At 42.1% G+C, this 72089-nt stretch overlaps 3 protein-coding genes across 4 annotated transcripts in view; 2 read left to right on the plus strand and 1 right to left on the minus strand.

The window, feature by feature from the left end:
• Nucleotides 1-400: 400 nt before the first annotated feature.
• On the plus strand, nt 401-38268 carry slc41a1 (solute carrier family 41 member 1). Its single transcript, XM_028575848.1, has 11 exons — nt 401-732; nt 2957-4111; nt 12602-12709; nt 19604-19675; nt 24033-24177; nt 26025-26171; nt 27884-28031; nt 29209-29288; nt 29654-29788; nt 29945-30093; nt 33174-38268. The coding sequence occupies exons 2-11, from the start codon at nt 3626-3628 to the stop codon at nt 33357-33359; spliced, it is 1656 nt and encodes a 551-aa protein (XP_028431649.1). The 5' UTR covers nt 401-732; nt 2957-3625; the 3' UTR covers nt 33360-38268.
• A 1907-nt stretch (nt 38269-40175) lies between these two features.
• Nucleotides 40176-46275, minus strand: si:ch211-112f3.4 (EF-hand and coiled-coil domain-containing protein 1). 2 transcript variants are annotated; one of them, XM_028576819.1, is made up of 9 exons: nt 45497-46275; nt 43777-44191; nt 43547-43681; nt 43207-43286; nt 42597-42732; nt 42352-42505; nt 40737-40853; nt 40558-40627; nt 40176-40458 (listed from the first exon to the last, which is right to left on the minus strand). In XM_028576819.1, the coding sequence occupies exons 1-9, from the start codon at nt 46098-46100 to the stop codon at nt 40289-40291; spliced, it is 1881 nt and encodes a 626-aa protein (XP_028432620.1). In that variant the 5' UTR covers nt 46101-46275; the 3' UTR covers nt 40176-40288. The 2 variants fall into 2 exon arrangements, with proteins under 2 accessions (XP_028432620.1, XP_028432621.1); XM_028576820.1 differs by having other exon boundaries at nt 40359-40458; nt 40554-40627.
• Nucleotides 46276-66298: 20023 nt separating this feature from the next.
• etnk2 (ethanolamine kinase 2) overlaps nt 66299-72089 on the plus strand; it is a 21645-nt gene continuing 15854 nt past the window's right edge. The window contains exon 1 of the mRNA XM_028575927.1: nt 66299-66742. Coding sequence (XP_028431728.1) covers nt 66596-66742 — 147 coding nt within the window. The 5' untranslated portion in view covers nt 66299-66595. The remainder of the gene's footprint in view (nt 66743-72089) is intronic.

Genomic DNA, 72089 nt, shown 5'->3' on the forward strand with positions numbered 1-72089 from the left:
AACCCTCTTTCTACCGTGTGGTTTCGGGTAACTTTAGTGTAAACTTGTACTTATGTAAGGCTGCTTCATGTATTCTCTGTTGATCATTGACTCAAGTCCACCCCAGCTCAGTTTAGACTGTACTCATTTGCGTGTGCGCCCATTCATTCAGGAATCCAGGCCCATTGTTAAATTTAAACTTCTATCTCAGCCCCCTGGTAGTAAATTAGTAGGCTTGTGGAGGAGACGGGCAACGCACAGGCACACATTTCCACACACATGGGGGTAGAGGGAGGGGATAGGGGGACGGCTGGGACGCAATGGAAACGAGGGGTGGTTATGGAGGGGAGGGGAGGTCTATATCGTCAGCTCAGAGTGTGGAGGGAGGGCCCGCCTTGTGGCTTCCTGGCCCCCTGCACCGGACGGGTGTATTATAGATGCTCATCCAAGCAGCCGGGCGGCGGGGGCCACTGGACGGGTGCAATGTGACGGGGGTCGGGAGAGACTGGGACACACAGCCTTAACCGCGCAGGAGGGAGGGTTTAACCATTAACCACCATTAACCATTAAGGCAGCTGTGCAAAGCAGAGCCGGTACTGTAGGCTACATAAGGCTTGCGCACCGGCGCCCACGCCTCAGCCTGAGCGCGTTACCAAGAGGCGGAGGATCCATCCAGCCAGCCAGCCAGCCACGCGAAGGAGTGCTCGTGCTGTTACTGCTCGTCACTACTCTCCGGACCGCTGACACCAGAAGGTAACCACCGCCGAGGACCTGTGTATGACCTGCTGGACTTCTGAGCTGCAATTTCATAGAACAGAATGAGCGACGTAATGGTTTTTGTTTTTAATCTAACGGAATGTGTCACTTAGCGACTCAAACTGAAAAACAAACTCCAGCTTGTAACCTGTAACCTAAGTGTAGGCTAGTCTATCGTGATGATAAAGAATGGGAAAGGATGGTGTGTTTGCATTCATTTTCTCAAGTCCTATACTCGTGGTGATAGTGGCAGTGACATAAGGTCCAGCCCGGTGCTGGAACAGAAAGCCCTGTGCCCTTGGAGAATAGAATAGGAGGGCTCGTCTATTCAGCCCTGACCAGGGGAGCACTAATTTACGCCTTTGCCATGTTGGGTTCGGGTGGTGTTGGTCCTGACTACTAAACAGAGGATTGTTTCAGCGGGGAAAAGCCAAACTCTCTGTGCGGATGTCGCAACATGCAGGCGGATGAGAGCCGCGCCAAGTCCGCAGCAGTAAGACTGGAAGCAAGTAGATTGGCCTTCAAAATAAAAGGCTGTATTTATTTAGTAGTAGCCTAGGCCTACTACTTTCTAGTAGTTATTTGTATTCAGTCAGTCATACACATGACTGAAAAGACTGAAGACACACAGGCTGAAGCATCATTCTGATATGCCTACTTCAATTTGAGCTAGCCTCCAGAAACAAAAAAATAATATATATAGTTCTGTATATTTTCTAGGTAGCCTTCAACTTTCTATGTCATCTGTGTCCATTGTGCATTATCAGGTGAGGTGAAACTTAGGCTGCCATCCACAGCACATTGATCCCAATAGAGATCTGACAGCATCCTGTCTTAATATCATCTCTACAGTAACTAGGCCTGACATGTTTTCAGTCACTGCTGATTTAAGATTCAGGAGTTTTTGTGATGAGTTACTGAGGTCCATCTGTAGCTTAGAGAGAGAGAGAGAGAGAGAGAGAGAGAGAGAGAGAACAGTAAAATACATGTGCTAGATCATGGGTGTCAAACTCATTTCGGTTCATGGACCACATCCCCCTTATTTGATCTCAAGTGGGCCAGACCAGTAAACCACTCCAGAAACTTGATCTGCCACAGAGTTTCTTGTCAGCTGGATGTTGGCAAATGCAAGTTGCTTCTGTTACGACAGCGTTGTCAGGCCATTGTAGGAAAAATAATAATGTTACAGACCCAGGAGAGAGGGGTAATATTCAGAGAAAAAACTCTTGGAAAGAACTTGGATATTCTCGGAGATTAAAGTGGTAAATTTGTAATAGGAATGAATTACTTCTCTGCAATTTTCACACTTTGCAAAGTTATCCAGTGGGCCTGATTGGACCCTTTTGCGGGCCCTTTCTGGCCCACGGGCCATATGTTTGACACCCCTGTGCTAGACCTACCATCACTCCGTAGGACTATTAGCCTGACATGTAGCCTATATCTTCACACATCTGTTTCCATGATGACTCAAACATTCAACATTTCTGCTGCTTCATTCCACATGGAGTTGAAAATGGGAAATGTAACGAGGTTTAAAATGAGGCTTTTTTACTTCTATAAATTGGGTAAAATAAATCCTTTTTTGGTTTCCTTGACTGAACCTTTTATGTTTGCTGCTGTTGCTTTGAGTTTGCCTGAAGACATGTTAACGAGGCCGGGGGCCCGGGGGGGCCGGGGGTTGAGATGAGAGTTGTGTGACTCCGTTGCAGAGGATGTGCCCAGTAGCTCTGTTAATGGTAGAATATTTGTAGTTTGGCGCTGGATGTAAACTCACTGTTAGCATAGATCTAGGACTGTTAGTCTCCCCCCCACTGCTGCCATGATGTCAGGGGGGTTGATTTAGGTTGGCTTAAATACTTTTATAGTCTATTACAAGGCCTTATAGAGTATTTGTAGTAATCAAAGTGAACTTATGGTGCTTAAGGAGTTTTTATCATCCACAGTAATCGTGATGACGATGATGATGATGATGATGATGATGATGAAAATGGCTCATATTTAGTCTATATTACAGAGAAAAAAGTATTCTTTCAAAGATGGAAACTTAAAAACCACCATAGTTTTTTTTAGCTCTTACATGTTGCAGTCAGAGCTGAACTTAAAGGCCACCTCCAGCCACAGTTTCTTCCGGTTTAACGGTTAACGTTCTTTTTCAAAACAAACCTGGAACGGTCTTAAAGTGTTTACATTTGAATAATCCATGAATTTGTTCTTTTTCCAGGTGACTCTTGGCTCCGGTTCGAGAGGTGGGCTATTTTTTCTGCCGGCAGTAATTCAATCTTCATGCTGCAGACCTTTAAATATCTCCCTTGAAAAGCTCCCAGCAGCCACGTGGTGTAAGGTGAGACGTTGCCAGCCCGGTCCACTCACCAGTCTGACATGATCAGTGAACTGAGAGCATTACTAGTCTGCGCTGCAATCAGGCCACTTCAGACCTCCGATACGATTTTTTCTTTAGTTTACACTGAACTTTAAAGGACTGTTTCCAAGCGACTGGAGGGGATTTCTGTTGTGAGTCCCCACGCCTATTGTTTTCTCTTCTCTTCTGTTTTGAACCAGTATGCTCTCTTCTTTTTTTTGCCGGTCTACCCTGAGCACCTTGCAGTGAATGGAGAACATACTGGTTCTGCTCCCTAAGCACCGACAGGAACACGGGCTGTGCAGACGCCCGGCTGCATGTGCCTTGCTGCAGGTTTTTTCCTACAGAGCCGTTTTCTCCAGGTCTTTATTAGCGACCCCCACTCCCTGTCAGCCTCTTTAATGGGATAAATCAATTGGACTGATCAGGTTCAAAACCAGATCAGGTGGCCAATTCCATTCTGACTTCCCCAAAACTGTTAGGCAACCTGACCTTTTCTTGTCAAGTCCACTGTCTTCCAAAGGCTTCCGCATGGTACTTTGGTCGAAAGAACTAGACAAACTCCCTGACATCAGCATGTCCTCCGGGGCCATCGAGGCGAAGAAGGAGGGCGGCCCCCCGAGCCCGGCTCTACTCAACTCCAACTGCTCCGTCCCCCCGGTAATCCTCACCAAGGGCCCTGAGGAGGTGAGCCCAGGGACCGGGGCCGAGTTTGAGCTCACAGAGGTCCCGTCTCTCACAGAGAGGGCCGGCGAGGCCGGAGAGGATGAGGAGAGGACGGAAATTGTGGTGGCGATGGACTGCCGGGCCAATGCCAAAGGCCAGCGAGAGGAGGATGCTCTCCTGGAGAACGCAAGCCAGAGCAACGAGAGCGATGACACCAGCACCAATCAGAGCCCAGAACCACCGGCACCCCTCAAGGAGACCTCCTTCTCCATCGGCCTGCAGGTGGTCTTCCCCTTCCTGCTGGCTGGGTTCGGGACAGTGGCAGCTGGAATGGTGCTGGACCAGGTCCAGGTGAGTGATCCCAACATATTATATACTGTACATAGTAGGTTTGGGGAAAAAATGGATTCTCGTAGGTCTCGTGATTATTATTTTTTTTGCGAGGATATTTTAAAATATTTTCCCCAAAATTGATATTTTCTATTTTTTTTACCAATGATTCACCTAAATATGTCCTGTTTATCAGGTACCGCGACTGCACCATAACCGTTCCTAGCAAAACAGAGCGTAACCAAAAAGCATATCGTCCCAGCCCTAGTACAGCATAGAGCATACATCTATGAAAGATATGCTTGGTTCTGATTGGAATTAGAAACTGGTCAATCTAAATAAAGGATTCCGTGTGGTTAGTTATCTTTTAAGCCCAGTTCAGACCACAGATTCACGACCAGACGAGTTGAAACTTGCAAATACTTGCAAATACTTGCAACGCGTCGGTCTGCAGCGTTCTGAAACCTTCCAGTTCCCACCAATGAGAAGAGATGAGACGGTGTATCATCTCCATAGCAACGACTCTTTGTACTTCTGTTCTTACTTCCGACTTCCAGGCTTTTTGTAGCTGAATAGATCATTTGTTGCATCTAAATATAAATATAAATGTTTCTCTGATTCACGGCTTTGTCCTAGGCGCTCCCTCTCTTCAGTCATGAAGGACAGGTGGGAATGCAACCAGGACACATTGAGATCTGATCACTCAGACCACATTCGGAGGTGGTTTAGGCCGCATGTGGCCAAATTCTTATTACAGTGTTTACGCGTATGTGTCCTGGGCCGCGTTGAGGACTGTCTACTCAACTGTGAGCAGAACTACGTACTCATTCAAAGTATTTTTTAATGTCACAGAAATCACTGAGAGTCAATCGTATGTTTTGGATGTTATTAGCTAAAAGTGACGTGTCGCTGCATTTGTTCCGGTGCTGCCTGCTCTTTCCCCGGCCTGGAAAAGGCAGCCGTCGGTATACAATAACCTTATTTTTAGTTTCATAAAATGTCCCCCAATTCACCAATGTCTCCTTTTGTTATTTATTAGTCTGGCATGGCCAGACTTATCTCCACAGCAGTGTCTTATTCCAGCAGGCCTGAGTGGTCAAAGCAGCAGCTGTAAAATGGTTTCATTTCCTACAAACTCTTCCCAATAAAATTCTACCATTATTTTGTTATTTAAAAGCGTTTCACAAGTGGTCACTCAAGACACATTTGGAGACTGTCATTGTGCTGCTGATTCTGATGCTGTGCGTTTGGGGGTGGGTGGGGCAGTCGTCAGACACCATGGGGGTCTTTACCAAACCTTTCTCACCTCGAGCCTGCCTGCCTGTCCTCAGGGCTGGCACATAGTATTACACACTTGTCTTCTAATATACTGTCACATACCCTTCTATTTTAAATCTGACTTTTATAGAATAGAAACAGGAATAGAATGTGCTAATTGTAGTGCAGTGTGTAGCCAGAGAGCTGCTGGATCAACTCTGCCTCCAAAAAAAGATATGACTGAATTTATAATTACACTCTGAGTACATCTAAGAGTTCACGTGCAGTGTAGAAATGCAGGCCAAAGTCATGCTGACAGGTCCTATGTATTTTTTAAAGTCAGCTTGTGATGCAAATAAAGCTGGAGGTGTCAGGCTGCCAGGAGACCAATCTGGGCACATTGTGTACACGCACACTGATGCCAACATGGCGGACCCCAGGAACTCGGCACAGGGAGGAAGGGAAGAGGCAGGGGAATGAGTGTACTTTCTTTGAACACCTGAAATGGCAGCACACTTCAGTCGAGCGAGAGTCTGAGTGAAAACAAAAATACAATGCGGTGTCTAAGCCTCCATTACCATGCGGTTAGGTATCCTCACTAAACCAGGAATGCAGAGGTTTGAGGTCAAAAAAGTTTTCATGCTGCCTCAACTTAGGCACCATGCTGCTGCAGTCGCTCCAGTTTCCAAAACACTCAGTGCACCATTCCTTTAGAGGTGAGGCTGGGAAAGAGGAGGCATAGTGAAGGTACATGTACAGGGCCTCATCTCTCACTTCTTGTCAGCCATGCTTGTGCCTGTGGGCAAACCTTAAAGAAATGCTTTGGTGTGAGATGCAAGATGAGCCTTGACGGTCAGCCTAAAAAATGACTGTTCCAGTGAGTTTGGCTAAGCAGCTAGCAGGTTGTCTCACTGTCTAATTTGCCCTCCATGACACCGTGAAACACCAACTCAGCTAATCCGCCCCTGTCCTTGCAGGAAGGGAATTGTCTAACTCTCTCTCTCTCTCTCCGTCTGTCTCTGGTTCAGTCAGACTGTACCAGTTCTCTGCTAAAAGTGAGCTTGAAAACTGTAACATCTTAGAGCCTTTATTTGTTGTGTCTGCCTGGCCTGAGTTGGGGCTGTGTGATTAAATCAAATTTTAATCGTGATTTTGATTGTGGCTCCTAACGATCTGGAAAACAGAAGAAAAATGATTATTTTGCACATTTCGTCAAGTTCTTTGTCTAGTGTTCTGACTGAAAAAAAAAGTGTTAAGGGAAATTTCACAGCTCAAGGTGTTTTCACTGTTGATTTGTTTCACTGTTTTTTAACTGTAATAATTGCAACATCTTCAATGAGTAATCATGTTAAATACTTGTGATTTTAATATTGACCAAAATAATCGTGATAATCGAACAGGCCTTGCCTAAGTTTAGAAGTTGCGGCTTTTCACTTTCTGTAAGGCTTCTTTGAAATGTGACCTCTTTAACGTTGGTCACTTGACTTTACACACACGCACACACACACACACACACACACACACACACACAGCTGGCCTCATTCCCACATAGAAAGGGCTGTCCTGGCTGGTATAGAGGAGTGAGACGTCTGCATACTTGTGCTTAGTGATTTGGCAGCAGAATGACCTAAAACCATCAGTCTCTTCCAGCCAGGACTAGAAACCAGCTCACTTGGGTTACTCTCTAAAGGTTGCGTGTGGTTTGTAAAGGTCATGTAGTGCTAGTTTTCCTGGAAATGCCGGGGTCAAAGGCCAAATGGGTGACTTGCTATCAGTCACAGGACACGGTTTCAGATTCTAAAACATACGGTTTCTTCCTCTGTGCAAACAACAAATCAATGATGCAACAATAAAAACTTGTTAGTGCAGTAAGTGTTCATTATCATCTGTGTCTAGCAGCCTGTCCTGCACGTCAGTAGACTTAAACACAAAAATAAAGCGGTGGGACACAGCTTCAGCCTAAAAATACAGGCCCCAGAAAACAGGAAATCATAGTTGAAACAAGGGTTTAACACCAGCCAAACCCCCACTGCCCATCAGACACCATTTTGGTCCAACAGCATCCACTTACCTGGTTTTCACACAGGAGCCACCGCTAAACCAGGCCTGGGCTTATTCCCTCAAACTGAGGCTACATTTACACCGCTATGTTTTGGTTTAAAAACTAATATCTTTTGCTACGTCATTCCCCCTGCTCTGGTGTTTCCCCCTCTCATTCCCCCTGCTCTGGTGTTTCCTCCTCTCATTCCCCCTGCTCTGGTGTTTCCCCCTCTCATTCCCCCTGCTCTGGTGTTTCCTCCTCTCATTCCCCCTGCTCTGGTGTTTCCCCTCTCATTCCCCCTGCTCTGGTGTTTCCCCGTCTCATTCCCCCTGCTCTGGTGTTTCCTCCTCTCATTCCCCCTGCTCTGGTGTTTCCTCCTCTCATTCCCCCTGCTCTGGTCTTTCCCCCTCTCATTCCACCTTCTCTGGTGTTTTCCCCTCTCATTCCCCCCTGCTCTGGTGTTTCCTCCTCTCATTCCCCCTGCTCTGGTGTTTTCCCCTCTCATCACGGGGGGAATATACATGCTGCCTCCTGTTTATGCCCAGTATACGAGAATGTTGATGAGATGTGTCATGTTAGTTTAAACGGAGATTAGTTCTTCTACTGGCGCTAAAAACACTTGTGTGCACAGAGATAATTTTTGGCTCAAAACTCAAAGCTTAAAAACTAAAATGTTGCAATGTAAATGTAGGCTGAATCATCATTCGGTCTTCCAACCATGGCTCTATTCACTGGATAAAGTTGATGCTCAAATGAATGCATCATTAGTATTCCATTCAGTCCAGGATTTTCCTAAACAATGTCACCAAAATATAAAATATAGGACCTAGTGCATTTTTTCTAAACGTTCAATAGTGTCCATTTGCACTATTCTATTGCTTGATTTAGACCTTCTATTGATATTGGTCAGTCTTTTCTGTCAGGCAAAGATGTTATGTCCTGACAATCATTGACAAGATATCAGCTCACAGCTATTAACACCTGTCAGTATCCCAGACAGGTACTTGGTTAGGATGTGAGTGATGCAAATTGCAAGGATTAGTAGGTTAAAATGCTTTTTTGTTGCCCATAACCCTGGCTAATTTTTCACTCTGTCCAGGATCTTCAGGAGTCATTGGATTGGTTGCTTATTTGTACTTGCCCTAGTCAGATAGTTCAGGTTTTACCCTGCATCTACTTTCATCTGGTCCTTAGATGCAAACAGTCCACATCTCTGGCTTCTTTAGGACTTAGCTTAAAGCTCGATCATGCTTTTTCTGTACATGTGTGGGAACGTTAGTGCCAAATTTGTACCTGAAAACTCATCCATTTAATGCCAATGAGGTCTTGTTGCATAACATATTTGAGGATCAACTCCACTACGCCCAATGCCTTTGGCCACAGCTATGTTAATTCTACCCTCCATGGCATGTGTTGGCACACAAAGCTGGACCCAACCTGTATCATGCATGGAAACAAACACCACCTGATGCAGTTTCTGTGACGCTGCCGGAGGTCATCTTAAAGTTTTATTTGGGGGGCATTTTTAGGCCTTTATTTTCACAGGACAGATGAAGACATGACAGGGGAGAGATAGGGGGAATGACATGCAGCAAATGTCAGAGTCGAACCCGCGTTGAGAAGCAAACCTGTATATATGTGCGCCAGCTCTACCAACTGAGCTAACCCAGCCACAGACATTACGTGCCATCTTGTCTTGCATTGCCTGACCTATATCCACAGCGTTGTGACAGCGCTGAAGTAAGGTGTGCCTACACCACACATACATTCTGGGATAGGAGAAAAAAAACTGCTCTGTTTTTCTTGCATTACTTTAAATCAGTCACAATCGTCTTATGCTAAGCTCCAGATGCAAAATAGTCTCAGGAAGGAACTTGTTTTGGTGGAACATTTGCATATAGGGAGCCTCTGGAATGGCTAATTCTAATTAAAACGCATACAATATTAAATTAACTGTTCACACAATACAGTAACGTGAGCTATTTAAATGATCTGGATACATGGTTAAATGTAATTTGCTCCTACCAGTGTATCACCGTATGTACTTGTATCTGTCCCGAAACATTGGCATTGGCATGATGGCTCTCCATCTATCGTTGCCAACAAGTATTTCTGGTTTTACGTATATGATGCAAGCAGCATTTTTTTGTCCATGTCGTTATCTTACCCGGCGTAATAAGCTGCAGCCACCCTCCTAATTCGCTAATTCAGTGCAGGCGATAGGCCATCTTTGGAAAATAAAACTTTTACCATAACCGGTAGACAAACATGCGATCACGTCCCTTTAAGATAGTAAATGCCCTAAACATATATTTGTAAATCTTTACAATCATTCCCTAAAAGAACCAAGCAGGCCTGCCTTATTGCACAATCCAAATTTTCTTCAAAACTTGAAATTTTCACGATGTAGCTTGCTTGCTCGAAGGTTGTTGTGTTGTTTCCTCATAGCAAAGGGATTTTGAGAACGCTAATACACAGATAGCAGAATCGGACAGGCAAATCCTGACATGTCAGCCTTTATCCTGGAAATGTACTTCCGTTGCCCCAGACTACGTTCCATCAGGTTCAGCTTCCCACTCAGTACAGAAAGTACAGTGATCATAAATGAAATTGGGCCATGTTGCTCAACTGGGCAACCCAACCCCTGTGGGGCTTGCATTCCAAAGCTCCTATAGGTCTGTACACAGAGGTACTGGGGTTGTCCAGTAGAGTTCCTAGAACCGAGGAGGTGGCCATGAGGAGGGAGGGCTTGCTTGGCTCAGAGCCAGTGTTCCAAGGAGACAACAACATATATCACCACAGGGGAGGCAAAGAGGGAGATAGGGGAGTAAAACAGACGTAGAGAGAGAGGGGGAGAAAGCTTGAAAACAAGCGGCTGTGAAATAAGAGAGGAGTGCTCACAGAGGTGCTCACAAGGCTGCTGGGTTGGCAGAAGGCGGTGGGCCAAGCTGAGGGACTGGCTGTTGGAAAGGAGCTCTGCTTGGCCTGATGACAACAAGGGGATTTTAACCCACACTGGAGTTTCGGTGCCACACCTACTGATACAACACAAACTAAGCTGTAGACGGGACAGATAATGGGTGCCCTTATCTGTCCTGTATAGTACAACATAGTGACATATACAGTGGGAGCAACATATCGAAACAGAAATCCAAGCTTGCTAGTGAGAAATGCAGGACAACAGTGTTTGTATGTAGCTTCAACGTCTGCTACTCCTCGTCTATTTTCTCCTCTTTTCTTTTCTGTGTCAGCTGCAGTGAATATTGATTCAGCTCTGGGCAGACTGGACTGTAAGTGCTGGGGGCCTGTGGGACCGGCCCCAAAGATAAGCACTTTTACTAGGGATAGATCAATGGCCTCAGCCTTAGCAACAGCTTTGTGTTTGGCCAGACCAGACCCCAAACCTGCTATCACTGCATGAACTTTAATGGAGGCACTGCAGTGGGAGGCACTTCACTACAGTGACAAGCCTGAGACTCACAGGGAACCCAACTCTCAAGAGCTGGCCAGCAGCCATGGAGGAGGTTATCTAGTGGCAGGTCTTATAACACCAACTTTAAATTTCACGAAAGGCTATCTACTAGGATCAGGATGTGTAGCTGAGCAGACACGTTATCTTGCCAGTGCTAAACATGATTTGTGATTCTCTCAAGCAAGCCCACCATCTGCCTAAATTGTCCTTTAGATGAAGTTGGCCTAGCTCCTGGCTGGCTAGCTCCTTAGGAAAATGATGTTCCCATTCCTAAAGCTACGTTTGGTTGACTCGGATTGGTTGAGGAAACAGCCATCAGTGGCTATAACACCAGACCTTTGAATTGCTAAACAAATCAAATGTGTGCAATACAGAGGTCTGGAACCAAGCTCCACACAACCCTAAAACAACACATGAAATTAACTTTATACTTCATGTTAGGAGGGTTACTTTTAAAATCCACTACAGATTACTGAATACATGTCCTAAAATTTAATTTCTAACGTTTTCCATTAGATGACTCAAATTAAGTAACATATTCTAAATACTTTGGATTACTTTTAGAACACTTCAAAATGTCTTGCTGAGCTTATTTGACTAGGTCTTCTATTTCCATGCCAAAAACACATTCCTGACCATGTCCTAGCTGTGCGTCTCCTCTGCCATTGTGATGTGACAGGTGCACATCACTTTAAAAAAAGAAATCTGTTTAGATAATGCTTGCCTTATATGCATTTTAGAGCAAATAAATCAAAAACAAACTAGAAGGGCACTTGGAGAGCGCAAACCTTCGCCAAGGCCATGCCCCATCTCGCAAAGTTAAGGCAAACATAGTTTGAGTATCAGCCCAGTGATTCGAATTTGCTCCCAAATGTAATGGGTTCTTCCTTGGCCCATGCTACATCCTTCCACCAAGTTTCGTGAAAATCGGACCAGTTGTTTTTTTGTAATCCTGCTGACAGACCAACAAACTAACAAACCAACCGAAATGAAAACATAACCTCCGTGACGGAGCTAATAAAGTAAATATATTTTTAGTACTGACTTTTTTCAGAAAACCAACAATTTAAACCGTAACGGATTACAGTTACTCATGCTTTGTATTTTGAATACGTTATCCCGTTACTCCCCAACTCTGTTTATACTTACAGTACATGAAAGGTTCCTCCTACAGAGAAAAATGAAATGTATATAAAAATGCTGTATACATTGCCGAAGTAATTATGAAGGTACAGAGTTTTGCATTAGTGTGAACCGCCCATGTGTATTAACAGGAATATTAATATTTGTTCAAAGTAATAACATTGTTATCGTAACTCATTTGTAATAAACCATTTTAGTGATAGAGAGATATGAGGCAGGCCAGTGTCCTTGTGTTAAAGCTGCAGTAGATAAGGATTGGTGGGTAAAGGTGAAAGAGGGGAATCACAAGGGAAAAGAAAAGGGGAGAATGGAAGCCAGAAGAGGAGGATGATAAATCATTTCTACACAAAGTCCCAGTGACCCTGATCTTGTTAGAGGAGAGAGCTGAAATGATACATAGTGTAAAAGGTCTGTAGAGACACACTATCTGGTCCATCACACAGGTCTGGTTTCACCGCTGAATCAATCAATATTAAAGAACAAGGTCACAGGACCCACTCTCTACATTTACTGTAGGTGACAGTGTCCCGTGTCTCTGTGAGCAGTGTGTTCATTATGTCGCTGTTGTGTTACTGATATTACATGGTGGTCGTTGCAGCACTGGACGGTGTTTACGGAGGTGTCGGAGGTGTTCATCCTGGTTCCAGCACTGCTGGGGCTCAAAGGCAACCTGGAGATGACGCTGGCCTCCAGACTTTCAACAGCGGTAAGAAATGTGTGTGTTTGTGTGAGAGTGTGAATCTGTGTGTTGGTGAGGTCTTATCTTTAAGACAGAGATTTAATAGTTATCCCAAAGTACCAAATTTACAGTATGTCCTACCCAAAGTGCCATTGCCTGTTTTCTATTGCATTATTCAAACTGAAAAAAACTAATCTTATCTCTAAAGTAGCCATGTGTAGAATTGTTTTGTATATCACTGCAGATTTGACTAATTTTATTGTGGTTGTGTTTAGTGTAAAGTTATCTATTTCTCTTTGCGTGGCAACCCCCATCAGACCCATTAAAGCTGAGTGTTCTTGGGGTCAGAGGTTATATTGCCAAATGTGACCTGGGTTTCAGATAAACTGATAGCAACATTCCTGTCCCGTTCACTTGAGCACAAAGGTTGGTTTTGTCTTAATATCTTGTTCATCTCAAACAGTAGAGAGAAATAATTTGGACCAGTATATATTTTTGCGTATATTAATTTGAACTAGTAATTACAATAGCTTGTTAGGTACTATGCTGGTTTAGTCAAACCAAAGGCCATGCTGTTGTAGCTGACAGACCAGACTGTCCACACCCAGAAAACGACCGCATAGATCGATTGAACAACCCATATTTACATTTCTTGTTAGGGTGCGACCTCTGCTGGCTGTAGTAATTATCGCGAGAGCAAACGAGGAAGTGAGGTGACAAAGTATAAGGGCGGCAAATTACGTGTAAGGATGGATGGGTCAAACAAACACAGGACTTTTGACTCATGAGACCGTGTTTTGTGTCCCGTGTGAAACCATAAGCCAACTGTCACTTTCTGAAATCAAGTTTCCCAGTCACACAGAGTTGTACGGACCTTAGTCCGTGACGCAATGACATCTGTGACGTCACGTTACGTCCTCATTTTAGTAGTTACTGTATCAGGGTTTCTGCGGGGTCTTAAAAAGTCTAAAAATGTCTACAATTGTAGGCCTTAAAAAGTCTTAAATTTACTGAAGTATTGTGTTCTAGGTCTTAAATCATTTTAAACAGGTCTTAATTGTCCTAGGCCCATGTAACGCTACATCTAATGATCATTGAAATGTTTTTTACTTACTTCTGTAGTTCTTTCTTTCGATAGTCCAAATATAATCTGCTGTATAGGTACAGATTATTATTACTCTGTCGCTTTTATTCAATTTGAATACATTTATGTACTTTGCAAGTATTTTTGTGACTTTGCAATTCGTTGTACTACTACAAATAAATACTTTTATTTTGTGATATAGGTCTTAAATTTCATTCATAAAGGTCCTAAAAAGTTCTTAAAGTCTTAAATTTGACTTGGTAAAACCTGCAGAACCCCTGTGTATACAGCCAGTCTCTGACTTATTTTTACTAACCCTTGCTAAGTATTTTTGTTGCCTAAACTTAACTTATCTAGTTCTGTTTCACGTTAACTAGGTGTTTAAAACTGCACCCGTTACATTAAATGGATCAGTCACATGATTAAAATATCCACTGCAGTCACTTGATTAACATAGTCATACATGTTGTTTTCAACCTACCCACATTAATGTTAAGGTATCTGTTTTGTGATAAGCTTACTGTGTTTGATTTAACCAGATATTGAAGGTCTTAGTAGGGTTAGCAGCTTCCGTTAGCCAGAAGAGCAGGCTTCAGCTCTTTAATTAACTTTAAAAAAAATACATTAATTCAATTTCTTGAGTCTGTATTATGGTGTTGTTCTTGTATAATTATAGCTAGCTTATGCCTGCTAGCTAACCATATTCACATTTTAGACAGTTACATGTCATTTTGGTCAAGCTGCAGGGTTTCCACAAGTAGATTGTGATGCTATTGGTACATCTATTGTCTGTGGTTCATGCCAATAATGACGCTCTCTGAGCTAAAATGGTCCATTGTATAGTCTGAGTGTTCAATGACCTAGCAGCGTTGGTGACCAAAGGTTAGCAGCACACCCTATGGTTATGAAGACATAAGAAAATGAGTCCAGTATCGCTCTTAAGCGCACCAATCCTCACATTCTTTCCACTGGCCTGTAGAAAACAGGTGACGAAGCTGATTGTCTTTGCTAACAGCGGCCCACCCAGCATGAAGAGCTCACCGCAGTCACAAAAATAATCTATTCTAACAAGACATTTAGAATTAGTCTGACAGTTTTCATGCCCTGTAACAAGGGAATATCACATACTCAGTGGTAGAAATATTCAGATGTTTTGTAGAAATACTCTTACAAGTAAAAGTCCTGCATTCAAAACTTTACTTAAGTAAAATTAAAAAAAAGTATCGGCACCACAAGAAAGTACCCAAAGTAAAAGCACTAATTATGCAGAAAGACCCATTTCAGTATTAATATAATCACTTTAATATTGCAGCTGGTAAATGTGGGGCTAAGTCTTATCTATTTATAGGCCTACACGTTATATATTAGGCAGCTTGTGAATTTATTACTGGGGATAAAGTCTAATTGTCTAAAATTTGAATGAGACACAACGGTTGCTTTTTTTTGGTTTCAAATGTTTTTAGTTAGTGTTATGCCTAACTTCCCCTGATGTTTCCATATTATTTCAGAGTGCAGATATGACGGTGAATCAATGACAGATTGGGAGACGTTGTCACCAATGTTTCAACACTGATTTAACAAATTGTCAATGGTTGTTGGAATCTGGCTACGATATTAAATCTGGAGCTTGTGTGGCTCTTTTCAAAGTAAGGACAATGTCTTGAAAGGACTTACTGTAGCAGACAACATATACATTATGATATAAGTATCGTCATTTTACATGGAACCAGGGACATGAAGAGGATGTTAGAGGGGCAGGGGCCCAAATTTTGCAAATAACTAAATAAATATATCCCTGGAATGACAACTTTTGCAACACTATTAAAGGGATATTAAAATGTATGTGTTTAAAACAAACCCATGACTAAGGACGTAGGTTTCATGTCATTGTATTGCTTTCAAATATTTTTGTTAACCCTGCTGATTCAACAACACACATGTAGGCATCATTTAGATATTTAAAGTCTTGTTTTAAGATTTCAACAGAATTAGCAGATATAATGACTTTATTTGTATTAACTTCTTTCTTTGTTTGCACCGGTCCCATTTGTCAAGCTGCATAGTTTAGAGTTCAGCATAAAAGGATTCTCACATCCATCATCACAAAGTAGGCCAGAGTGTGGTGCTTGTCCTGAGACATTACTGTTAGCTCTCTGCTGGCTGGCCCCAGCAGGACCACGTTTCTTTCCATGCCGCCGCTAATTATGTGCAGATTAAGACCACTGTAAATTTCCTAATGTGCTTATTAGTGATAAAAAAATAATGTAATCCCTAGGACTGGCTGGCTGTAGGAGTCTTCAATTCACATGACCGTGTTTCCTTTGATATTTCTTTTTTTTAATATTTCACTCAAACGAGTCTTGTCTTTCTACTTTTTATCAACACGCAGTTGTTTTCTCACTTCTGTCTTATCCCCTCTCATGTTACTGATTGTACGTATTTGGATAATGATATTTTGTGGATTACAAGAATTTGGCAGCACCTGCACCGCATCCGAGTTGCAAAAACAATACAACATTGACCACACTATAATCTGCGATTACAACCAATACAAAAGCCTACTTTATCCTCATCCTATGTGTATTAGATGTTTCAACATACACTGCATTCACATATGTGGCTCTAACCATGTAATCAAGAGATTTGCTCCGAAGTGAACAAGTTGCAAATGAATGGTGTTTTTAAATGTGGAGTGATGCTTTTGAATTGTAGGGTGTTTCAGCCTCTCATCCTTCTTTCGTCCTCTGTGAATCACTTTCACTGATGATCCAAAGACCACTAATACACACACACACACACACACACACACACACACACACACACACACACACACACACACAAAGCTGAGGTCTCTGCATCATCATCACATATCTCATAACACCAGGCGATGCTTCTGCAAATTTCTGAGCTCATCTGTGTACTGAATCAGTTTGCACATTGATGTTCTAAAAGGACATTTTTCTATGAGTGGCAAAAGCTTGTTCTATCTGAAAGCAACTATATGCGTCGCTTCACTTGTGGAGTTGATTGTGAGTCTATGATGCCCATAGCCTGGCTCCGCCCTACATACTTCCGCTCAATTTTCATTTTCCTTCAGTACTCCGTCTGGGTTTTCTCCAGCCAAATATTTGGCGGTCCAATCAGTGAACAGGGGGTGTGGCTGAGAACAATGCAGTGAGGTCGTGCACTAGTTTGATTTGTAGTTCCGTTGTGACAATGCTGCCGAATATCCAGAAGTTAAAGCCAGAGCAAGAACAATCTTTGCTGAGTTGTGTTGAGGGCCGTGATGTTGTGGCCCTAAGCCGACGTCACGACCAAACGTTAGCGATTGGTTATGGCAGATCCAGAGTGGCTCTGGGCAGATCAAATTGTTTTTTTTTATTTAATTTAATTTTAATGTGAGACAATACAAGAAACTACAAGTGATACAAGACATAAACAGACAGGAAGTACACATAAAGAAAGAAAAATAAATACAAATAAAAGAGTAAAGTAAAATAGCCGTTGCAGTGCAAAATTAAATATTTCATGTGCTTATTCAGTCACTTTTCAAATTCCTACCCCATTCTTCTTTTAAGTATAATTCTAATGGGGACCATTCCCTTACAAAAACATCAAGCGTGTTTCTTAGTACATGTGATAGTCTCTCCAATGGCAAGATGGACATTCATTTTTCATACCACATTGTAATATTAGGAGCATCTTTGTCTAACCATTTATGTAGTATTTTGAGGCGTGCAGCATACAAAGCAACTCTAAGAATGTACCTGTACCTACGATCACAATTGGCATCCAGTCCCAGTACCAAATGGTATGGATTTAGTGGAATATCAAACCTAAAAATGTTCTTAATCTCGTTTTGGACCAATAGCCAGAAACTTGAGATTTTTGGACATGATGTCCGTAAGTGCCACAGCTATTTTTACATTTCACACATAATGATGAGCACATAGGTTCATATTTACATGGAATAGCAGGGGTAACATGCAGTCTGTGGATAATCTTATATTGAGTCTCATAGGATTTATTAGAACATGTAATTTTCTTTGCATTCAACAAGATCCTTTTCCACAACCCCTCATCCAGTTGGGATCCAAAATCTTCACCCCAGGAAGTTTTACTATTAATCATAGGGGTGATGACAAAATATAACTTAAAACTTTCTTCTTTAAGGAAGAAGCCTTTAATAGGATTTTCAAGCGGGTTCGTACTCAAGCCACACACATATATATTGGTATAGAATGGATATTGTGTTTGAGGACCAGGCTAGTGTACCAGAGTCTGGTAGGACCAGGCTAGTGTACCAGAGTCTGGTAGGACCAGGCTAGTGGACCAGAGTCTGGTAGGACCAGGCTAGTGGACCAGAGTCTGGTAGGAGTGTACCAGAGTCTGGTAGGACCAGGCTAGTGGACCAGAGTCTGGTAGGACCAGGCTATGATGCCCCCAGTGCTCTGCACAGACGTTTGGCTTTCTCTTATCTCTCCTGTCTAATGTCTGTGGCAGTCTGCCCCCTCTGAACGACAGAATCAAGCATGGCTGAGGTAGCAGGAGGAGTCCATGCACACATTCACATGGTGCTGATGGGTGAGGAGTAGGTTTGTGTGGCTATGTGGCAGATACACAAAATCCAATGACGCACAGTTCTACACACATGAGCGTCAAGCTCCCTGTCATGCTGCTAGAAGCAGTTGTCAAATGAGGATGGTGCTACATTGTGAGACTTTTGAGAGGGAGACACACAGAAAAAAACAATATTAACACCCAGTCATCAAGACCATCTCACTATGGCTCTTCATTATTAACTAGTTATTAAACATCGAAATACTTTTAACATTGCTTTATCTTTATGTATAGTCATAATTTTCAGAGTTTCAGCATTAAAGAAACCTCCCACTTATCATAATAGCATGTCTTTTTAAGTTTTGCACTACTTTAGTGTCTCTAATCCTCTTAATATTTGTTTTACAGTAAGTCAGTTAAGAGGATGTATTCAACGTTTTACTGTATAAAAGTTAAAATCTGTATACAAGACTCGAAACGCCATTACAGTAATCAACACAAGCCAACAGATGTGTAGCAATAGTGTGTACTTTGGAGACATGTTTCTAGCTGCCTGGCCAATATAAGTCCAATATTCACTCTCTCCTTACCTTATTCACTTTCTTTTGTTCTCCAACAACTCCTAAGAAAAGTCTGTAGCTGCTGGATAATTGTGAAGAACAATTGTTAAAGTAGAAGTTAAACTGTAATTATCCTACAAACTTTATACTTAAATAAATATGTATTCTTAGAAACTTCGTAAACCGCTTTATTACATAAATCCAAGCATGAAGCAGATTTCCCTCCCCACAGACTTGTGTGTGTTTTCATTGGTCCAGATGTTTCCTTCCCTCTACATATGTAAATGTTAGAGGACAGGAAGGAAGAGGAGATCCTCTGTTTGTGTCCTCTCACTGTGGATGAGCATCAGGATCATTGCTGTGGACACACAGTAGCCCACTGTAGCCACTTGAGACCGTGTGTGTGTGTGTGTGTGTGTGTGTGTGTGTGTGTGTGTGTGTGTGTGTGTGTGTGTGTGTGTGTGTGAGAAAGAGAGAAAGAGGGAGATGAGATAAGTGGAGTCTGCCACAGGGTGGGGGATCAGATCAGAGTGTCTTTGTCCAGAGAACTGACATCTGATTGTTCTGATAGGAACAAGAGGCAACAGCATGGACACACGCTGTATACACACACACCCACACACACACACACACACACACACACACACACACACACACACACACAGACACAGACACACACATATATGTTGAACTTGTGTGTTCTTGTCTCTCTTTCAGGCTAATATTGGTCAGATGGACACAGCTAAGAACATGTGGAAGATGATCATGGGGAACTTGGCCCTCATCCAGGTAACTGAAGCACATCTCTAGAGGACGATGAAGTCAACTCTCTGACCACGCTTAACCAACCAGGGTACTGGGAGGAAGAAATCAGATTATGAGTTTATGTGCTGTTCAATGTTCTAAAACGCCATTTATATGCAAACATTTTAATTGTAAGTTTGACTTTGCATTGAATTATTTGGGATACCACAATGCACAGCTACAATACCCCCTTTTGGGGGGTCAATTCTTAATGTAAACATTAAAAAAACAAACATATTTGAGGGTTGCTTCTTGCTTGTACAATTTAAAGCAAAAGTTCTCTGAGAATTTATTTTTATATCCAAGCAAAGTTGGTAACGTAACTGAAATTTCCCTAATTGATATCAAATTGAATCGGAAATGTAATTGAAGCGGGATCTTATGAATCAAAATCAAATAGATTCTGGAAATCATTGGCGATACCCAGCCCTAGCTACAAGTAATGAGGCTTTTTCTTTTCTCCTTTCAGACTTTTGTCACAGCTACATGATCCTTGTTCAGGATTTTTATAATGCACAAAACAACCTTTAAAAACCTGATTACGTGGCCGGGTTGGCTCAGTTGGTAGAGCGGGCGCACATATATAGAGGTTTACTCCTCGGCGCAGCAGCCTCGGGTTTGACTCCAACCTGCGGCCCCTTTGCTGCGTGTCGGTCCCCTTCTTGTGGGACTTGAGTAGAAGTTGAAGTGCTCTTTAAGCACCACACTTAAGTAGAAGTAGTAAAGTATTCAACATTTTTTGTACTTAAGTATTGCAAGTAGTTTATTTTAAAATGTACTACTCAAGTACTAAAAGTACAAGTATTGTGTTATGTAGTTATTAAAGAAAGCCATCAAATTTTGAATATCATATTGTTGGAGTTCAACTTTTTACTTTTTATTAAGACGGTGCATTATAGGCAGTCACAAGCTGTACATGGCTGGATATATGAAGGAGGTTTCTGAAATAAACCCCAAAAGGCACATTAATGTCACAGCTGTTATAACTACTATTATCTGCTACAACAGTGGGTTATTAATCACTTATTAACAAATACTGAAATAAAATGTGTGATGTAGTGGAAAGTTAGCGAGCTAGCAAAATACAGATAAACTAGCAGCTTCCCATCACAGGGTCAAAGGGTTAACATTCAGGACTCACTGCAGACTCAAACAACTCAGGAATAGCTTAAAGGTGCTCTAAGTGATGGCACGCGTTTTTTTAGGCTACAGCATTTTTGTCACATACATTAAACATCTCCTCACTATCTAGCTGCCTGTCCCCTGAACACACTGTAAAAAACACCTCCTCACTATCTGCTAGCTGTCTGTCCCCTGAACACACTGTAAAAAACATATCCTCACTATCTGCTAGCTGCCTGTCCCCTGAACACACTGTAAAAAACATCTCCTCACTATCGGCTAGCTGCCTGTCCCCTGGTGGGGTTAGTTTGCTAAAGCACGGAAGGGAGGGGGAGGGGACGGGATGAGGAGGAGGGAGGGGCGAGCTAGTCTCGTTTTGTTTGAAATACTTTGAACGTCAACAAGAATAACGTCTCCCAACATGGTTTACAGCACCTTTAATCTGCTGCAACAATTCACAACCGTAACGATGCAGCACATAAAAAATATATCGGAGTAAAAGTATTAAACTCATTGAAAATATGTACTCAAGTAAAAATGGAAGTAGGAGAAAAAAATAATACTCCAGTAGAGTACAGATACAGCCTTTTAGTACTTAAGTAGAGTGGTGAAGTAGTTCTACTTCGTTACTATACAGCTCTGCAAAAAATTATCTTTAAAAAACACAACCTGATTACAGTTTAACATGGCCAAATAATTAGGGTTTCTCTTGGACCCTTAACCTGATCAAGGAAACCCAGTTTTTGCTTTACATAACATTTCAGGAATCAAATTACTGCCACACCTGGGAACAATCTGGTTTCATAAGTGCACTGTGTGTACAGTAAACAGAGCAATGGATCATTACTGGGCACACCAGTAACGCTAGTGTACTGGGTGACTTCAAGCTTCTGAACTCTAGCTCTGATCAGAAATAAAAAGTGACAAACTATTTGATTGAAAGCACATACTTACAGCCACTACACACACACACACACACACACACACACACACACAAACACTAACGCTACACCAGCACAGTGTGTTTCCACATATTTTCGGATCTGACTGCACCTTCAGAGCGATAAGGGTTAGGGGTGTCACAATTTTTCTCTCTCCAACCCTGCCTACTTGCACACGTCTGAAGAAAAACAGGCTTGCCTGCCTAAAGCATGCAGCTAAAGAACTAAAGAAGAGCTGAACTTTTCCAGACACCATGGCCACTGCGGGACACAACAGAACTGGAAAATCCCCCCGCTTCCCTGAAATCACGGTTGTGACAACGTTTCACCTTCTCCTGAGTTATGTAAACACACCACGAACTGTAAAGCCTGTGGGCTCTGATTTTACTAAATGCTGTGTTCAGGTGCACCTCGTTAACCTCATGGTGCATTTAATTGCACCTTGTAAACTCTGAGAAACTCAAACTGTTGTTGTAAAGTTCCCTTCTGCCATCTAGTGGCTCCTGCTGTCACTACTGAAAAGAAATTTGAATCGAATCGTGACCTTAAAATCGAGAGTGAAATCAAATCGTGGATTTTTGGAGAATCGTGACACCCCTAATAAGGGTCTATGTTGAAAGTCACTGAGATGTCAGTCAAGCACAGTTTGAAAATAACTTGTGTCCTGAGACGAAGAGCAGGTGGGACAGGAAATAGCATGGGCAGGCGACTGCAGGAGCTTTTTCCTCAAACACTATTGTCATTACTCTCAATTAATGTCCTTGCACTCACTGCAGCCTCTCATTTCCTGCTCCTTCTCTGAGCAGTTACTGTACATAAACAAGGATATCAACAACCAATATTTCCAAAATGAGAGGTCAGTCTCTGTCAATCCAGCTTGACATTAGTATTAGTATATGTAAATATCCTACTGTGAACATTCCAATAATATTTCATTTCCCAAAATTGACTCTTCATTTGGCCATTTCTGAGGGTCTGTTATTTGAAGTGGGCTTGTGGTTGTGTAATGATTGGTGAGGCCATAGTTCCTGGAACACTTCCTATAAAGAGGCAGGGTGCAATCACATTGAGTCACACTCCATCAAGATACTTATATTGGAGATTCACATTTTTTGTCTATTACTTATTTTGGTAGTTGTGACACTATGTGTTTAGAAATAGTGTTCCCCTCAGATAAAAAGCTAAGAACTGTGAGTAAAAGTGAATTAACAAGTTGTTTTCTGGGGTCTGTGATATTGAATAAATCAAAGTGTAAATCATACTGTATGTATGAATGCCATGTAAGCTTCAAGAGTGTGTAGATTCTGAAAGCTGTTCAGATGTAACAGGATACTTTCACATACACTCACCTAAAGGATTATTAGGAACACCATACTAATACCATGTTTGACCCTATCCTATCAATATGGGCCAACATTTCTAAAGAATGCTTCCAGCACCTTGTTGAATCAATGACATAAAGAATTAAGGCAGTTCTGAAGGCGAAAGGGATCCCCCACACCATTACACCCCCACCACCAGCAGCCAGCCCAGTGGTTACAAGGCATGAGGGATCCATGTTCTCATTCTGTTTACACCAAATTCTGACTCTACCATCTGAATGTCTCAACAGAAATCAAGACTCATCAGACCAGGCAAAATTTGTACAGTCTTCAATTGTCTGATTTTGGTGAGCTTGTGCACATTGTAGCCTCATGTTCCTATTTTTAGTGGAGATGAGTGGTACCTGGTGGGGTGTTCTGCTGGTGTAGCCCATCCACATCAAGGTTGTGTGTGTTGTGGCTTCACAAATGCTTTGCTGCAGACCTCGGTTGTAACAAGTGGTTATTTGAGTCAAAGTTGATCAGCTTGAATCAGTCGGCCCATTCTCCTCTGACCTCTAGCATCAACAAGGCATTTTCGCCCCCCAGGTGTGCAGCATCCTGGATGTTTTTCCTTTTTCAGACCATTCTTTGTCAACCCTAGAAATGGTTGTGCATGAAAATCCCAGTAACTGATACTCAGACCAGCCCGTCTGGCACCAACAACCATGCCACACTCAAAGTATCTTAGATCACCTTTCTTTCCCATTCTGACATTCAGTTTGGAGTTCAGGAGATTGTCTAGACCTGGACCACACCCCTAAATGCACTGAAGCAGCTGCCATGTGATTGGTTGATTAGATAATCTCATTAACGTGAAATTTAACAGGTGTTCCTAATAATCCTTTAGGTGAGCGTACGTCTGAAGTTTACATGTTAACTGATAGCTATATCCACCATTTTATTGTGTGTGTTCAGGTCCAGGCCACAGTGGTGGGGTTCCTGGCCTCTATAGCTGCTGTGATCTTCGGCTGGATCCCAGAAGGACACTTCAGGCTGGGCCATGCTGTGCTGCTGTGTGCCTCCAGTGTGGCTACTGCCTTCATCGCCTCTCTGCTGCTAGGTATGTATGGCCACCACACAGGACGTGAAGGACATTCACAGTGTTAACAGCTACTCATCAGGCACAGGGGCGATTCCAGGATTTTTTAAGTGGGGGGACCGAAAAGAAGAAGAAGAAGTCAGGGATGGCCCAATACAGCATAGAAAATCTGCTTAGAAATATAGGAAATATTAGATAGGATAGAACAACACAGTGTAATTCTGCTAAATAAAACACATTCCATTCATTGATAATTTCCTTTATTTTCATTTTGAACAAATTGTAAATCCAAATACAATACACATTTTCTATAGGCTCATTCTGCCATTTAAAAACTGGTTCCATTATATCAGAATGCGATTGGTTCCGAGGTGGTCACATATGCTAGTGGACATTAGAAAGGTAAACACTGCTCAGAGACTACAATGGGCATTTTTTATAGCCCCATTTACGATATAGAAGGTAAATATACACTGGAATATTTCCGTAAGGGCCTTTTACATATTGCCAAATGTTGATAATTACATGTATATACCTGTTTATGGCTGTCGGGCCACGTCGGGCCCCATCGGGCTCCGACGGGCTTGCACGGCTCTAACTCTCTCTAATGCTCTGGTGAAGCCACAACTTGACCGCCCCCTGGGGGCTGGCAGCAGTATAGGTCATAAATTACGCCTCCTCCATGTTAGTGGATGAGTAGTCTGTATCTTTTGTGTTCCACTCCGGTGCTGCCGTATATTCCGCCGGATGTTTCCTTCCTCTGTCTCTGTGTTGGTGTTCTAACCTCTGGTGGATTTGTGAGGACTAGGGTTAACTGCTCCTCAGATCTCTGCAGGGTAAATCCAGACAGCTAGCTAGACTATCTGTCCAATCGGAGTTTTCTCTCGCACGACTATTTTGCAGCAGCTCTGTGAGGAGTTTTGCGGCTCCCATGACGATTCTGATTGGTTCAAAGAAATGCCAATAAACCAGAGCACATTTTCCTCCCATCCCAGAATGCTATGTGGAGTAGCCAGACCCTCCTTCAGTGCACTTTGGAGGAGGGTCTGGCAAAGCGAAACTAGTGGATTTTAGGTAGTTTGTTTAAGTGTTCATTTTTCTGATTAGCTCTATGAAAGAGATTCTATGAAACGGGGTGAAACGTCATGATTGACAGCTGTGATTGACTCGCGATTGGTCGGGTGGAGTTTATGTGCGGGACTTTGACACCTCCACTCCATCATTACTACGCAGACTCTGGCTTCAAAATTACAAGATGGCAACGCCCGTATCTGGGATACAAAGCTTAAAATTCCATTAAATTCCATTCATTGTGTTTTTAATGGCTTTTATTAACTCAAAAACTTCTCTTCTACTGCTTTTTCTCCCGGTTGCCCTTGAGCGAAGGCTTTCTCTTAACTGCCCTTGACATGAGAGGACCCTGTTTGTGGTTACTGCAGTATACATGCATACTTTCCTGTTTCTGTAAGAAACATAATATAATATAATTTATAACTGGTCTAGTCCTTTTTAAAATATTGTAAAGCCTTCAGCCTCTCCTGCCAGCAGCTCTTTATTGCTTCAGGTCTTCTCACTTCATGTTTTTAACCCAACCTTGTTATTGCAAACTTCTGCTTTTCCTGGTGGAAAACATCAGAATCCCAATCCATCTCCTGGAAAAAAAAACTCTGGCTACACCCTTAAAGACAACATTTTCTACTCTGTGTGTTTGCTCCTCACACTTGTTTGAAGTTCACAGTCAATAAGACCCCAGAACCCTGATGATAGATGGTTGCACTGAACATCACATGGTACATTTTACAGATTATGTGTGACAGTGCCCTCAGATGTCTTCCATGTTGTGACATCTCTGACCCAAAATCCTACAGGGCTCATCATGATCGGTGTGATCATTGCGTCCAGGAAAGTCGGCATCAACCCTGACAATGTGGCCACGCCCATTGCTGCTAGCCTGGGAGACCTGATCACCCTGTCCCTGCTGGCAGGCATTTCAACTGGACTGTACAAGGAACTAGGTAATAAAAACACACACGCACACACACACACACACAGCTCACAAAGTAAATGTGATTCATTTAGTATATATAATGCTCAGTTAATGGTGCTTATTAGTGCTCACACAAGTGCCAAGCATCAAAGTGCATCAAAATCTTTGGCCTTCACAGATCTTTCAGCTGTTTTCACATAAAGGGAGACATTTTTGTTGTTTTCACTCGTTTGCGTGTGGTCAAGAAATAAAATATTATTTCATAAATTTAAAGCAAATTAGTGCAAACGCTGTTCTTACAGCTTTATTCACATGTCACATACAAATAAGTCTGTTCCTTCATGGCAAGAAAAAGAAAAAAATAGGTGTGGCATATTATAGTTTAGTGGCGACGTAGTCACAGTGGGTACGTTTGTGATAAAATCAGAAAAGCCTCTATTACCTTTGAAGATGTTTTCATGAAAGGGAGCAGCATGTGTAGAAATGTGTGAAATGTGACTCCAGCTGCGTGCGGTAAATAGGGATGAAGGCTGCACACACCTAACCTCACTGTGTTTTAGGGCTGAAAATATAGCTGTTGTCAGCTATCGGCGATAGTATCTTTACAGCAGACAAACCCAGCTTCACTAAACTATTGGCTGCTCCATCATTTCCACAACACAGACAGACAAACCAACTCTGACACACTCAGAATCAGTGCAACCAGAGTGGAGTAATCCCATTAGTCGTACTAACTTTAAATGCCAGTCAGGTATTATATTGAGCTTATTTGGGTTATTTTGGCTGTTGTGTTTGTGGTGGTTATTGTCTCCTGTAGTGTCAATTTAGAAGTAACACTGCCCCCTAGAGACAACACCAGGGACTTACTGTCAATCCTAATATAGTCCTTACCTTGCATGGTGGCTGGATTCACACGAGATCACACGAAAACCATCTGGTACGTCAGGTAACATAGTCCTCTACAGTTATATCGTTAGATAAATGACAAACTCTGTTTTTTTTTTTTATTATTGTTAAGATAATGTTACCTGGTGCTTTTTTTTTTTTAATTGTACCAATGCTAGTACAAGAATACCTTTTCTGTAAACAAATGGGACTACATTGCATTACATGTCATTGAGCTGACGCTTTTAACCAAAGCGACTTACAGTTGCTATATATGTCAGAGGCTGGACGCCTCTGGAGCAACTAGGGGTTAAGTGCCTTGCTCAGGGACACATTGGTTGATGTATCGCAGTTGGAATTGAACCCAGATCTCTCACACCACAGGAATGTGTCATATCCACTGCTCCATCACCACCACTATCGCCAGTGTGTTTCCTAAGGTGAACTGCCTTGGCCTGGCAGCTGGGGTGGTTTGGGGTGTACATTTTTATTTAAATATTTATCAGTTACTTTTCGAAATCCACACTCTTCACATCGGCAAGAATTGGATCCCCTGCACAGCACGTATATAAAAAGAAAATATGTCACTTTTACAGCTGGTTCGCCTGTTACTCATGTTATTCTCTTTACCAGCAATGTAGCATTTAAAAGAATCATGCTTTGAAATGGAGTCCGGCACAGTGCTCACTCCACATAAAATGCTATATTACATCACTTCCAGCAAACTTCACTGAGAACAATGATGGTAAAACAGCATCACTGATTGTTTTAACCAAATATTTGATATATAATAAAAAGCATTGTCCATTAACACGTGCTTGGTGTGTGAATCCACCTTCTTTTCCCCCTGTACAGATTACAATGACTATGCCAACCCGCTGGTGTGTGCGGTGTTTGTGGCGCTGTGCCCCCTATGGGTGCTGATCGCCAGGAGGATCCCGTCCACCAGAGAACTCCTCTACTCTGGCTGGGAGCCAGTCATCATCGCCATGGCCATCAGCAGGTAGAGCTCAGGGGGCTCAAGTCACGTTACTTCACCTTTATCAAATCACAAATTGCAGAATACACATACTGTGGGTATGACAATGTATTCCACAGCTTATTGCTATATCTAACATTATTTATGCAAAACAACATTTTTGTCTCCATTTTCTAAATATTAATATTAAAATGATTACCAACTATTAAATTAAAGACTGTATTTTTATCATCTATTGTAACAATTTTGTTCAAGTTGTTTACTCTTGCATTGATTAAATACTGAAAGTAAGCAAAATGTACACATCACCATTTACCATTTACCTTTGGTGCTGAAAAATGAAGCCAGCATGGAAGTGCCAAAAACTGCAGTTCATCAAATGGCCACTTGAGGCTAGCTCCAAAAAGGGAGTCACTCCCCATACCCTCGCATGTTAAAATGCCCCAACTTTACAGCAGAAATGTTTACAGTCTGGTGCAAAAAACAGTTTTGCTCGATAGCTAAGTTCATGACATCTGTGGGGTGGTGATTTGTTTGTATAACTCCCCTGTTTAAATTACATTCAGGCTTAAAGTTCTGCATAATTAAGGGGGCGTGTCGCTTTGAGTGACATGTGGCTGCCATCACAGGAGGCTAGCATAGTCTGTAGGCTTCATGACACGTCTTTGTCCAATTTTGGATTAGCTGTGAGTTAGGTGGTGTCCGTTACCTTCCTTTGTCCTTTGTGTTGGCGTTCTAACCTCCGGTGGATTTGTGAGGACTATGGTTAACTGCTCGTCAGATCTCTGCAGGGTAAATCCAGACAGCTAGCTAGACTATCTGTCCAATCGGAGTTTTCCCTCGCACGACTATTTTACAATGGCTCTGTGTGGAGCTTAGCACTGCCCATGACGATTGTGATTGGTTTAAAGAAATGCCAATAAACCAGAGCACTTTTTTTTTTTTCACACCCTCCTCTGCTCCGCGGCGTGTGGATGGTCTGGCAAAGCGAGACTAGGTGGCGTCGGGCACTGCCAAGATGGCGAAGGCCAGACCCGCCCACATTGAGCTTCACTTCAGCTCTTCAGAAACATATGGGTCTATATTCACACCCTACAACCCACATGTCCATGTGGGATGGATCTTCATGTATTTTCTGTGTAACGATGACAGTGGAAAACAATGATTTCACTTATTGTAATCTCTCTCGTCTGTCTTTTAGTGTTGGTGGTTTGATCCTCGACAAGACTGTCACCAACCCAAACTTTGCTGGCATGGCTGTCTTCACTCCAGTCATTAACGGTAACTTGGTAGAAAATGCTGTTTTCAGCTTCTTAAATATGGAGGTTTCCTGCTCTTTTCTGTTTTATATCACATTGAACTGAATATCTTTGGTTTTTGGACAAAACAAGACATTTAAAGACCTCACCCTGGGCATTGAGAAACTGGGATAGACATTTTTCACTACCCTGCGTCACACCAGTATTTTGAGGCTGTAATGTTACGATGAAGTTACCAGCTTGTACCTTTATTTTGAAAATCAGAAATGTGTGTGTCTCTGTGTGTGTGTGTGTGTGTGTGTCTCTGTGTGTGTGTGTGTGTGTGTGTGTGTGTGTGTGTGTGTGTGTGTGTGTGTGTGTGTGTGTGTGTGTGTTTGTGTGTGTCAGGTGTGGGAGGTAACCTGGTCGCGGTTCAGTCCAGTCGAATCTCCACCTATCTGCACATGAACGGGCTACCCTTGGGGGATCCCAACCCCACCCCCAGGAAGTGCCCCACACCCTGCACCTCCTTTTTCGGCTCCTGTAAGATGACGGGCGGTGGTGAAATGTTTCCCTCTTCGTTTCATCCCATGATCTCCATAATGACAAATGCAGAATTACACAAGTTACACATCATCATATTCTTTATTTTAGTAAGTATTTGACTGGTTTAAAACTAGGTCCTTATTTCTCTTCCAGCTGTGAACTCTCGTTCAGCCCGTGTGCTCTTCCTCCTGGTCGCCCCGGGTCACCTCGTCTTCCTCTACACCATCAACTCACTGAGGGGGGGACACACCACCCTGACACCCGTCTTCATTACGTTCTACCTGGTTGCGGCACTACTACAGGTACACACCAACACGCATACAAAACAAACTCTGTGCTCTTTACCTGCGGCTGAGGAGAGTGAAATATCTAGAAAACCAAAATTAGGTGCAATGTATGTATGCAGTATTCACAAATTATTTTTTCCTGGGAGTTTTATAATATGCATCAAACTGAAAACCTAATCATTTATTATTATTAATTGTTAGAGAAGCAGTAGTAAATAGCTGTAGAGGTAATCTGGAATTGTGCTTCCTGCAGAGTAAACATCTTAATGAACCTAGGCCGAGGATGTTATGGGTAACAGTAGGTCACAGAGTTGATTGGCTAATCCATTGTTTCCTGTCAAGAAGTTTTCTAATATTTTCTTTTCAGAGGGAGTACATAGTACTGTGTAAGTGATCTTGAAGCACATAACCTCTTTAAGACTTGCTTTCTACAAGATACGTATGTTATGTGACCGAGATCATTTAAAGTGCTCATATTATGCCCATTTTCATGTTCATAATTATATTTAGAGGTTGTACTAGAACAGGTTTGTGTGGTTTTATTTTCAAAAATTACCATATTTTTGTTGTACTGCACATTGCTGCAGCTCCTCTTTTTACCCTGTGTGTTGAGCTCTCTGTTTTAGCTACAGAGTGAGACATCTCACTTCTGTTACATCTTTGTTGGGAGTCGCACATGCTCAGTAAGCACTTCTAGCTTGTCAGTTGCAGAGTATGAGGGCGTGCCCTGACAGTACCTAGGTATGGACTACTAGCCAGTCAGAAGCAGAGTATGAGGGCGTGCCATGTTAGCAGCTAGGCGAGCATTATAACGTTTGTCTCTGAAGTAAAGGCTGGACTACAACAGAGCTGTTTGGAGCAGTTTGTGAACAGTGTTTTCTGTTATATATATATACAGTACAGGCCAAAAGTTTGGACACACCTTCTCATTCAATGTGTTTCCTTTTTATTTTCATGACTATTTACATTGTAGATTCTCACTGAAGGCATCAAAACTATGAATGAACACATATGGAATTATGTCCTTAACAAAAAAGTGTGAAATAACTGAAAACATGTCTTATATTTTAGATTCCTCAAAGTAGCCACCCTTTGCTCTGATTACTGCTTTGCACACTCTTGGCATTCTCTTGATGAGCTTCAAGAGGTAGTCACCTGAAATGGTTTTCCAACAGTGTTCAAGGAGTTCCCAGAGATGCTTAGCACTTGTTGGCCCTTTTGCCTTCACTCTGCGGTCCAGCTCACCCCAAACCATCTCAATTGGGGTGGTCCGGTGACTGTGGAGGCCAGGTCATCTGGCGCAGCACTCCATCACTCTCCTTCTTGGTCAAATAGCCCTTACACAGCCTGGAGGTGTGTTTGGGGTCATTGTCCTGTTGAAAAATAAATGATGGTCCAACTAAACGCAAACCGGATGGGAAGGCATGTCGCTGAAGGATGCTGTGGTAGCCATGCTGGTTCAGTATGCCTTCAATTGAATAAATCCCCAACAGTGTCACCAGCAAAGCCCCCCCACACCATCACACCTCCTCCTCCATGCTTCACGGTGGGAACCATGCATGTAGAATCCATCCGTTCACCTTTTCTGCGTCGCACAAAGACACGGCGGTTGGAACCAAAGATCTCAAATTTGGACTCATCAGACCAAAGCACAGGTTCCCACTGGTCTAATGTCCATTCCTTGTGTTTCTTGGCCCAAACAAATCTCTTCTGCTTGTTGCCTCTCCTTAGCAGTGGTTTCCTAGCAGCTACTTGACCATGAAGGCCTGATTCAGTCTCCTCTTAACAGTTGTTCTAGAGATGTGTCTGCTGCTAGAACTCTGTGTGGCATTCATCTGGTCTCTAATCTGAGCTGCTGTTAACTTGTGATTTCTGAGGCTGGTGACTCGGATGAACTTCTCCTCAGCAGCAGAGTTGACTCTTGGTCTTCCTTTCCTGGGGCGGTCCTCATGTGAGCCAGTTTCATTGTAGCGCTTGATGGTTTTTGCGACTGTACTTGGGGACACATTCAAAGTTTTCGCAATTTTCCGGACTGACTGACCTTCATTTGTTAAAGTAATGATGGCCACTCGTTTCTCTTTACTTAGCTGATTGGTTCTTGCCATAATATGAATTCTAACAGTTGTCCAATAGGGCTGTCGGCTGTGTATCAACCTGATTTCTGCACAACACAACTGATGGTCCCAACCCCATTAATAAGGGAAAAAGTCCACTAATTAACCCTGACAAAGCACACCTGTGAAGGTAAAACCATTTCAGGTGACTACCTCATGAAGCTCATTGAGAGAACACCAAGGGTTTGCAGAGTTATCAAAATAAGCAAAGGGTGGCTACTTTGAAGAATCTAAAATATAAGACATGTTTTCAGTTATTTCACACTTTTTTGTTAAGTACATAATTCCATATGTGTTCATTCACAGTTTTGATGCCTTCAGTGAGAATCTACAATGTAAATAGTCATGAAAATAAAGACACAAATTGAATGAGGTGTGTCCAAACTTTTGGCCTGTACTGTGTATAAATATATATATATATATATATATATATATATATATATATATATATATATATATATATATATCACTATACTGGAAAGGGGGAAAGCCAAAAAGCATGATATGAGCACTTTAATAACACAGGTACACAGCCTATGAAGTAAACTATGCCTCTTTGTTATCATAAAACATTTTTGTCCAACTGTATCCATCCCCCCTTTGTCATTTTTGTTGCTATGAATGTGTCAACTTACCAATAACTAATTGAAATAATAAAAATATATATGGTCTGATCATAATCACTTATATAATTACAATTTGGCATATCTAAACAAAATTAATTACGAGTCATACACCTTAAGACCTTTGGTAATGTTAGCAATTCATTGCGGTTAAACAAAGATATTATAAAAAAATATATTATATATACAGTATATATAAAAATAATTGTTCAAGACCTAATTTAAGAGACAGGTAATCCCAATAGTGAACTGTCTGCACAGTTGGTCAAATACCGCCTTCCTTTAGTTCCTTTTTTAAAGGAACCAAGTCTCTATGGTTCCTGTAACAAACAGTGTGCTGTGTTTGGTCTTCCTCCAGGTGATAATCCTTCTCTACCTGGCAGACTGGCTCGTGCACTGGATGTGGGGTCGAGGCATGGACCCCGACAACTTCTCCATCCCCTACCTGACTGCTCTGGGTGACCTGCTGGGGACCGGCTTCCTCGCCCTCTGCTTCCACATGCGCTGGTTCATCGGGGACAGAGACTCTAATTCGGGCAACTGAATGCATGCAGAGATACACACATGCACACACACATAAAAGAAAAAGGAAAAATGCTTGCATGCATGACAGTGACAAACATCACCCGTATGCGTGAACATTATCTGAAAGTGGACATTGTCTACTATAAAAGAGCTAATCTTCTGTAGGGCTCGGATTGATGGCTTAGCATCTGTAGCGCAGTAGCGTTTCATCTTCAGGATGTCAGGACACTGATGCACCGCAGCAGCGGCAGCAGAAACAGAAACAGAAACAGAAACACAGGCAGCAGCAGCAGCAGCAGCAGCAGCAGCAGCAGCAGCAGCAGCAGCAGCAGCAGCAGCAGCAGCAGCAGCAGCCTGTGTTTCCCTTTTAGAAACAATGGAAACACACCTCAATATCTCCACCTCAACCAGTGAACAAAACTCCACCTGATGAACCCAGCCCCGCAAACTATACTTCTCTTCTTATATTTTACTAAATAACCGAGTCCTACTACGTTTATTGTTATACTTTTGACAATTACTATTATTGTTGGTATATAATGCATTTGGTATGAATCGATATGTGCAGGGCCAGTCCTCATTATTTTCAATGGGGACGTTAGCCCTCCCGTTTTTTAAAAATCAAGTTTTAACACTTGAAACAAAGACGACAGAAGACAGCAAAACATTAATCCAAACCAGCCTAGAATGCTTAATCACCAAGTGCTATGTCATGTATACAGAATGAATATTATACGTGTCTCATTTGTGATTTAGTAGAGTGCATAGGGCTAGCTATTCTCTCTGTTTTACCCTGGTCTTGTGACGGTAGGAAAAAGGACCAAGGCGTTTTACTGCAGGGGACTGGACCACAAATGTAACAAGCTAAATCCCTTTTGGCATCGCTCCCATCAGTGTCAATCTTAATTCAAGTCAAACAGGAACAGAAAATCTTGGCCTCGAGAATTAGGAATATCAGATCTGAGCTCAGATCACAATCCAACAAACGCTTATGTCAGCCACTGCGAGAAGGGATTTACCTCCTACCTATTTGTTAGCAGTTGTGAATTGCCTTATTAATGCTGATTTAAAAGTTTCTCACTTCCCACAATAGCCTGTATTTTATTCCACAAACGTCTTCTGGAGTCCACAGAGGGTTACACTGCTTCCTTTTTTTTGGCCAACTACTAAAAACTGCCGTTATGAAATGCCCTGAGTAAGATTCTTCTTTGTTTGAGCAAACGCACAGAAACAGTGGAAAATAGTATGTGGAAAATGGCCAGACAAGTGTCAGTTAGGAATGTGTTGGTACACCTGACACACACACACACACACACACACACACACTTCACTGTTGGCTGCAGCTCACTGTTTTTGTATTTGATTTTTTTGTTGATGCCAAGAGGTTCGAGAGGCTTATTTTGCCGCGAGCTGTTCCATGTGAGGATAGCACCAGTCCCCCTGCCTGAAAGCCTCTGACAGCTCTCTGCTGGAGCAGGCTAGTTGTTGTTGTGTTGCCCTAGCCAGGCGTATAATAAGAGAAAAGACGCTCAAAAACAACCTGCAAAGCTCAGCCAGCTGAACGCCATTGTGTTCACACATGGTGCAGATTGTGAAGGTGTGTGAAGTTGCTCACTCAGGTTCAGCTGTCTGATACCAGATGAAAGGTTATGATTGCTGATATTTGATAGTTGATATCTTTTAATTTGACAATTTTAATTCCCACAAAGCATTTAGATGTTCTAAATGCATTGTGGGAATCCAAATTTGAGCATTAAACCTTTCCAATGAAAGTCGGACCAATGAAGTCGTTTGAGGTTGGTTAACAGTTAGGTCACAGTGGCTACAGGAAGTTGTGGCTAACCTTTCTGGTATTTCATTGTTGCCGTTGGTTTTCATTCTGGAGCTTTTAGATTCAGATTCACCAAAAGATCACTGTCGTCTTTAAAGCTGTCCTAGGGTCACACCGGCACAACAAACCCAACCATTTAAATACATCAACTTCAATGGACTCAACACGATCAGTGGATCCTCTCGCGGGGTGAAAGAAATATGCACAACATTTTTGCATTAAGTTCCAGTCAAGTGGAATTGACCAATAGCAAAACGTCTTGACAGTTGTGGCCGTTGAGGGAACAGGAGGAGAGCTAGCTATCTATGCCTCCTCTGTCCGAGTATAGACCAAAGATGACTCAGATAACAGGCTTCCTGTCAGTTAGCAAGTCTCGTTAGTTTAGAAACATGTATCCCTCTTATAGTGCGTTCCATTTGTACTCGGAAGTCAGATTTTTCGAGTTCAAAGTCGGAAACACGCCCCCTGAGCTCAGATTTCCGACCTCAAAACTCGGACAACCACCGATTACACCCGAGCTCAAAATCCAACATGGCTGCTCTGTGCATCAACAGCAGTGAAAGCTGTAGCAGCATACAGTTTCATAGCACTTGTGTCATATTGTGTCTCACTAACTCAGTCGCACACACAGTGCTGTCCGTCTTCTATCTGTGGACATGTTGTTACGCTGTTTGGATGCACAACAAACAGCCTAATGCGTTGTTAACTACTGGCATGGCTAACAATGGCTAACCTGGCTAGAGCTAATGAAAACAATGAACGCATTCCACTCGGGTGTGACGTCATTCCCAGCTTCGCCTTCCGAGATCCGAGGTAATGGGACGCACTATTAGAGTAACTCTTTGTTGACTGAAATGATTTTGAGAACAAAATGCCAGGCAAAAAAGGAAATAGAAAGAAACTCAGAGAGCTAATGTGACTGCTTGTTTCCGACTTGCTATGTGCCCTTATTCTTTACGACACACACATTAATATTGCTGTGCTATTTTGTGATGTGACTGGGCACCGAGGAAGATTTCGTTGAGCTTTTTTTTCAGATTCTGTAGAGTGAATTCATGTAAAATTCTTGAAAAATGTGTTTTGATTAGTTTTTTCTCTTGTCACACATATAATTGATAAAATAACTAATAACAATCTCTCTGGTCAGGGAGGAGCCTGACCTTTTGTAAGCGAATGACTAACTGGACAATGTTTAACCAAAAGGCAAAATCAGTTTAAACCTTAGTGCGTCCCCTTAAAACAAACACACACATACAGACACACACACACATACACACACACACACACACACACACACACACACACACACACACACACACACACACATAAACTATCTGATAACAGCCTTTGAGACTCAGCTGTCCCGAGCTGACTCTTTCTTTAAGGGCTAACAGGTGAGGAGGAGAATGAAAAAGGAAGTTGTGACCAATTTTGACAGACTGTACCGAGAACAGACGATGGCCCAGAGGCAAAGCCTAGTGACGTAGGAGAAACCTGCATGTGATGCTTGACATATTCAGCACTTGTCAGACTTCTGTGCTGTATGGAAGGGGCCAGCAGAATACCTGTGTAGGGCACATCATGTAAATGTGCAAAACACCATTATTTTATTTGTTAAAAATCTTTTGTTTTGCTTTGACTGTTTTTTTTTTCAACAAGAAAAATGTGTCAGTCATGTTAAAATTGTGATTACTTTTTTTCTATTCCTTTTTCCTCCTTTCCTAATCTTTTTAACTCTTCATGACTTTTGTTTTGTGTCATAAATTGCATCAGGCAAACAACCACTGTAAAGATGAAGCAACTTCTCCACGCTGGTCCTTTGGCCCAAAGTACTGTAACTCTGCTGAACAGACACCAGAGGGCACCGCAGGGATTCTCTAGACTCGACAAGTCTTCAGTGCATCTCGGTGTCCTCTGGATTCAAACCCACACATGTCCCACCCGGAGGGACATTTATTTTGTCTTCTTTTCTACAGCGATTGACTTGTTGTGAAAGTTGCATCCTTCCATCTGTTTACTGTCAGTCTGTATCCTCCACGCTCTTACTGACCAGGTGCCAGCGTTCTGCCTCTGTGTCAATGGAAAGTTGTGAATACTTCTATAAGAGGGCAAGTAATGCTTTGTCTATTTATTTTTAGATGCACACAAAGCAAATTGTACATATATTTATTCTATATATAAGGTTGTTTATTTTGTCATTTCATTTTGGCTCTGATTCTTTGTCACCATGTTGTCATTTTTCTCTTCTCTCTGATGTTTATTTTTTTTTTTCTTGCAAAAAGGCCAGTAGAGCTTCTTGGTGCTCGCCACCAGTGAATGAATAGCACAGTGCCTTATACAGTACCGCTCTTTACACACCTCACACATTTGCACACACACCCTGCCACCTACAGGGAATTCTTAATAAGATATAGAATGGTCTTAACCTATCAGAGCCAAGCTCAACTCAGAGTAACCAATCAGGAGCTAGGTTAGCCACAGAGTAGCGTCTGTTTTTAATTACCTTTGATTAATAAAAGATGTACAGTAAGTGGATTATGATGTAATGTAATAATGACTTTATATGATGATGATGATGATGATGATGAGCAGTGGAGAGGAGGGCTGGGAGAATCAGTTACAAGATTTTGTTCACCGAATCTGAAAAAATGAGGACTTGAAGGCTGAAAACCCCTCAGTAGTCTGGTTTTACAGGGCACCTGGAGTCAAGTTAAGCAGCAGCAGGAGTTAGACGTGAACCCACAGACCCACCAGAAACCCCCCAAACAACAAGTGTGACCTGATGTGTCCTCCTGTATATGAAATACCTGCCGACTGCCTTGGGAACCTCAGTGCTTCAAACCCTCAAGGCCTTGAGCTCACAGGGAACCCCGCTGATCTGCTGCCATCCCCATCAAGATGGAGCCTTTGATTCAGACTCTAACTTCTACCTGTCCAGGTCAGCTCTGCTGCCTCTGACAAACTGATTTAAAAATAACGTCACTGTTGCCTTCTCTGTGTGTTCTTCTTGTAAAAGCCCTCCCTTTGAGAGGCTGGAGGAAGGCTCTCTCCCTGCACGACTTTGTAAATTGCTGGAAATAAAGGACTATATTATTTCATACCATTCCTCCGTCTTCTTGTCTGTTTTATTGTCAGCTTTTAAATTAGGGCTGCATAAAATATGCTTTTTCTATCGTCATCGCAATATTAGTCTTGCTTTGCCAGACCCTCCTCCACACGCTGCGGAGCTGTGGAGGAGGGTCTGGCTAGTCCACACAGCATTCTGGGATGGGAGAAAAACTACTCTGGTTTACTGGCATTTCTTTAAACCATTCACAATTGTCTTGGGTGGTGCTAAGCTCCGCCCAGTGCTGCTGCAAAATAATCTCAGGAAGGAACTTGTTTTGGTGGAACATGTGGACGTTCAAAACTTACCCTGCAGAGATCTGAGGAGCAGTTAGACAGACAGACAGACAGACAGATAGTCTAGCTAGCTGTCTGGATTTACCCTGCAGAGATCTGAGGAGCAGTTAACCATAGTCCTCACAAATCCACCGGAGTTTAAAATTACAACACAGAGAAAGCCCAATATTAACTGGCGCAATACACACATCGCAAAAGGCTGCAACATATCGCAAAAGATATCCTGAGATTTTTTGCGTTAGTTGAAAGAAAACATCAGCAGAAAACTGCACTTTAAAATGTATCTGTCATTCTTTTGTTTAGTTCTGCCTTTTATTTTTAATTCAATGTTCAATTTGTTCAGTAAAAGAATGTTGGGAATGATTTCCTTTTGTTTGAAATGCAACAAGCATTTTGTTGTATTATATTATTGCAGAATAATAGCACACTTTAATATCTGTTTATTTATGGCAGGTGATATTGTTATCGTGATGGTTTGAAATGTGTCGGTGAGCTGACAGGAGCAGTGCGCTCCAGTCTGCTCATCTTTTCTCAGTACAGGGATGAAGCTCCAGCTGAATTTTGGACTTTGATCTTAGATAAGCTACTGTGGTCATTGGCTGGTTTTAATGGCCCTCATTTATGAAACGTGCGTACGACCTAAAACAGGCGTACGACGGGCGTACGCCGATTCCTACGCAAAGCTCGGCATTTATCAATTTGGACGTGAGCGTAGGCTGCGATCAAATCTCACGTCTGGTCTGAACTCGTGGACGCAAGTTTCTGAGTCAGCGTGGCCTTGCGGTGCAGCATATAATCAGTTTAACAGGAGAAGGAGAAGTCATCAGTTGATCACTTATCAGCAATGGCAGATCTGGCTCTTTTAGAAGACCTCTATGAGCCGGTACAATAGTGCACACGTACGCACACCGTGGCACCACGGTGGAGCGCTCCATCAGATTGTTTAAGGGCAGATGGCTCGCATCAGTGGGGGGGGGGACCCTATACACGGCAGAAAAAGTCTGCAACATTGTTTTAGCCTGGGGGGTTCTGGACAACATCTCGCAGGGAAACTGGGTGCCATAAATGTAGCGATGGAGCCAGATGAGCCGATGCCCAGAGAGCAGTGTCCAGAACAGCCCCCACTGAAGGAGACAGGATATTATTATTCCTCGCTTTTAAAAGGTAGCCTATAGTGTTATGTTTGGTAATGATATTCATAGGCTACAGGAAACATGACGATGCCCAACATTTTTATTTATTATTCAGGTTTTCATTTCTATGTCGTGAACGATTTATTTCTGCCATTGACATCTGCTTGTTTTCCCAGCCCCTCTGCTGTCAGGATCGTGGATCTTTCATGTAAAACCTTAAAGCTGATTCACTTACGTCAGTTTATGAATTGCAATATGAGTGTTTCCAGATCAGTAAGTGGCTTCACTAACATGATGTACTGTTTGGTCTAATAGTAGAACTTGGACCTCCAACATGTTTCATCATGCCAGAGCTCTCTGCATCAACTCTTACACTGGGAACAAAGGGGTTGGATACAAATATTTAATCACTGAAATTAAATAGATACAAAATAGAACATGAAGAGAGTAAAAAAACGTGTATCTTTAAATACATTGAACCAGTGTGAAAACCTGGGGTACACAACTAGGAAACTTACATGGGTGCAAAACAAGCCCAAAATAAAAAAGAGGACAAATAGAAGTACCACAGAGGAAGCTTATTCAACATGAGATGAGCAGAGGGTTGATGCTGCTGGTTTGACAGCCTGCAGATGGAAGCAGGGGTTTCTCTCTGCTCTCTCCCCCTTCATCCTCCCCTCCGTTTCCAAGGAGATCCCTCGAGGACAGCCGGACACAGAGGGCTTCAGCTACCTGCAAGACCTGAGATGGACCTGGATGGGGAAATTGCAAAGTACCAAGGATAATTTCAGCATTGAACAACACTAAAATATGAATATGTGGACAGGTGGCGAGATGTAGAACACACCTACCATCTCCACTCCTACTGCACACATCCAGAGTATCCATCACGATCTTCCCCAGGGCTCTGCGGGACACGTTCTACAGAAAGAGTGAGAGACGTTTTACTCTACTTTTTGAAAAACATAAATCTTGCAGTGTGTGCGTGCATCAGTGCGTGCCTGAGCTGAATGGTGTGTATTGTGTGAACCTTGTTGCGTAGCTGCATCAGCAGTGTCAGGGCATCTGTGAGTTTCTTCTCCAGCAAGGACAGACGTGTCTTCTCTTTCTCCTCCAGCCTTGTCTTATCCTCCTCTTCCTTAGGCCTCTGGTAAACAGCAGAGGGAACAAATGAATTCAAACATTCTCCTGAACTATGTCCACAGTATTAGTAGTTAGAGGAGTCAATATTAACACTGGGAGAAAGCTGGCTATGTTTGCCCCCAACTATTAAGGCATATTCAGAAATAAGGAGTTTGACACAAATATATCGCTTAAAGCTGGGGTAGCCACTTTATGTTTGGCATCATTGGGCAAAAAATTCACGATAACCCCTTTAGCACATTCAAGTAATTCAAGTAAGAGAAAACTAGACTTCTGTACCTCCTCTATTAGCTCTGTTTTCAGGCTGTAGTTAATCTAGCTGTGATGGAAGACTTTGGCCAATCACAGGTCATTTCAGAGAGAGAGAGAGTGTGTGAGAGAGAGAGAGAGAGAGAGAGAGAGAGAGAGAGAGAGAGAGAGAGAGAGAGAGAGAGAGAGAGAGAGAGAGAGAGAGAGAGAGAGAGAGAGAGAGAGAGAAAGCATTCCTATTGGCTGCTCTGCAAATGCAAATGCACATGCATGTCCCTTCTGTGAAAGTTCTGTTTACCGTAGCCAAAGCCTCAGGGCTGCAGCTAATTCAAAGCTAAACTATTAGATAAGAGACTTTATTGCGCATATAGGAACTTAATTGTGTAAAAAAAAAAAAATAGTGCAATTTATTGTCCAGGGAGCGGACATTTGCTGTAAAACCAGTTGGGAGAGCTGGTCTGTTGGGGTTATAGTGCGTTCCATTTACCTCGGTACTCGGAAGCTGGAGCTGCCAATGACGTCGCATTCGAGTGGAACGCCATTGTTAGCAATACCAGTCGTTAACGACGCATTACGCTATAACAACATGTCAACAGATAGAAGCTGAACAGGACTGTGTGGACGACTGATTTAGTGAGACACGAATAAGACAGAAGTGCTAATAACTGGAGGTTACTACAGCTTTCACTGCTGTTGATGTTGATGTTGTTGTCCGAGTTCCGAGCTCGGAAATCCGAGGTCAGGGGGCATGTTTCCGACTTTGACCTCGGAAAATGTGACTTCCGAGTACAAATGGAACACACTATTAGCCTTTAGCCTATCATGAACGCTCTTTTGTTGTATTTGCGTTTCCTCTCACCCAACCTCCAGGGTCTCCTTGCTGCCACGGGGACCGCCATTAGCAAACGGCAGGTGACTGCATCTTCCTTCTCTTTGACCTCTTGAGACCTTTTTACCGGGCAATAGCCAACTTAAAGCTGTCCCGGTAAATAAACCACCTATATTAGTGGCAATATCTAATCTAAGAAGCACTGCTTTGTGTATCCTCTGGTAATTCAATGTTCATATGGAAGTGAAATACAATATTAACTTTACTTGGTTTTCCTTACGTTTGTCTTTGATTTGGACACTACCCAGACTTGTCCACAGTTAATTCTCTGTAGTGGATGATTTCCCCCCTACCTAATCTGACATTGAGTTTTAAAACTGTTTGCCATTCCACTACGCCTCCTAACCAAGCTTCTCTCTCCCACCTTTTCTTTTTCAAAGCCTCGGCTTCCCTCTGGCTGCTCTTGGCGTTGTCCCTTCCAGCTGCAGCGGCCCCTGCTGCTCCTAAAAGTGCTGATGAGGTTTTTATCATGCAGGTGACTCTGAGAGATAAGTTGGTGGACCTCATCGTTCTGACATCTGGAGGAAGAAGAAAAAGTGACATCAGACACTGGGAATGGAAACACGTGTCCACATTGGCGGTGAGTTATTTAATTAGATGTTAGCTGACCCTTTGCCACAGCCGTGCAGACGGTGCTTCTTCACATCTGACAGGCAGCACCGTCCTTCCTCCCTCATCCCTGTGTCCTCCTCCTCTTCATCAGAAGCAGCTCTTCCTTCCACCGCTCTCTGCAGACACTCTGCCTCTGCAAGCAGTAGAAGAAGGTACTTTACTTGCTCAATGACCTTTCAGTGGGTAAGACTTCACACATCCACCTCAGTGGATTGTATTTTTACAAAGCATCGGTTAATGAATCATTTTCTGTGTGCCCTATTGACCTTTTACCACAACAGACATGTGTTGTAACTGATTAAAAACAATTGCATTCCATTTGGTGTGTGTGTTCAGGGTTGCACATGCTGGCTCACTGACATGACTTACTGGGACACTTGAAGGAACAACATTGTTAACAAAATGTTTTTCACACGTGCTTGTCCTGCTATGACGAGCCAAAATGTTTGCTATGAAAAAGGTCTATTACAAAGCCTTAAATATATCAACAATCCCTGACAAGGGTGCAAGGTTTGTTGTTCACCACTGGATGGAAATCTAGAGTTCAGTTGGAACACACTCCTGATCTCTAATTGCTCAGTGATCCATCACTTTTCCAGTCACTCACGTGGCTTGCTACAGGCGTCTTCTGCTCCGATTGGGTAAAGTTGTTGATGGGCGTGGTCAGGGATGCAGGTGCAGCGGGATCTTGAGGGATGCAAAGGTAGAGAACATACCTCAAATGTATTGCCAATCAGCTAATACTGTGGACAGAGCCTCCCTCATTTCAGTGGTTATTATTGAACCTGGTATGTATTTTATTCTCTGGCTTGGACGTGTCGAATGAAAGCTTTCCTTTTTTCACTGGCTTTAGTGCATTGAATTTCAATATCAAATCAGTAGAGCACAGAGGCAAATGATGTGAAAATAGATGCACAAACAAGCCCGTGTGCACACAGTGTTTGTACCTGTACTGGTGTAGTTCAGTCTCCAGTTGGGTGATCCTGGACTGAAGCTGCGGCACAGACTGGGCCTGCTCCTGGATCATCCGAACCCTCTGAAGCCCCAAGCTCAGAGCCTCCCTGGCCTCCTCCGCCTGCCTCCTGATGGAGATCATCTGAGATCATCAAACCATTCCTCTAATATCTATCCATTCTTCCGTTCAAACATCACCCAGTTAACTTTACAAAACTCCAACCTGATCTGAGCGTTCTTCTTCCTCAGTGCAGACTCCGCCCCGTGAAGCTTGCGCACCTCCTGGTACGCCCATCGCAGCTCCTCCTCCAGACGTTCATTGAATTTCATGGCCTCCTCCAGCTGCCCATCACGCGAGGAGCGAATCAGCTTCAGCTCCCTCACCAGGGGGTCCCTGATGTCCTGTCTCCTGGCCACCCTCCTCGCCTCCTGTCCTTTGATTCTGTGTGTCGGTACCAGTTTTCCCTGTATGAGGGTGATGGAAGTTTTCGGAGTTGTGGAATTGAAGCTGGACGGAGAAGGGAGGGTGCGGCTCCTCTCCTGTTGGAGGGCCACCTCCAGGGCCAGGCAGCGGGCGTCGCTCCCCTGCAGCGCCGAGCGGAGGTCCTCCACCAGCTCCCTCAGAGCTGCTACCTCATCTGGAGAAGAAGAAGAACAACAACAACAACAACAAGAGAGTTACATATTGATCCAATTACAGGAACACAGAACAGTATTTAAAGAGGAATTTTGTATTTTTAAGCCTAAACCCTATTTTTATTTGTCTAAGTCTATATTGACAACGTTTCATTTCGGGGAATGTTCCGGTGCTGCCAGATATTCCGCCGGATGTTTGTCTTTCTTTGTGTTGGCATGCTAAACTCCGCTGGGTGGGGGATATTTTTAACATTGTTGTATCGGTACTTTTGATCATGTAAAGGGTCTGAGCACTGCCTGCAGCATTGGCTGTAGAGGTATTAATAGAATGAGAGAACAGGTGATGTAGGAGATGGAAAAAGTGAAGAATAAATCAGGTATGAAATCATACTTTTTTTTTAACCTTTATTTATTCAGGGAAGGTTCACTGAGAGGCAGCCTCTCTTTTGCAGGAACGCCCTGATCACATTCATATTGGAAGCTGCCCAGTACCACCACAGTCTGGTCTGATCACATTCATCATTCATTTGTGACTATTACTGCCACTGTTCATCACCCCCCCAACCGGCCCCGTCAGACACCTCCTACCAAGAGCCTGGGTCTGTCCCAGGTTTCTTCCTAAAAAGGAGATTTTCCTCGCCACTCTTATGCATTCATGCATGCTGTTGGGGGAATTACTGGAATTGTTGGGTCCTTGTAAATTATAGACTGTGGTCTAGACCTAGTCTATCTGTAAAGTGTCCTGAGATAATTCCTGTTAGGATTTAACACTATAAATAAAATTGAATTGAAAATACCTGGAAGCTGCCCAGTACCACCACAGTCCGGTCTGCTGGGCAGCTCTGTGGTTGGAGGTATAGGGCCTTGCTGAAGGGCATCTCAGTAATGAGGGAGGGACACGCACTTTAGCTTTCCCCACCCAGATTTTAGCCTGTCAGTCTGGGGATTGAACCAGTGACCTCCAAGTCACAAGCTGGTTTATTTAACCTTTAGGCCACCACTGCCCAGTTAACAAAGTAAAATGTGACAGGTTACATTTTAAGATAAAGTCAATTCAAGTAATTGGCGCTTAGTTGTCTACTTCCTCTCCTACCACGTCTATTATTACTGCTCTGTGTCTCTCTATTCAGTCCATCATGAGCAGATTAGGCATCCAAATGATGTGTATGGCTACAGTCACTTAGAAGGTAACAACAGAGTCGTGCTTGAATCGTGCAGCAATTGAAGTTTGTAAATGATCTGGAACCCGTCACTGATCCCAGGAGGCATCTCAAAGCAACGATAACATGGACCTCGTGCTACTGTACCTGACTCGCTGTCTTCTGCGGCTCGACCTTTAATCAATCTGTTAACGGCTCCATTCTGATCCCTCGCCAGATCAAAACTCACACATTTTCTCCGTCTGACACGCGGCCACCGGAGCCGGATCTGTCGCTCGACCAGCTCTGTGTCCTCGGTAACCGGGAGGCGCCAGGCACACTCCGCAGCGCCTCTACGCGCACTGCGCACACGGAAATACCCACAGAGCCGCGAGTGGAAGTCTTTAAAGGACAGCTGGCAGGGCAGCACAGAGCAAACATCCATAAAATCTTCATCTTCCTCATATTTTTGTCCATCTCCGGTTCCTCCTTTCATTCTCCTCTTTCCTTTCTCCGCTCCGGTGAGTCCCAGTACGGTGCACAGCGCGGTGAAGTCCTCCGCCGACACCGTATCGTTCCGGTTGGGGTAGGCCAGGTGGTGAAAGACCTCCTGCAGGTATTGGTCTATTCCAGTGGCCAGGACCACGATTTCGTTATCCACGCCGGGTTCGGGGCAGTGGTGATGGGCCAGGGCGCTCCGGAGCCACTCGCTTTTACGCGCTACCCGTGGCGAGGGCCGGACGCGCGGCAGGTCCAGTGCGTTGCGCTCCATGGTTGCACATAAACTGGTTTAGTTTTCCTCCTAGATCTTATCACATCAATTATCGGATCACAGTTAGAATCGGATATGATTTGAGACCAGATGAGGCGAAAAACATGCCCCGGTATTGTTCGACGCTGCGTAATTTACTGGAAATCTCACTTTGGCTTCCTTCCCGGAGCATCAAGTCAAGATCTGATCCCCTCGGGGAAGAAGAAAGTCCCACTGGGCCGACTCCACCCTTTTGTGTGAACACTCTGAACGTTTGTGTGTGTGTGTGTGTGTGTGCGTGCGTGCGTGTGTGTGTGTGTGTGTGTGTGTAAACGTACAGTATATGCAATAAAGTGCGGCCAATTTTGGTGCAGTGGTTGTTTGATCTCTATTACAAAAGTGGATCACACATCAAGTATTGCCAAAACATATTGCAATCTCACAGTGTTCCTCCACAGGGAGCACTGAGCAACAGTTTGTGGTTGCATTTGTCTAATAAATAATCCGATTTATACATACATGTCATACAAGTGAGTTCTTTTAGATAGATTATATGATTTGCAGAGGGCATTTTGTGGCGACTGTCATGCAGTGACAAAAACAAACCACAACAATCCAGAGTGAGTCATGGGGGGTTCAGAATGAATCTTAAGTGGATCTGACTCACCCACTACCTGTGTGTCAGCAACACAACAAAAAGGTGCACCTTCTGTTACCTTGGGAATCAAAGATGAATATGTTTCCAGGAAACTGAGCAACTGCCAGGGGAAATGCCTTTCCCCGACCTGACCACCACTGCTCACACACCTGACAGCCATAACAAAGAGAGTGTCTTGATTACACTCACCTAGGCATGACTGGACCATACCACACACATTACACATGAATACCACGCCACTGCAGCTCCTAACTATATAGCATTACACATAGACAATAATTAGTACCTCAGAATTAGAGCCAAAACAATTTGTCAATTGACAGAAAATGAATCAATGAAACATTCAAATACTTAAACAAGCCACATGAATTTTGAAAGCTGAATCTTTGCTGGCTTCTAAATTGTGAATATTTGCTCTTGAAGTGATTATGCTGTAAATTCAATGTCTTTGCGTTTTGGATTGTAACTCAGACAGAATCATTTAAAGACTTTGTATAACATTTTATATACAAACACAGCATTTAACCAAATACAGCAAGAAAGAAAGAAAGAGACGCATGTAACTATAGTCAAAGTCCAGCAAATACAAAAAGTTTCAAGTTTCAATCATCATCCTTTATTATCAATTACAACAATTACAGAAGAAGTTGTTGTCAATGAAAATCTCGGGTCTCAGGCTCCCTCCAACAATGCTCATTAAATATGTACGAAAAAGAAATCTCACAAGTAAAAAATAAAAAAGACACAATGAAAATGTAAGACATAAAAGGTTGCAAGTTCAAATATAGGGATACAATGTGAAATAAAGTCAAAAAGGATTTGCACACTCCAAAAAAGCGTTTCAGAGATGCTCTTTTCATTCCATTCTCTGAGGTTACATACTGAACAATGCACAGCTGAAATATGCATTTTACTCCTCTACTGAACACGGAAGCTAATCAAAACATTTTGAAAAGAGTATTTGATAAGAGTTGGGTGTGCAAACCTTTTTTGTCCTGGCTGACATTTTGTAGACCAAGTGATATATCGAAGAAAGTAAGATAAAGTGATGATGAAAATAATTGATTTCAGCCGTACGTTATAACATTACACTTTTTGAAAGCACAGTATGCTGCATTCAGGGCTGTAGTGTATAAGCATATATTCTCATCTTTTTATGAAAAACTATTGGTATTCTACAGACTTTTGTGGTGGCTAATCCAAAATGTCTCAGGAAGCTGGGGACGTAGAGCCCATGATAATCAACCATTCAAATCCCAAACTGTTTGAATGGAAATGTGATTTGTGCAGACCAGCAAAGAAGACAACTCACCTCTCTTAATAAACATGGAGAAATGTAGAGAATCGTTCCAAATGAATCACAAACGCTACTGAAGAGTGTCTGTCTTTCACCTTTGCATACCACACGCTAAAGTACTGATTAGCAAGTGAGTCATCTGAAATCACATGAGCTCCCAGAGGGAAAACTGAGATATTGTTTAGTCTTTGATTTGGTTTCCAGCACTAATCTGAATATGGTTGCAGAGCTCGTGGTGACTCATCTTGGGGCTTTTACCTTCGGAAAGGTGTGTGAGTGTTTCAATCTGTGCTACTCAAAGCTACTTCCCCAAGACAAACAACAGTATTCTCAACCACACACAAATCTTCCTGAAGATATAAAAAGACACTTACTGCCTGTGGCCTGTTTCATGGACATGTGGGGGCAAGCAGAGCTTAGTTCAGGTCCTATGTGTCTTGGAAACTATGTTCTTCCATCCAGGCTCCCAGGAAACAATCTGTGATAACACAATCAAGGTCAAGGTATGCACTACAGCCACAGAACCACACTGTCCGTTTCCTTGTTTCACACACACACACACACACACACACACACACACACACACACACACACACACACACACACACACACACACACACACATTCACACGTTGTTTTTATTGAATGCACCAATGTACAGTTAAACAAAAACTAGTCTAGACCCCTCAGTTGGTGTTCAGCATGCAGCCAGCATTGGCTATTTGTAATATGAATTATCTACAGTTTTTGAACATATATTTTTATGGTGTTCTTCCCTACTATGTTCATATAAATGTATACAGATTTCAGCCAAAAAACTCTATTCTGCAAAGAAAAGTAGAACATATTGCACTCAACTAAAAACCTACACACATAGTATACGATGCCCACACACGGCGTAAGTAAATGCTCTTTGGTGCTGTTATTACAGGTACGCCAGTCAGACCTGCAGCCACGCAGCCATTCCCAACAGCTGCAAAACACCAAAAATGGGTTGTGCAGATCTGTCATCATCACCTAAGGGATAATTCAAGTTGCAGTGTGTGTGTCCCCCCCTCTGTCCTGACTGGCATTTCTTTGTAATTACTGTAAAGCTCTTGTTTCTCCATCAAGTTGCATCCAAAAAGAGCACAGGCTTACATAAATCACATAATAGGTGTTTTGGTGAGGGTAAATGCTCTCTTTATCTGTTCTTCCTATATATGTGTGTGTGTGTGTGTGTGCGTGTGTGCGTCTGTGCATGTTTATGTGGGCTAACTAGAAGTTAATGTGTGGCTCAGCACTAGGCCCCTCAGTCCTGCTGTCATGCTGCCTCTCTCTAAGGGTCAGTCCTCCAGCTGCTGCCTGCTCTGGGTGAAGGGACCTGATCTGAAAATGAAAGGATGGGAAGCAAGAAGAGGGGGCTGTAAATGAAGGGGGTGGGGGTCTGGAGCCATGTGTGTGTGTGTGTGTGTGTGTGTGTGTGTGTGTGTGTGTGTGTGTGTGTGTGTGCTCTCATGCATGCATGCCTGAGTGTCCTGTTGTTCACCTTTGAGAGGAGGAGTGAGGCAGTATCAGTATTGATAGGAGTTGGGTTAAGGCTTTGTGTTGGCTGCCATATGTTCCTCTAAGGGTCAACTAAAAGACAAATACAGCCTTACACGCCCAACACACACACACACACACACACACACACACACACACACACACACACACACACACACACACACACACACACACACACAAACACTGCTATACTGTGTCAGTTGACTGGTTTTACCCTGCAGAGATGTGGAGGTCTCTAAACGTGAACCAGCATTTGGTTGTCATCCTCTGACTTTTCTAATGATCTGGGACCATTTCCTGTCACGGCCTGCATGTTTCAGGACTGAGGCTCATGTCAAGGACATGATGAGCTCATCATATGTGGCTGTTCAAAGACACAGTGCTACAGATGCTGCATACTGTATGCAAAGTATCTGTCTCCCTTGTATCATTGTGTATTGTGTTCTGTTGCCAAATTCAAACAGAATCAAAACACTGTTTTATATTTTCTATCTCATTTGTCTGTATTAACTCACTGGCTATTCTGGCATTGCCAGACAAATCTATCTTCACAGCGCTGTGGAGTAAGATCTGGCTACACCAGATACACCAATCGGTTCCAAAACGTCCCGGTGAGAGAGGAAATGCCCTAAACATATTCTTTGTAAATCTTTACAAACCTTCCCCTGAAAGAACCAAGCAGGCCTGCCTTGTTGCACAATTCAAATTTTCTTCAAAATCTGCCATTTTTAGCATGCAGCTTGCAAGCTTGAAGTTTGTTGTTTCCCCTAAGCGAATGTGCTTTGAGAACAGCAACACACAGAGAGTGGGAGCTTTATCCTGGAAATGTACTTCTGTTGATCCAGACTACTCATAAATACAGTATAGTGGCATGGTGTTTGAAAGTTTAAGGTTAGAGTATTTGGCCAATGATGATCTTTACTGTACTTTGGAGTTGAACAGATAAGTCAGGAGCCATTTGTCGGAGCAGCTTTATTTTGTGATCGGACAAACAGTCTTTTGTTAGCGGTGTGTAAGCTTTGAGAGCTTTGGTGAGCTCACTACTTTGTTTGCTCAGGTGGGGGTTTCTATAAAGTATCTGCAGTGGGACAATCGCTGACCTAAATCTCTGACAAAGCTCTAACTCTGAAATGAGACTTTAAATATGGCAGCCAACATAGGGGTGGGGAAAAAAGAAAGGAAAGATGGGAAGAATGAAGAAAATGGCATAAAAAAGAAGGGAAAGGCAGTGATTACAAAAGAAACCCTAGTAAACAGGGCAATATACAAAGCACATAGCGAGGAGGGCAAGTTTACTATGAAACAAGTTTGGAGGACACAATACTTATTACTACACCTTATATGTAAATTAAATTAAATGTATGAGTGTCTGACCCACAGTTAATGATGAAGACTAATAGTAGCTCAGCTTTACGGCATTTATTTAAAAAAGAATACAAACAGCCAACAGGACTACACTGCTAAAAATTCAAAGATACAAAATAAAAATGTGTTAATGGTCCATTAATAATAGGTTGTTATATAATTTTATTGGAACAAAAAAATAGGTTTAATGTAGTAAATTGTATTTGTTTAATTATTTTCAGTTTACAATAAAAGCTTTTACATTCATCAGAACATCTTTACAATGTTATTACCATGATGAAGGCCTCGCCACAGTATCAAGTGTTACCTTGATTTGACTTGAACTGTATCTCTGGACAGTGGTAAAAGATGACAGTGAGTAAACAATATAGAGTGAAGGCTAAGACATAGTCTGTCAGTCCTGCGAGCTCCAAACTGTCCAGATGGTCAGACATCCTTCAGTGACCTCCCATTCACTTACTTTGATGTAGATCATAAAGTGGGCACATTGTTCCACAACATCTGTCAACTTTGAAACCAATTCATGTCATCGCTCTGTGTGGGCTAGTATAAATGTTATAAAGTTGTGTGTGAACGTAAACACTCCTCACCTGGAATGGTCCCTCTTCCGAAACAACCCAATTCACTCTAATCAAGCGATCTGTGATAGATGAGGAGTGTGTCAACATGAGCCTTGACATGAGAAATTAGGTGAGACAAAAAGCTGGTTCGGAGTTCACGCTTTTAATGGAGATGTGATTTATGATCTGTGTGTGTGTGTGTGTGTGTGTGTGTGTGTGTGTGTGTGTGTGTGTGTGTGTGAGCCACATTGTAAACAGCACTCTACAGTGTGACAAGTGTAAACATTTCCTCATTCCTGAGATATCTAAGTAGCATGGGTCTACCTTTGAGCTGTCCCACCTGTGTACAAGGTCATGGCTAAGATACATGAGTGCACATTCACATACCCACCCTATACACACATCCACACCTATTTACACACATGCACGCACACACAGATTTCCAACTGCATTCCTGAGAGCCAGTGAAAAGCCTGGGTGAAGGTTAGGCGAGCAGGTGAGGCGTGTGGCTACAGGTAGAGCTGCGGCTCTGAGCTGCTACATTCACACAATGTGTGTGTCACACTGCACACCCCAACACACCCCCACGCTGTCCTGTGGCCGTAAGTCATTTGTAAACATGTACATAAGCATAGGCGTTAACAAATGATGCATTCCTCGCTGTTTGCACATCTTCATTGTAGTTTCTAACATCCACAATACACTGCTCATTAATAACCCCCATCTCACACATGCACACACTAACACAAATAACACCTTTATCATCACATCTCATGAGCTGGACTTTCTCTTTGTGACTGAAACCTGGCTTTAGTATTGGTGACTTGTCCCCATTTACTGATTAATGTCCTCCCCAGTGGGGTTTCCTAAATTCCCAGAGGATCTCAGGTCGTGGTGGAGGCCTAGCTACACTATTTAAGGATGTATTTAACTGCAAAATCCTTCCTGGAAATACCTTCACTTCTTCTGAAGTTCAACTGTTCTTACTTGTAAACTGTCTCCAACCCCCCCATTAACACAGCTACAGCCTATCATTTTTCTGAGTCTTTTAGGCTTGCGCTCCCCCTTTCCCTCACTGCCGACTTGTCACCATACACTAATATTGATGAGCTAGTCTCTATTTTTAATCTATCGTATATCGTAAATACTGACACATTAGATCAGATCGCCCCCTTAAAATGACAACGTCTCAAGTCAAACACCTCAACCCCCTGGGTGAATAGATCCACACAAGCTCTCCGTCAAGCCTGGAGGCAGGCAGAACGGAAGTGGAAAAATGATAAGCTTCAAGTCTCATATGATATGTTTTCGCAACAGCTGAAGGCCTACCAAGCCGCTGTCAAAAAGGCAAAATCTAATTATTTTAGTGAGCATATCAACTCTCAAGCTAACAGACCCAAAGTTCTTTTTAAAACTATTGACTCCTTTTTAAATCCGGCCAACGCAGTTGAGACCTCCTTAACCTGTGAGGAGTTTGCTGATTATTTTATCTGTAAAATTGACCATATCAGATCCAATATCACTTGCCAGGGTTGCATTTCTGTTAAAACTCACAGTCCCAGCAGCATCCTCCAGCATTTCACTCCCCTGTCTTCCACTGAGCTGTCTGAGACAGTTTCCCAACTAAAGCCTTCATGCTGCCTATCTGATGTCATCCCCTCAAGACTGTTAGATATAGTGAACTACTCCTTGTATACTGGTGTCCTCCCCTCTGGTTTCAAGCATGCAGTGGTGCAACCACTGCTGAAAAAAAGCAGCAAGCACAGAATCTGCCCTACTCAAAGTTTATAATGACATCTTACTTACCATTGGCTCTGGATCATGTGCATTGCTCATCCTCCTAGACCTCAGCACTGCTTTCGACACCATTGAGCATGGCATCCAATCCAATCCAATTTTATTTATAGAGCGCATTTCACAGATAAGAAACCAACAAAGCGCTTTACAAGGTACATACAAACATACATCGGGTAAAGAAAATACAGCATGACATGAGGAGAGACGAGGAGAAAAAGACAACTCCCAGACTATGCCCCCACTAGGAGCACAGTGTAGGAACAGGAAAAAAACACCTCAGCAACATAAGCACATAACCAATACAAGGGCAAACAAGACACGCAATGGGTGACGGGAGTCTTTGGGAGCGTGGGGGAGGGGGGGTGTTGGGGTGCAGGTAGTCCAGCACAGGCAAGCAGACATCTGGTCCTGCAGCCAAACAAAGGCGCTGGTCACAGACCCGCCCGCCTCTCTGGGGGTAGAAGCGGTGAAGGCGCTGGATTGGGTGTGGAGGGTGATTGCATATCTGTATATATGTAAGAGTTCGTGTGTATGTAGGCCTGAGTAGTCAAGCTACGTCTGGCCCCGGTAATCTGGTTTTCTCAGTCCGCACGATTGTCATTGCGATACACAGCCGCCTGCCATTGAGTCAGCCTTGAAACAGGACCCAGTCCAAGTCAACAATCAACAGGTGTCTGTGGGAATCGGGTAGGGAACGCAAGAGTGTGCCTCGCTGCAGTGCTCCAGGGGGAGGTGATTATTCAACACCGGCCTCGGCCAAGGCCAGCGCTGGTTCAGGGAGCCGAAAAAGAGAATATTGGAATTTGTTTTGTCTTAGGGCCAGGAGCCGCAGTTTGTCACTCTCGACTTCTCTGAAATGTCCCCTCTGGTCTCTGTATCGATCAAATTTCCTTGCCAAAACCGTGAGTTTCCCCAAGATGTTGTCCAGCCTATCCAGAGCTGACAGTCTCTCCAAGATGGTATCCAATTTTTGGCCCGTGGTGATCATAGTATCCAATTTGTGGCTCATGGTGGTCAAAGTCACAATTTGAGTTCCGACAGCTCTGCCCGCGGCTTCAACCATGACGGGCAGCCTGGTATTTTGCTCGGTTCCCATCTTCTTCTTAATTTCTCGATAAACCAGGGCAGTGCCTGAGCCAATCAGCAAAAGACCTGTTATCATGGTTCCGAATAGGTAGATATCTAACCGCCAGACACACGACCCGCCCCCTCTCCCACGCGTCCATCGTGTTGCCAGCTGCGAAGGTCCCGGCAGGGCAGTCAGGTTCCCCCGAACCCGAGCTTCTCGTAGAGAAGATGGTGACAATTGCGCTGAGAGACCAGTTGATCAAATCCATAATTTGTAGTTTAGGAGCAGTGCCGAGAGAGAGACTCTAGAAGTACACAGAGACAAAGACTAGACGAGAGAGCAAAGCAGGGTAGGCAACGGGAGGAGAGGGAGAAAATGCGACCGCCTTCACAGAGAGCCAAACGAGAATTCTTATTGATCGCCTGGAAAATGGAGTTGGACTACAGGGCTCTGTCTTAAGCTGGTTTAAATCATACTTGACAGAAAGAACTTTCTCTGTGAAACTGGGTACTAAGTTCTCCTCTCCAGTGGGTATTTAATTCGCCGTCCCCCAAGGATCAGTTCTTGGCCCCATGTTATTCTCCCTATACATGCTGTCCCTTGGTTCTATCCTTGAAAAGTACAACTTAAATTACCACTGCTATGCTGATGATACACAACTGTACTTACCCATCTCCCCTTGTTGCACTTCATCAATTAATACAATCTTTAGCTGTTTGGAGGACATTATGTCCTGGATGGCAGCAAACTTCCTCCTGTTGAATGACAAGAAAACTGATTGATGATTTATTTGGATCCCCCACCGCCAACGCCCTCGGCCCTTTGGTCATCTAACTTGCAGTGCGAAGTCAGAATCCTAGGTGTCCTCTTCGACAGCTCTCTTAATTTTAATAAACAAGTCAGCTCTGTTGTTAAAGGTAGTTATTTACTGCTTAGAACAATAGCTAAGCTGAAATATTTTTTTTTTTTTTACTTTAGGACCACTGACACAAGGCAGGCAAAGCAAATATATATATATATATATATATATATATATATATATATATATATATTTTTTTTTTAAATGTAAAGAGTTGTATAGTGTTTAAAATGAAGAGGACATAATGTGCAGAATATTGATCAAGGAATGTGCAAATGTTCACAATATAAATATATACAAGTAAACTCAAAGAGAGTTGTAGAGTAGAATATAATAAATATAATAAAATAAAATAAGAAAAACATTCGAGGAAAACCACTCGTCTGTAAAAATGTAATGACGAACCTGACAGACACAGTAACTAAATCATAAGCCTGAGAAAACCACCTCCAGAGGTCTGACTGGACTGTAGTAATATGTTTAGCACTAACGCATCAGGACTCTGGCTGCTGCTATAAGAGTGTTATGAGACGATTAAACAGATTTATCTATATAGACAAAATCATCCAAACTTCCTGTGGACTTGTTTATGCATGCTGGCTTAGCGCACATCGTCGTGGAATGGTTGCCTCTAGTAATATAGGCAACAAGTTTGAGCAGATTTAACGTGGCCGGACATCCGTGGCTGTTTACAAGCTGTTTGGCTCTTTAACATTTTAGTGACGGCCAGCAGCAGACTCAGGATGAAAGCCAGGATGACATGAAGAAGTTTGAAATGCACAGAGGAAGATTCTTACTAGAGTATTACTGTAAAGATTTGACATCCTATCAAAGTAACAGTGTCCTTCCCATCTTTCTAAATGTTTCAGAATTGCTTTTTTGATTTGATTTGAAATGATCAACTTCAATAGCCTTAATGGAATTAGCTGAAGATTTCAATTGACAACAAGAAGTATGCAGTAGTATATATATATATATATATATATATATATATATACTACTATATATATATATAACTATATATATAATGTAGATCTATTTATATTTTCTGTAATATGATATTGTAAAGTAGGGGCAGGACTATATAAGCTTTATGCTTATGCCTGCTCCTTCTTGAACCTATCCTTTTTACATACATACACACACACACACACACACACACACACACACACACACACACACACACACACACACACATACACACATACTTACATATACACACACACATACTTACATACACACACTCACACACACACACACACACACACACACATACAGACACACACACACGTCCTTCAGGGTAACCGGCCCACCTGTTTGCACCACTATACTGCCACCACGTGACTGAGAGTGGGTACTGCGGTAGTGGAGGTTGGTCATGGTCCCTTCATTTCATCTGTGTTGGCTGTTTGTGTGTTCATTTGTTCCTTTAACTTGTCTACGTTATGTACAGTACTACTCCATTTACTGCACTGTGACTCAATTTCTGACATAGTTGGTGTTTTTTGTGAAGTTTAAACTGACAGTTCATGTAAACTAATAATAATAATAATAATAATAATAATAATAATAATAATAATAATAAGCAATAAGGGGGGCAGTGGATCAGCTATTCAGGAGGGAAATGGCTCTTGGAAAAAAGCTATTGAGGTGGCGTGAGGTCCTTGTCCTCATCGCCCTGTACCTTTTTCCTGAGTGAAGCAGCCTAAAAATGTCACTTGCTGGATGGGACCAAGGGGGTAAGCTTCGCTTCAGAACTCGAACCTCCGATGGCGCCATTTTGTTGCTACACAGGTATCACCTCCTGTTAGCATTCCACTGACCGCCATTTTTTTTTACGTCACTTTGACAGAGAATAACTTTACATCTGAAGCGTTTAAAGACTCTATTTGTCTGTTGTTTATTTCTAAAGAAACACGACAATGTATAAAAGGCTCCATTACCTTGTAGCTCACGTTATGGCTCCGTAGCAGACGCTTTTATAACAATAGGCTAACGATTGGGTCATAACCACGAGACTTACTGTCACACAGTAGAGGAATTACCGTATAGTACAGGAGAAGCTCACAGGCAGTTTGGACTTCCATTAGCTGTTTAGGTTTAATTACTAATGTTAACTAGCATGTTAGTGATCAGTAATTACTAATGTTAACTAGCATGTTAGTGATCAGTAATTACTAATGTTAACTAGCATGTTAGTGATCAGTAATTACTAATGTTAACTAGCATGTTAGTGATCAGTAATTACTAATGTTAACTAGCATGTTAGTGATCAGTAATTAGCCTGTGTCTATGTTATCTCCTTACATATACCTACACTCTCCGTCTCTGTAAGATTGGGAATGATTGAGATTTCTCTCTCACAGCTACCAGAAGACTTCACACTTTCAGACAGGTTGCTCACGTCACATCTACGTTGTCTCTGTCAGTTGGAGGCTGCTCAGTAACGCTCAGCTAGTATCCTTCACTGTTCTCCATCCAGAGACACGGGGTCTGTTGGTCCATTATATATACAGTCTATGGATGGGACTGACTTCCTGGCCTCCCTCTTCCTGACTCTGGCCTCATACAGGTCACTGATCGACAGCTGCCTGTGTCCAGTCAGCCTCTCTGCTGCAGTCTGTTCTTCACCTGGGCCGATGCTGAGGCGAACCATTGGCAAGGCAGCTTTATTTGTAGAGCACATTTCAGCAACAGGGCAATTCAAAGTGCTTTACATAAAACATTAAAGAGCAGTTAGAAAACGATTAAAAAACAGATTAAAACATTAAAAGACAAGAATAAAATTGACAGTGCAGTATAAGAATTTAAAGAACTGAGAGATAAAATACGTGAATAAAAGTTACAGTGCAGTAGCCTATTAGAAATTAAATTTTAAAGAGCAGTTATCGAGTGTCATACAGTGTCATCAATGCAACTTCAGTATAACAAATGAACAGTTATTTAAAGAAAGGCCACATCAAAAAGAAAGGTTTTTAGCTTTGATTTAAAAGAACTGAGAGTTGCTGTGGACCTGCAGTAATGGATGTTGACAGAAGGCTTTCATATCACTCGCTGTATTTATCTGGTGGCTGTATTGTGTCTTTGCTAATAAAGATTACCATGCATAGATTCATCTGAGAGAATTAAGGGGTGCAATAATTCACATTCAAAGGATTACGGAGCGTGGGTGAGAAAGCACAGATCAGGGTAGGTCTACTGTTAGGGTTTTTAAAGGATATGATGGATAAGGATTTAATAGGATGGAAATGGTTTTAATTTATTTTTTAATTTTTGTTTGGTTTCTGAATGGAATTAGGCTACGTTCAGACTGCAGGCCAAAGTGGCCCAAATGTTTTTGGGGTCAAGTGACCAGGTCAGGCTTCTTCAGAAGTAGTGTGAACACTCAAATCTAGCCCAGATCTGATTTTTTCAGATCAGATTCAGGCCACTTCCACATGTGGTCCTGAATCCAACCCAGATCTAATTTTTTTCAATGCGACCGCAGTGTGAACAGCCAAGGCGGATTTGATGCGACTTTTACCTCAAAAACCCTCGCTGCGCCCTCTCTCCCCGCGGGGAGGGGCGGGCCCCCCAGCTTCCTGTGCGGCTGTTAACCGGGGCGGACTGTCCTCAACGTTACCCAACCGCGCGTCGCATTGCCAGGGCGGGGATCGGCTCGCGTAAAAAGGTGGTGTTGGCAACCCCCGACCCGCCTGTAAACACGGACCAAGGACTTTAACTCGCTCGCAAGTCGGGGTCGCCCCGTGGTGCAATGAAAGTGAAAGCCGGTGTTCTGTCGATCTATGCTACCTATCGAGATGTGCTACTTAGCGGTTCTGCGCATGCGCACGACCCACAAGCGTGGTCTGATTCCCCGCCCATAAATCTATGCAACCTTGCGGTCGGACATACGGCCGATACTGTGGTTAATAGAGTAATATCTAATGAATAATTTATTCATTGTACCTTTTGATAGGGTATATTTGTCTATCAGAATACGCTACCACTGAAATATTCAATAAATATAATTTAATAGAATATCAAAATATGCTCCTTATCTCTTGAGAGTGCACATGGAGTGAGTAGTGGTGCAATATATAATGATTCTGTTGGGGGAGCATTATTTGATAGGGTATATTTGTCTATCAGAATATGCTACCACTGAAATATTCAATAAAGATATAATGGTGTATCAAAATATTCTCAAATAAACATAAGATGTCAATACTGTTAGAGTTATATACCTCTATGGGATTCAGCCTGCCTGCACATTTGGAAATATGCAGGCAAATATATCACATAAGGAAGCACATTTCGATAGGGCAGCGCGACTCGATAGACTCTACTATCGATTTACGCTATGGTAGCATTTTTCGACAAGGCAGCATAGATCGTCAGAACACCGGCGTGCGCCGGCTGAGGTGGGATCCCGGTCCCTCGGGGTCGGGCGTACCACCGGCCCGAGTCGCCGCACCGCCGCGGGGGTGGAGCGTGTGCGAGGGCGAAGCCAGAGTGGTGGAGGCCCGTAGCGGTCCTGACGTGTCACACAGACCTCTTTAGTGAAGCTGCAGCCATAACCCCGCAAATTTGTCTCTCTTTCTCTTCAGTCTTCTCCTCCTCAGCACCTGCGCATGGCTGCCATTACACAAACATTTTAATACAAAATAAAAAAATAAAAGCTGAATAATAAATAAAAATGCTGACTTCCTCCATAACCTCCCTAACTTTAGCGCAACAGCGTGCTGCGTCTGATGTCATTGTTATTGTTCTTTTGCGCATGCGGGTCAGTTCAAAACCGCAAACAGTTCACACTGGAATCTGATATATACTGTCTATAGATATAGGCCACATTTTAAAAGGTAATGTGAACAGCCAAACAAAAAATCAGATCTGAGCAAAAATCAGGCATTAAGACTTGCGGTGTGAACGTAGCCTTAGATCGCAGGTCCACACTCCGGAGCAGAATGAGGCGCTAATACACCAATTATGGAGTTATATTAGTATCTTTATTCAAGAGCGCATTCTTTCAATTTGAGAGCATTTTTCACTGATATTACGTTCAGATTTTGTAATAATTTCCCTCAAAACCTTGCTCTCACACTCAAATGGTCATGCTCGCGCTTGGATTTGCTCTGCTTGTGCTCAAACTTTGTGCTCGGACTCAGATATGTTGTTCTGTGGACAGATTTCCTGCTCTCAGCTTTGAACCTTCTCCTCGCACTCAGCCTGATTCTGCGCGCTTGCAAATCTGCTGCTCTCGGATCTCTCCTGCGCACTTGGATTTTTCTGTGTTACAACACTATCAAAATTCCACAACCAATAGAATGCCAGGTGTAGTGTTGACCAATGAAATGATCCCTGCCCCGTTGAGGGTGCGTTCGTTTTATGTGAGAACATCCGTTGCGGCCGGCTCCTATGTAACCATGGGTCTGTAACCCAAGTTTATTTAACCCCGCCGTCCATCGCTTTATTATTAGTATATGTCAATAATGTGCACAGAATGGTCGACGCTCTTTCACCTGCACCCATCAGGAAACGGGAGAAAGCTTTGAAGTGGGACATATCAAGTTACGTAGCTACACAACAATAAGGGTGAGTAACATAAATTAAGCACATAGCATATGGCGCTAGCCTAGCTTGATGTCTGTAAACAAATAGCTTTTCTTTAAATCAGTAGTTTAGCTAGCTAGATTGAACGACATATGACGGACAGTATGTGTGTATTTACAACTGGTATTTAATGACCCCACTTTGTAATTTGTCCTTGTTTGGTTAACCATGTTCCTGGGGATTTGGCTAATTTCAGACATGTTAGAGGCAATTGTAAAACCTAAACTGTAATATAACTGAAAAACAAAAGAAACTGGATTGTTTGTATCAGTTTTTACATCACTGTTGCATGTTTTTCAGATGTTCTAAATTCTTATAACATTATATATATATCTGTATAGAAAGTTGTAAGTACAATTCCACTCCTATAATAAAACACTATTTAAAATAGCAGTTATTTATTTTTACCCTTATGAAATCAATACAAAGCAAATTGAACAGAAAAAAAAAAACAAGTATTTAGTTTCAGTTTCCCTTCTTCCAGGTGGGGCTGAAGTACCCCTGTTGAGCTGCACCGTGTGCATGGACCAGTGTTGTACAACCACACTACTGTGTTGTTCCAGTCAGTACATTACTCCAAACGGCAAATCCCATTGGTTCCCCCTGTACTCACCTGTGTGCAGAGGGCAGGCATTAGTGGCACAAACCAAGTACGTTGGCAAGTCTGATAATAATTTAATTGTAAAATCTGTTACATACACTTATCATTTCTTTCTTGCTTAAATTCACAGGGTGCAGAACAAGGCCCAGGAGAGACAATTACTGTGATGTCCACACATCCAAAGCAGAGAAGAGAAGGTAAGATAGTAATGATGTTAAAGAAAGCTTATAAGAATACCTTATGTGTTGATGTCTATGAATTTGTTTTAAATAGGAGCACATTATACAAAGACAACAGTGGAGAGTTGCTGGATCGGTCTGTCCTCAAAGTGCCAGAGATCTACAAGGACTTCACCCGTTTCTGCACCATCACCTGCATAATCCAAGTGATAAAAGAGAGAACAAACTATTTTGTTCTCTACTTACATGAATAGGTGCCTGTAATGTCTGCACACATAAACAATCAATTAATAAATGTTAAGTATCACTGATATTTCTTAAATCATTGTGGTTTTTCAGAACAATAAGATTATTAAAGCCATGTTCATACTTGCAACAAATTAGGCAACAAAACCCTTATCAAGGCAAATAGGTTTTTCATTTTCTGTAATCTAAATCTAAAAACAGTATAATTAAATTTACCAAAGTGGACACTTGCAGGTTGTTAAACAGCTTTAATTTACCTTGTCAAAACAATAAGTAATTCATAACCAACTGCACAATATTTGACACAAAACCTAAAAAGCGTATGGTTCATACTCCTGTGAAGCAGTGCACTTTGCCTGTAGGATTTACTGTAGCAGGAACATTGATATTGGCAAACTGATGACCAAGGTACAGGTGAGTTTGTGAGCAGGGTTATGATATGAACTAAAATAAAGATAAGATAAGCCTAGTGTTCACAAGAGGGATAATTCAGGTATTGCAACACAAGTTATAGAATAATTGAATTAAATAGGAGGTATATATAACCAGTAGAAAATAAATTAACTAAACAAGAGCAATTAAGGCAAAGTTATGAGGTAGTAGCAAGCTAAAGTGACGTATAATCAATAGCAGTGAGTCACATCAACAGTGTACACCAGAATAATATATACTGTGATTAAGTAATGATACTTAGTGTTGTCTGTAGACTACTAATATAACAAAACAGAAAAATAATATAGTGTACGATGCAGTATGGAGAACAACCGAGTCCCATATGACCCCAAGAGACTTTAATTGCAGCTGTTGATGATGTTGCAGATGGTTGTAGTCTGTAGCCAGTCATACAGTAGGTAGATCTGGAGCAGCAGGGTGACTTCTAGCTTTCATGGGCTGGTGATAAGACTCTGCTGCTATGATGCAGCATTGGTCGAGCCCTTCATTCTCAACTGGAAGAAAAGAAAAGAAAATGCTTGTTTTTTCTGTTCAGTTTGCTTTGTATTCATTAAAAAAAACTGCTATTTAAGGAGCAAATTATTCTAGATCTGTTTTTATTATAGTGATAACATTGTACTTAACATTACAACGTTTTATACAGACTGATATGAATCCATCATTTTCAAACTAATGTTATATGAAGAAATGAAGACTAAATTCTGATGAACAACACACAGCAGTGATGCAAAAACGAACACAAACAATCCAGTTTCTGGTGTTCTTTCAGTTATATTACAGTTTAGGTTTTACTATTGGCTCTAACATTAAATTAGCAAAATCTCCAGGAACATGGTTAACCAAACGAGGAAAAATACACATACTGTCGGTCATATGTTGTTCAATCTAGCTAAACTATGAAGAAAATCTATTTGTTTACGGACATCAAGCTAGGCTGTATGTTAGCATGTCTGAAATTAGCCAAATCCCCAGGAACATGGTTAACCAAACGAGGACAAATTACAAAGTGGGGTCATTAAATACCAGTTGTAAATACACACATACTGTCCGTCATATGTCGTTCAATCTAGCTAGCTAAACTACTGATTTAAAGAAAAGCTATTTGTTTACGGACATCAAGCTAGGCTAGCGCCATATGCTATGTGCTTAATTTATGTTACTCACCCTCATAGTTGTGTAGCTACGTAACTTGATATGTCCCACTTCAAAGCTTTCTCCCGTTTCCTGATGGGTGCAGGTGAAAGACCGTCGACCATTCTGTGCACATTATTGACATATACTAATAATAAAGCGATGGACGGCGGGGTTAAATAAACTTGGGTTACAGACCCATGGTTACATAGGAGCCGGCCGCAACGGATGTTCTCACATAAAACGAACGCACCCTCAACGGGGCAGGGATCATTTCATTGGTCAACACTACACCTGGCATTCTATTGGTTGTGGAATTTTGATAGTGTTGTAACACAGAAAAATCCAAGTGCGCAGGAGAGATCCGAGAGCAGCAGATTTGCAAGCGCGCAGAATCAGGCTGAGTGCGAGGAGAAGGTTCAAAGCTGAGAGCAGGAAATCTGTCCACAGAACAACATATCTGAGTCCGTATGGAGCTAAATCAGGGCCAAATGTTTTGTTCATTTGAAAAAAATATATATAGTTGAAAAAATAAAGCTTGAAATTGAAAATTTAAGTTTTGGTCAAAACTTGGAAAAAATAAAACCATGTATTTGAACTAAAAATAAGTGTACCAATTTTTCTTTCAGTTTGAATAAAATATAGATTCAATTCTGGAATTATTTTGAATAAATTATAAATTTTCATTTTTCACTTTTATATTTGTTTTCAGTTCCACATTTCATGTTTTCAGATTCAAAAGTTATTTTTTTTACGGCTTCAAATCTTTTTTTTTACGGCTTCAAATCTTTTTTTTTCGGTTTCAGATCTGTTTTTCACTTTCAGATATTTTTTTTTCGGTTTGAGACTTTTGGCCCTAATTTGGCGTGGGGGCGTGGCTTCAACTCAGAGGGGCGTGGCATTATGAGTGACAGCCTATCAAAGAAGGCAGAAGACTCCTCTGTCATGTTGACTTCAGGAAATGGTGTTACTGTGAGAACTATGACTGAATGCTTTCTATCCACTATATACATGTGATTTTTACTTAAACTGATGCCAGTGACAAAGTTCCATTTAAAAAAATGTTTTGGACAACAAATGGTACCAATTACACTATAAGAGCAATAAACTGTGCCAGATTGTGCAGTTCAGCAGGAACAATGACTTCTCCCACTTCCATGTATGACTTATAGCACCACAGTATTCACTGGCACCAGCCCACAGGTAGGACATGTGAAAGATATTAGCCTTTGTGAATAGATACTTTGCGACGTTATCCCCTCAGTGGCATTTTTTTTGTGATTAACACATAAAAGGAAAATAGGTGGACAGCTGGACAAAGCTGGCAATCAAGCATCGCTAGCACTAAAGTTAGCATTGACTAACGTTAGCTTCACACTAGCTGGTGTTTTTACACTAATTTCAGTGTCCAGGTCAAGTTTTTTTTACTTTAACGTGTAGTGGTCTTTGTTAACCTCCGTTTGTCAGAATGACCATAACTTGACACTGGCTGCAGTGAAGAAGGTCTCCTTTTATAGAGTAGACAAATATGACTTTACATTAATGCTCTGGCCTGATAAATTACGTTTTACACTACAACGTTACATGTAACAGCATGACAGTTATGCCTTAGAAAATATGCCAAGTGGACAAACTTTGAAGGCTTCTACCACAGCCTAACTTAAGTATCAGAATACACTAACTTGTCTTTTTGTATTTGTATGTCTTACTGTCTGTTTTCTGGACGGTGTGTGTCCGTAATAAAAGCTTTGATTGATTGATTGATTAACAAAGCGGACCAGGACAAGTTATGTTGTTTAAACTAACCATGAAAAGGTAACACTAGCAATGTTAGTTATCTATAATGTTTTACATTTATAAGGCTGTACGGCTGCAGGCAGCCACTGTCGAGTTATGGTCATTCTGACAAACAGAGGTTAACAAAGACCACTACACGTTAAAGTCAAAAAACTTTTTTTAAATGGAACTTTGTCACTTGCATCAGTTTATTAAGTAAACATCACATGTATATAGTGGATAGAAAGCATTCAGTCATAGTTCTCACAGTAACACCATTTCCTGAAGTCAACATGACAGAGGAGTCTTCTGCCTTCGTTGTTAGGCTGTCACTCATAATACCACGCCCCTCTGAGTTGAAGCCACGCCCCCCACGCAAAATCAGGGCCAAAAGTCTGAAACCGAAAAAAAATTATCTGAAAGTGAAAAACAGATCTGAAAACGAAAAAAAAAAAAAGATTTGAAACCGAAAAAAAAAGATTTGAAGGCGTAAAAAAAATAACTTTTGAATCTGAAAACATGAAATGTGGAACTGAAAACAAATATTAAAGTGAAAAATGAAAATTTATAATTTATTCAAAATAATTCCAGAATTTAATCTATATTTTATTCAAACTGAAAGAAAAATTGGTACACTTATTTTAAGTTTGAATACATGGTTTTATTTTTTCCAAGTTTTGACCAAAACTTAAATTTTCAATTTCAAGCTTTATTTTTTCAACTATATATATTTTTTTCAAATGAACAAAACATTTGGCCCTGATTTAGCTCCATAAGTCCGAGCACAAAGTTTGAGCACAAGCAGAGAAAATCCAAGCGCGAGCATGACCATTTGAGTGTGAGAGCAAGGTTTTGAGGGAAATTATTACAAAATCTGAAAGTAATATCAGTGAAAAATGCTCTCAAATTGAAAGAATGCGCTCTTGAATAAAGATACTAATATAACTCCATAACCAATGAGCTGGATGAAGAACAAGGATTCTGCTTCTTTTCATTCGGCTGAAGCCGGACCGCATTCGGATACATTCGGAGATAATGGGCGTGGCTCGGCTGTGCTGCGTCGCTCAGCTCTCAACCGGCGGTACAATCGGATGATCGCGGGTGGGCGGAGCCAAGTAGGAGGAAATGGTCTAGCTGGCTCCGGCAGCTTCAAGAAAACCGGCGACGAGCATCCCTACCCGGCAGTTTGATCGTACGTCTTCGCCACTGTCAGTCCATCACTGCAGCAGCAATCAAGCAAGATACATCTCTCAAGCAAAACGTCGTTGATTTACTGGAACACGTCTCCATTTAGCGAACGTTACTTCTAAACCGAGCAACACTTGTATGCTGCAGTTTCTAGAAACACCTGTGAACGGCTCGGAGATTAAATAGATAAACGGCTGCAGGATGGAGACGCAGATACATGTGCCTGTCGGCTCGCCGGTAGTTAGAAAAATCCCCATCTTCGTGGACGAACACAACGTGACGGAGGGAGCGATGAAGCTCATTAAACAGCTGAGACCGGCGTGGGACACCAGCCATGTAAAGACCAAGGTAACGTTAGCCGCTACGATAACGTTAGCTCAGCTGTACAGGGTATGCTAGGCTAAGCTAGGCTAGCTTAATATAGACGGCTCAAGGCTGCAGCATCACCAAACCCTAATGGACCAGGCAGGCAGCAGGAGGGCCGTGGAAACCTCTCTGCTGGCTAACGTTAGGGTACATTATATTATATATTTTATATATATATATATATATATATATATATATATATATATATATATATATATATATAACACCGCCGTCTACACTCTCTTCCTAACTGTTGAATTAAACCGTGTTATATTTTATATTCTGTTGCAGTCTTGGTAGCAATATAATATGGAAACGTTAGCTAAGCTAGCAAGACGCTCTCAGACTTGCACTCCCCCAAAGGCCAGTAAGGAAACATTCCTGTTACATGCTGTTTAATATGTCCAAAGTTCACAACATGCCACATGAAATATGTAATGAAAGCCAAGTCACGGTGAGCTAAGCGTCAGCGGGCAGCTGGTGGTGACGTGATGCTCATGGTAAGGTGAGGCAGACCCCCCTTCTGAAGCTGGCTTCTGGTAGTCCACCTGGCTGCTTTATTATGGCTCGTTGCCCTCTTGTCAGAGGGTTTTAGATCAGTGTGATTGAATGTTAATACTAATAGAAACATGAACATATATTAGAATGGTCTCATTGAGATAAAAAAGCAAATGTCAGAATTTGGTTGGGTGAACTTTCTCTAAATGCCAGTTTTCCAGAAAGTAAACTAATTCCCCAAAGAAAATATGTGGAATGGTGTAGTTAAGTATTTCACAAGGCACAGCAATATGCAGAGGTGGCATGTAATGGGACATTTAAAGTCAACCAAAAGGGGACATTCTAAAACTCTTAACATGAAAAGCTTATCATTGTTTAATGTACCTAAACAATGATCAATAATCACCAAATTTCTCTTTCATATCATCATCATAACCACTGAAAACTGTCAAAAAATCTAACCCATGAAGAGGAGCAATATGAGATAGAAATTTGGTGATATAACTTCCATAATAATTGGACTTTGGTTAGATTTTTTTGACAGTTTTCAGTGGTTATGAGGAGCAATATGAGAGAGAAATTTGATAATTGATCTTTGTTTAGGGACATTAAACCACGTTAAGCCACGTTAAACAGAAGGCAGACATAAAGGTCAAATATCATACAGACAAATACACAGATCTGTGCCTGTTCTACAAATACAGTTGAATGTGTGTCTGCTAATGTTTGAAACCAAAGTTGAAATTGAGACTATTTCAAGTTTGATTACTTCCTGAATTCTCAGTGAAAGGAGAGGGTCTAGATGGAAATAATTTAAACCAGCATTTCTGGTAAATTCAGCATTTCTGAGCAGAATGCCCTAAAAGTTAATTTGGGGAACTCCTGTTGCCTTCTTGGTGTTAAAAGACACACTGCAAAATCAGGCCTAAAGTGAGCTAGAAATCCACTTGATGTTTTGAGTGAACACAGCTCTGTGGGATGGAGCTTTATCTTGGAAAAATGCCTCTCACAATTTCCTAGAGGCCAAGTGTCTTGTGCAACCAGCAGTCCAAAAGGGTCAAACATGGGAAAGCAGCTAAGACTTAAAGACGCTACTATCCTGTACATACTTTCTGTGTCCATATGTGTAGGTGTGTATGTATACAAGTTACTGTATATATTTTATTTGTGTGTATATAGGGCTGCACGATATGAGTAAAATGTGAATCATGATTTTTTTTTTTTTTAGCTTTCTCTGCCACGATGGTTTTCTCATGAAGTGTAATGTTTATTGCACACATGAACCATGACAAAACAAATTGGCAGTACCAAACATAGATATTTTTTTTGGCACCTATAGCACATTGTGCATCACCACAAGCCTGTAAACACAAAGGCTTCAATACAGAAAATAAAGTACATACTGGCTATGGCTGTGGATTGGCAAGAATGTTTGAGTGGTGGAGTTGAAACGGGTCACATGCTTATTTCACCAATAAGTTCATTGTCTACGTTATGTACCAATAAAGGTTTATTTTGATTCAGAGGTGGGTTGCAGTTTGATGGGGGTTTATCAACGTAAAATAAAGCCCCACTAGAGCGCCGCTTACTGAGCTCCATGGCTGCAACACAACAAGCGCCTGGCCGCTACGGAAACCAAAACCTACGCATGTTAAATCTGGAACCCGTGATCAGATTTGAAACCAAATCCTCCAAACGACTCAAATAAAGAAACGATAATTTTTGAATTTTTTTAAACGATTCCAAGTAGGAATCTGTTCTCGTTGCCCAACCCTATAAGGCGATATATTGGGATTTTTTTGAAGTATAATTTTAGAAAAACTAATATTTAAAAAAAGACATTATTTTCATAAAAGTCAAAGAAGTTTACTTTAGGGAAACAATTCAGTACACAGAAAAGCAAACTGCCAGTTTGGGATTGTGGTTCCCAGGTTCTTAGTGAGCTAATGTTGATATGCTAAAGTAGGCCAAAGTTAGCCATAGCTACGTTGTTAGCTTGTAGCAGAAAGTTAGGCCCTGTTAGGCACTGTTAGGTGAGGACAGTAGTGGTGTGTCTCAGCATAGCCATTTAGCGGTAGGGGGTTTAAACACAACATAAACGTGAACCACTGTCTTACATGAATATTTTTGAACATAAAAATATCAATATTGCCTTTTTGAAAATCGATACAGTATTGCAAAAATTAAATATTGCAATACTCAAGTGTATCGATTTTTTTTCTTACACCCCTAATAATGGCCATTTAAGTACAGTAGACTACCAAAAATAGTGACAAATAACACATTGAACTAAAAATGGCCCCGATACAGGCTCTATCTCAACTCCTTCAACATGTATTTATATAATTAAAACGTGGCAATCAACATGCTGCAGCTACAGCTTCAGTCTCTAGAGAAGTGGAGTTTGACAGTATCAAAAACAGAATGATGTCTTAGCACACTCTTTTAACTGCTTGTCTTTCATTGTCCTATCAAAATAAAGGCCAAAAATGCCCCCCCCCCAAAAAAAAAAACAAGTCATTTAAAAATTAAATCACAAACGGTAACGATAATAGTTGTGATAAATAAACAGATATTAAAGTGTGCTCAGTTCTTTTTTTAATTTAAAACAAAAGAAAGGAATTCACCTTTTCAGTTTTAGCCACTGTGAGATTGTGCAATATGCTTCGTCGTCACCACAAACTAGCACACCTGAGTGTGTTGTTGAGCCATCCATTGGAGACGCAGCTTGTCAGGGAAAGGAAAATCCATAATTGATTGTTTTTGAAATGACAAAGTGGCGAATGTGTCATGGCCAGGTCAAAGTCTTTGGATTAGCTCTGACAGTTGGCACTATGACATAATTTCCTGCTATTACTCACCAGTGGCACAGTTACTCCACATATTTGTTTACATCCTGCTGGATAAGCTCTCTGGATCCGATATCCCACCCATTCACACACACTGCAGCTGAGGACGTGATAGTGTTTACCTCGACCTCTACTGACCAGGCAAGCCAAGATTGTCTCGGTGAACACCACATTAATCAGGCTTTTAGACCTCGTATGGAGTTTTACAGCTGCACAACTGGCAATGCAGCAGAAAATGGAGTGAAGAGAGTGTGAGATTAATGTAAAAAAGTGTTAGTTGGTTGAGTTGGGGAGGATGTTCTCCGAGGAGCGGGACCATTGTTTTGATGGGAGTGGGAAGCACTGAATGTGGTGGAGAGCAGCAGGGCAGCACTGTTGACAGAAACATCTGATTAGCCTCGCCACCTGGACAGGAAGACTTTTACTGTAAATACACACTGTCCGTTTCCTTGTTTCACACACACACACACACACACACACACACACACACACACACACACACACACACACAGTTCTGGAAAAACAGCAGAGCGTGCCAACAGCAACAGAGCAACAGTCTCTTATTACAACTTTCTCATGCTGAAGACTTGATTTCAGTGCTGCCTCAGACGCCTTGCAGTCAGACCACAGAAAGGAGACTCATTCATGGAAATAAATAAATAAAGCGTCAAGCAGTTTATGGCAGCATGTTTACCTCTGTCTGGGTCCAAGCTTATCGCTGTCTGTCGATATGTTGATCGCCGGTCTTAGCGGTGTATTGTGTGGCGGGTGGAAGGGATCAGTCATGTTGTAGTAAAGGCGTGTATGCTTGTGTATGTACGGTCATAACAGGGATGCCTGCGTGCCCATCTTTGTGGTCAACCACGTGTGGAATGCCAGATATGTGTGAGTGAGCGTCTGGGCCGGAGGAGATGCAGGCAGTGTGTATGTTGTTATTGTGTTTGCTGTAATGGGATGGACTGGCCCACTGTTTTTCACTGGAGCGATGTCACTCAGATATGTAAGGCCTAGCTTTAGACACAAAAGCCTATTTGCTTACTCTTCATTTTAGAAGAGGCGTTTGACTTAACTTGTTAACTCACTGATGCAAGACCAACACCAGCGTACAGATGAGGCAGGTAGTCCTGGCTGGGGTCCGTGGGAAGGTGTGGATAGACGTCTAGACCCGTGCACATCAAAAACACTGTTACAGTTATCTGGTTCATCCGTTTATGTTGTACAGTATAGCCACAAAAATTGTACCATTAACGCCAACAGAATAATATCTTATCAAATCTTATCAGCGTACAAAAATCAGTTTCGACAAAAGGTCTACATCTTACAATTCTACAATTTATGTTCTTCTTTGCTTTCATTGGCATATTTTGGCATAAGTCATACGGGTAACTTCTCCTGTCAATCTCCCTGTAACATCAATTTGACCACCTCCCATCTAAATCAAGGACCACATTAGTGCTCTTGCTGTGACTACATGTTGTTAGCAGCTTTGTTGATATTTTGTAATTGTTTCAGGTCCCCTAATAATAATTAGTGGCACTGTTAAATTTGCTATGTTTTTGTCTGCAGATTTCTGACCGCAGGACTTTAAGCTCTTTGGTGTGAAGGTCTTGTTTTTAGTTCTGGGTAGCCTTTTGATTCAAGTCGCCTTACATAGCAAATTGGGCGAGTCAATTATGCTAATGATTAAATCTTACAAGACCATTTTGTATAGGTGCACTAATCAATTTGAATCAAATCATCATCATTAAAGGGTTTAGCGAATGATACTTGGAACAGTTGCACGAGTAAACCTCAGGGAATAAAGGAATGGAGGTGTAGGAGAAGAAGCTGATGAAATGTTCTTGCTTCTCCTTTTAGGCCCACAGCCTCACATACATTTAGAAGAGACTTTTTCTCAAGCAGTTTTGATGTTTTAATTTTATTAACTCCCATATATGACCGTGACCAGCATCCTGTTTCAGACCACCACCGTGATGTTACCC

This window comes from Perca flavescens, chromosome 4 (assembly GCF_004354835.1).
Source record: "Perca flavescens isolate YP-PL-M2 chromosome 4, PFLA_1.0, whole genome shotgun sequence".
Classification (NCBI taxonomy): Eukaryota; Metazoa; Chordata; class Actinopteri; order Perciformes; family Percidae; genus Perca; species Perca flavescens.

Excerpts from the sequence above, each read along its gene's own strand:
- slc41a1 (XM_028575848.1), top strand. The coding sequence starts at position 3,626 with ATGGTACTTTGGTCGAAAGAACTAGACAAACTCCCTGACATCAGCATG. Across the intron at positions 4,112-12,601 it reads TGGTGCTGGACCAGGTCCAG|CACTGGACGGTGTTTACGGA; the intron begins GTGAGTGATCCC and ends TGGTCGTTGCAG. Across the intron at positions 29,289-29,653 it reads CTTCACTCCAGTCATTAACG|GTGTGGGAGGTAACCTGGTC; the intron begins GTAACTTGGTAG and ends TGTGTGTGTCAG.
- si:ch211-112f3.4 (XM_028576819.1), bottom strand. The coding sequence starts at position 46,100 with ATGGAGCGCAACGCACTGGACCTGCCGCGCGTCCGGCCCTCGCCACGG. Across the intron at positions 43,682-43,776 it reads AAGAAGAACGCTCAGATCAG|GAGGCAGGCGGAGGAGGCCA; the intron begins GTTGGAGTTTTG and ends GATCTCCATCAG. Across the intron at positions 42,733-43,206 it reads AGACGCCTGTAGCAAGCCAC|AGGCAGAGTGTCTGCAGAGA; the intron begins GTGAGTGACTGG and ends TACTGCTTGCAG.